At 46.2% G+C, this 72,089-nt stretch overlaps 1 protein-coding gene across 1 annotated transcript; it reads right to left on the reverse strand.

The window, feature by feature from the left end:
- Window positions 1-1,720: 1,720 nt before the first annotated feature.
- On the reverse strand, window positions 1,721-28,124 carry IFNGR2 (interferon gamma receptor 2). Its single transcript, XM_067565591.1, is given in 8 exon segments — window positions 1,721-3,315; window positions 3,318-3,411; window positions 8,982-9,136; window positions 11,150-11,306; window positions 13,151-13,299; window positions 16,677-16,849; window positions 18,665-18,791; window positions 27,139-28,124. Coding segments are annotated over 8 exon segments (1,068 nt in total). The 5' UTR covers window positions 27,206-28,124; the 3' UTR covers window positions 1,721-3,169.
- Window positions 28,125-72,089: the final 43,965 nt, after the last annotated feature.

The raw sequence follows: 72,089 nt of genomic DNA on the forward strand, positions 1-72,089 counted from the left end.
GGACAACCCCTTCTACCGCCCAAAACCTAGCTGTGTAGCTCCAGGCTTTTAAATAGCTAATTGTCAGGTATTATTCCCCAAGAAACAGGCCATTAGTTTAGGATTTAGCATGATTTTAGTGTGTTCGTGCACATGTATCTCTCTCCTTTCCTCTCCTCTCCTCTCCTCCCAGGTGCCTGTACTACATTTAACTATAAGAGGAAAACTTGTGTACAGCTTGGCTGTTCTTTAATACTCCCTTGAGTATTCCTTAATATTTCTTAACAGTATTCCTGTTCCTTAATACAAGTTCTTGGTCCTTATCCTCAAAGTTCACTGTACCATGGGCATAGTACAGGACAGCTATCTGTATCCTTTTCTTGTCTTTATACTTTGATTTGGGGGTGGAATCATCTGTGTTTGTACAGCACCTACCCCTGTGGGGTACCTGGTCCATAAGTAGTGCTTCCTAGGCACTCTGGTAATACAAATAGTGGTTTAGCACCATTACTGACAGATGAAAAGACCAGAGAATCAGAGCAAAGAACCAAAAAGCTTGCAAAAGACTTTTAGCATATAATTAAAACAACATTTACAAAACCAAGTAGTTTACTTTTCCCAGTATGCAGTTTTATCTTCACGTTGTCATGTTCTCCTTTCATACCTCTGTCCTCACATGCCGCACTGGCTTCTCATAGAATTTCAAATCAAGTTCTCAGTTCTTATCCTCAAAGTGCTTCATAGCCTGGGCCCATGATATACAAGATCATTGAAAGCTGTGGACAAAGATCTTGTACAACTATGCTCCTCTAGCACAACAGAACTCTACAGTAAGAGTAAACCTGGTCTGTGCAGGCAACAGAACTGTCTCAGAGGCAGGAATGAATTCCCCTCCAAAGGCCCAACACAAACCTCTCCACTTTCCACTCATGTGCAAAGTGCATTTTTTACCCTTGTCTTCTCTCAAACACATAACAGATTAAAATCTTACCAAAACAAGACACTCGCACATGCTTCTTCCTCTGGAAAGAGGATGAAAACAGCCTGTGACAGATGTGTAGTCACATTGCTTCATGTACCATTGAGATGTGCTGAGAGAAAACTGGTGAGCATGTTATAAAAACCTATATTTGGATTGTGTAGGATTGTTTACATTTCCCCTTTAATACTGTAATGACCTACTGAAATTACCAGTACCACCACAGTTGGGTGGTTTTATAAGTAATAAAATAGCTGAGCTCCTCCCCTCCTATTAATTAGTAAGAAACTTCTCAGGATCATTAATAGCTGATCATGTTGATAACTTGTGTACACATTTCTAGATATGAAAAAACACCATCTTGTTTAAAGCAGTCAGTTCAACATGTGAGGTGGCTGTATGGAAAATGTTTTATGGAGTCACTGAATTTTAAAGAGATTAGTCACATCTGATTACATACATTGGTTGAACTGAGCATAATTTTAGTTTGGAGCCAGACAAGCACTTCTCCGCATCCCAGATGGGAGCAGAATGCCACTATGACAGAATTTAAAAATAATTAATTTGGAAAACAAAGGAAGAGAGGCACTAAAAGGCCATTCTATAATGCTAACTTACCATAAACCTCTGCTCTCTTTCTCATATGAAAGAAGTCCTTTCTTAGGCACTGACTAGATCCTAAAGGAACAGCAAATGACCGCATGGAATTTGAAGGAAAAAGATCATGAAGAAATAAAGACAAATTTATTAAACTACTTTTTCCATACTTAACATTATTTTTATTAATAGTCAATACAAATAATATTCCAATACAAACGGTCGCATTTTTAACAGCAAATTTTTCATGTATACAAATAAAGTGATGTAAAGAGTTTTCTGATGCTCCATCTCCCAAACAACCACACTCCACACCCTCATCCAGGGGCATGGCTTCACGAACAGTCAGAACTTGCTTGGGTAGGTAAGGGAACCATGGCTTTGCTCTTAGCATCCACTAATGTGGGTAAACCCTACGTTGAATACATCTTGCACTCTTGCCTACACAGGAAGGTTTGGTTCATGTGCTTCTAAAACTGACAAATTCAAGTGAATGACTTTTGGACAAGTTCTCCATGTAGTTAAGCCTATTAGATATTAGTCTCTGATATAAGCTTTAGAATTTCATGTCACGTTAAAGGATGTGATGCCTAGAGAGAGAGAGTCTCCACACTGCAGTTGTAGAAGAAATTAATGCCATTCTTGTGCAAGCATCAGAAGGCTAGGGGAGAAGTGATGCAACCTGTCTGCCCCTGTAAGCACTCCTTCCATGATGATTCCCTAATTGGGGTGAATTAAGTGCTGGTTTCTCTTCAGCTTATATAAATCTCTCTTCTTTTACTGGAAAAACTTTTTTTGTTCTTTTTAAAAAAAAAGGGGGGGGGGATTTGAAATGGACACCAGAAAACATGCAATTTCCATCACAGTGTACCATGCTCAGAGTAATTTTTCACGTGACGTTTTAAATACCATTTTCTCAGTGCTAACATAGGGTACATCCACACTGACAGCGGCAAAGTCGCTGCCATCAGATCGACTTATCTGGATCAATTGAGCGGTCAATGAAGACCCGCTCACTCGATCCAGAAGTTGACGCTGTTAATCCACCCCCTCAAGTGGCGCAGTGCAGTGAAGACAGTGTGCAGAAGAGAAGCACAGCAGTCAACTCTGCGTAGCTTGTGTAACTTGTTGACTGCTGCCGAATCACCGGGTAAGTGTAGACCAAGCCTTACTGTGTGTTAAGGGACAGACTTTACTGAGGCAGCAGAACAAAAGCCAAGATCAATAATCATTCATGGTGCGATAATCTACTCACCGAACAATCCTCTTTCTAGCATCATATCCTACCCTAAAGTGCTAAAGTTCTATAAGATGTGTTATAATCTAGACAAATTTAACAACAGTTATTGTAACAGTGCAGTCATTTCAGCAAAGATGTTCAAGTGCAGCCATTTTACTCCAATCATCATGTAGTTGTCCTTTCCCTGATCATTTAGTGTTCATTTCCAGTTCACATTCAAACCTATTTTTTAAAAAGTCGCTCCTGGAGAAGGCGCTTCATATGGTGAATTGCAATAGAAACCATTAAAAAACCCACTCAAGTTTACACGTTCTCAGGTAGTCGCGACTCCCATCACTTGATTTGTCGACAGTGACGCTTTGTCTATCATCTGTCTATAGCATCAAGGCAATGCCACTGGTGGTAACCCTTGTGTACACTGGGTACAGGTGCTTCTTCCACAATGTAATTAAGTTTTTTTGGCTTTCAGTGGATCTGTTGTTTGAATGAACATTGTTCCTTACTACTGCTTGGCTTCCTTTGCATTGGAAACAACTGACAAGGAGTCCCAGTGATCTTCTTCAGCACAATTATTCTGCCACTCTTCTAAAACAGGCATTCCAGGATCCTTTAAATACTGGAAAAAGCAAAAAACAATAATTGGTTATAATTCACTCTGCAGAACAAATGCTGTAACAGACCAATCTCATGCTGTACACTCATGGTGTAATTATATGTGGAGCTGATAGTGCCACTCATTAAGGTTACCCAACATTTCTCCACTGTAAGACCCTATTTTCAGTTGTTTATAATTTTGCCAAACTTTAGTTGTGTTAGCATCAGGCTGATTTTTGGGGAGACGCTGCAAATAAAAGTTCAGCCATTTCCAAGAAGGAGATTATGGGAATTATGTTTTGCACATGTTAAAAAAAATTCTTGCAACTATTCTGTTGAGACACTCTTGCCCCTCCGTGCTTTGGAGTAGGGACCTGAAATTTGGCCTAAAGGGAGGAGTGGCCTTGGTGCCAGGGATGTGCCTTTTGCAATTCCCAGGAAAATTCACCCAAACTTGGCCAAGTTATAAACCTCTAAAAAATCTGTTTGCGCGTACTCAGTAGAGGCTTGTTAGAATCTGGCAGCTACATTCTCTGACAATTTCATCTGCTCACAGCAAGTTCCATCCAAAGGGCTGCAGGGGCTCAGGAGGACTTTCTCAGAAATTGCTTCTCCTAGCTGTTGCTGTGGCACTGAACACCAAGGATGTTGTGTCTCAGTGGCTTTCCTGCTGACATCTAGGCAGCATGGAGAAGGAGGAAGCAAAAACTGGAATGCAGATGGATGAGGAACGGGGAGAGGGAGCTGGAGACAGGGAATGGCAGGTATGCTGAAGCTATAGGGGAAGAAGGGTCTAACCACTAGACTACAGAATAGGGAATCAAACCAAATGTCTATTTTCCCCTGCTGTAAGAAAATCTCTGTGAAACCCACTGGCAAAATGTGTGGCTCATCCTCTTCGAATGGCTGGCCAACAGAGGCCCTTCAGTTGGCACCCAAAATTAGTGGCCACCTGATAATTTTGGCCTTATTCTCTCTGTGCCTCAGCTCTCCAGCTGGAAAATTGGGATATTACCCACTCATCAGGAGTGTTGTGAAGATAAATTCATTAAAGTTTGTGAAGCACTAAAGATGATATGGGGAAAGCAGGGTTTGAATGGTGTGCGGTAAATGAAGCCTGAGGCCCCAGACAGAATGAGGGATATGAAAAGAAACACTTAACCCACTCACTGAATGAGAGATTCTGTGGGAAAAATCATATTTCATCATGTAAAGACTGTATCCTCAGAATGCACATATACTTGGGGGTTGAATTAAGGTTACACAGGCAACCTTAATTCTGGCAGTTCCCAAATTCTGAGTGCTTGACTTTGCAATATTATTAATGTTTCTTGTAATGTAGATTTTTCTATGCAAACAAATTCCCACAAACTAAAGAGCAAATCCTGCAGTCTTCAGTCACTGACTTTCCATTGAAGTCACTGAGAATTTTGCTTGAATTCAGGTTTTGGCCTTGAAGTATTTTCATGTTAGAATCATTCCTACTTTTGATGACAGGAATAACTCTGAGAAGTTATCTGATATATAATTAATTATTTTTAAATGACCACAAATGTCCCAATGTACTTTTCTGTTAAGTTGACTGGGATTCTGTTGCTTACTGGAGGACTGCAGAAAAACCTGCATCATCTTTCATTTCATACTGAACTGGGGAATTTCCATTTTATTTCATATCATCTGTTGATACCAGTTGACAAAACTTGGCAAGGCAAAATGAAAGTAAATTCTATAGGGATTTTCCAGCCTCTAACTACTTTATAAATTTAGCCACATAGGCATCTGGAGCATTCTATGGTTTCTTACCAGTTTATCTACACAGAGTAGGAATTTTTCCATGTTAAAATATCACTTTAATGTAGAAGAATCCTAACTTCCTTCTGCTCTACCTACATAGTTAACATACAGTACAATAGTGAAATGTGTTTACAGTCTATGTGGAGCAATTTTTACTGTCATAATTTGGAGAGGGTGATCTTAAAAGCTGGTTCTATTCAGAGGTCACATTACAAAAACCCAGAGCTACTAGCAATAAATAGTCTTAAAAAAATGCATCCATCTCACAGAACTTGAGGCAGCTGCCAGGAAAAGTAATAATCACACGTACACAGTATAATCAGACTCGTGCACTGATGCTCAGAAGTACAACCTGTGACTCATTTTTATAGAAACAGTACTAGTGTAACGTTGGAATAAATGCAAAGAGCTTTTTAAAATAAAACTAACAAATCAAAGGTCAAATAGGTATTTAAACCAACAGTACAGCAAACTAGCATGTTTTTTTCCTAACCTCATTAGCTCAGACTTGACTGTTACATCAGTTTTCAGCAAAACACGGTGTTCCAATTGGTTTAAAAAGTTCCATTATGACAGCCAGTTTCATCAATCCACAGCATTAACGTTTTGAAAACCAGTTTAATTTCTCATCTTAGAAACACTTATCTTTCAAACATGACCTACCCCAACTATCTTTTAAAAGCAACACACACCACACAATTTAACAGCCTGTCACCTACAAACAGAGCTCTGACATCACCAACACACCTGAATGTAACAAAATTCAAGTGTTAACAGCTGTAAGTTGGAAACTTGAACTAATTCAGCAACTAAATCTTCATAAATATTCTTTTCATTAATCTTGCAAAAATCAACATATAGTGCAAGTCAATAGAGCACATTATGTGGTGATTAATCACAGCTTTCTATTAGCTAGGCTTATCTAATTTCACAGTTGTGTGTTCAAATTGGCTGATCCCTCAAATGTAAGACTGGGTGATCAAATACAGGAGCTGAGCTGTAATATACCTACTATATTTTACACACAGTATAAAACACTATATAATTGCCACCAGGCTGTATGCCTGCCACCAGAAATTCATGTCTGGAGAGCCTATATGGAGCAAACAAAAGTTTCATGCACTTTACATTGATTAATATTGGACAAACACTAGGTTGCCATGATTTTTTTTTTCTTACACACCTATTTGATATCACTGTATGACGACAACTCATGGAGTTTTGAATTTATAAAACTACAACCAGACCTTATGAACGCCTGTACATAAGTAGAACCACAGCCTACACAATGTAATGATGAATGTCAGCTTTAAATAGATTTTCCCAGGACAAACTAAACACATATCTCACTATCACCCCACCAGAGAAAAGGCCTAAAATACACAAACAAGCAAAACTCCACAACACAAATGGGCCTAAACAACTGAGTGGCTCCTGAGAAAGATGTCTGAAATATTGATAGGGCAAATGAGAACACAGAGTAGGTTTTCAGCACAGTGCGAGTTGGATTAGATCTCCACCTTCCCATATTTACCTGCAAACTCTAATGGAATAATATTCCTCTAATTTATATTTTGCATTTCAAATTATAAAAAACCTAGTACTAGAAAGTGTGGATTTTTATTCAAGGGAAACAAGGAAAAATTCTTAGATCTGAGAAAGGTCTTTTTTTCCTAAGAAATCGAATCTTGTCTCTGAATACATTTTAGTGGGAACAGAGGATGTTCAGCCTCTCACACAGCTGACTACAACATTTTTATTGTTGAGGAGTTATTCCAGGGCTAGTAAGGAAGCCCAGAAGCTAGTAACTTTCCTAATGTTATAAACTACAACATGGCATAGCATTTTAGTTGGCTCCTATATTAATACTGTAATTTTAATTACAGATACAGGTGACAGGGCAGGGACAAGAAGCAATTAAATAATTTTATCACAACTTCTGGCATTAATCTGATGCAAATTATTTTTACAAGTAGATTTTAAACACAGGAAAATCGAATAAGTACATTGTAATGAGTTCAAGAAATAATCAGTGTGATTTTTTTTTGCTAATATAAGGAGTGGAACAATATAAAATCTGCTTCCTGTAACTCAGATGTTGAAACCTTTTAATTTCTTCTAAAGGAGGAACTGAGTGACTTTCTAAAAAGCTAACAAAATATATATGAAACAGAAGCCACTGCCATATAGTAACTTCAGTAACTTGTTCTAATGACAATCCTTTCACATATCCATAGCTGTAAGAGGAGGAAAAGCACTAGGCCTGTTGACCCCTCATAGGAAATCAATATTACATTTAGAACCAATTCTGCTGTGTATGTGTATCATCAGGTGTTGTTTGCCTGAACACAGATTCACAGCTGCTGAAGCATTCACCTGATTTCTGCTGCTTACTCTTCAGTTGAAATCCTAATGATCTCCAACCAACAGAGGGTTATAAGCTCTGATGGACAATAAGCATTAGAAAATAGATGAACTCTTACACTCCTTTCCCAGAACGTACTGTATATTTTTAAAAATTGAACATATTTAGGTATTTATGTGCCCCCCCCCACATAATATTTAACTGCATAAAATTATTAAGCTTATCATCACAAAAGCCTTGTGAGGTGGGAAATCATCATTTTACAGATAAGGCACAGACAGATTAAGTGATTTGCCAAAGATCACGCAGGAAATCTATAGCAGATTTAGCCCTGGTCTACATTTACTGGGCAATTCGGTGGCAGTTGAAGGGACTCACGCAAGCTACGCAGAGTAGCTTACGTAACTCCCGTCGACTGCTGTGCTTCCCTTTTGCACGGCACCTTCACTGCACCGCACCAACGGGAACTGTGTTCCCGTCAACGCAGCGCTATGCCACTTGAGGGGATGGTTTACCAGCGTCGACTTCTGGATCAATTGAGCGGGTCTTCACTGACCGCGACTTTGCCACCATCAGTGTAGACATACCTTTAGAAACTGAACCCAGATCTGCCAAATACTGTCCAGATCCTTAATCACAAAACCACCCTAGCTCAAAGGATTATTTTGATAGTAGAAATGTTAAACACATGACCAAAGAAATGTACTTTACTAACTTTTTTGATCAGTGGGAAAAAAATGTCTTGTTGAAGATTTAAAAAGAGGAAGCTGAACAGGCCTGAAATGTTCTTTAAGTACAGAGATGCATAAGCTGCCAGGAAAAAAACGTCACATGCATCTCATCATTCATCTGTGAATTGCAAGAAACCATCAAAAAAACCCAAATATCTTTCATCTCCCCAGCCCTCAGAGATTTTGATATTTGGTCTCCACTCTTAAAATAGTTTGTGCTCAACTGTAACTCCATACCTGATCTGTAAAAAGTCTGATATTTAACCCTCAACAAAACGACTAGTACTGCACCACCTGCAATTCGGTCTCAGTGCTGCAGTGAACAATTGGTCTGCTTCAACCCTGATTAATCAATAATGTATATATAAAAATAAAGTGCCTCAGTACAACAAAAATTTGAGTCTCCCTTTTTCATATTATGACAGTTTACACAAAGAACCACCACAATATCTGTACTTAAGTACAGAGTGAGCAAGAGATTCCTGGCTAAGTAAAATGGCATAAACTGAAGTAACATTATAGCCACACTACATATAAAATATAATGAGCTACACTGCATTTACAGAGTTTGGGTGTAAGCTCAGAAAGGCAAGACTAATATTTTGTGGCTTCTATTTCACATCAACTAACCTAATCAGTTTATTCCAATCACAGCACTACCTCTTTTGTTAAACAAAAAGACAAAAAAAAAAAACCACATACCTCTTCAATATGCAGTGGGAGTTTAAAAGGAGGTTGAAACCAATATTTAATCGCTTTATGAAATTTTTTAATAAAAAGGAAACCGACAATTGCTAAGATCACTACAGCTGTGGCTCCAACAAATTTTAGTACAATAAATCCAGCTCGGGTCGCAGCTGAAAAGAAAAAAAAATAGTATCACTATGTAATGTGTATATCAATAGCTTTTTCTTTTTGCTCCACTGGTGTCAAGTTTATCAACAAGTCAATTTTTTAATGTGAAAATGAATCAATGGTCTTGGATAGCAATTTAAATTGCATCATTGTAATAAGCAAGGGACTTTTACAGACTTCCTTTGTTTAACACAATGATACAGAAGCTTCGCCTATTGTACATTGCAGCAGAACTGCATAACGTATATGTCGCGTGTAGCTTCTGCCAGAGATGGTAAAAATGAATTTAAAGCACATGTAACTCTTTTCCTAGAATTAAGGCTTAGACACAACAGTAAATGACACTAACAAAAAACAAGATAAAATGTTACTCTCCAGCTTTAATATGGGAGTAAAAAAGCTGTAGGAAACATGTATTTCATCAAAAATTGTTTGGAAGAGTAGGGGGGGAAACACATCAATGGCAAGTACATCATGCTATGTCTCATACTTCTCAGAATTTTGTTTAAAATTAACACTGCTATTTTACGCCAAACAATATAGAAATTCACAGGATGAGATCCAAACCCCACTAAGCAGAAGAAATATTAATATTGATAATTGATCATTTGCATTATTCTGTTAAACAACAATTCAGTGTGAGGTACCAGAATGGCACACCCAGAGGCTTAACTCTTATTTCTCTGCACAGCACAATGCACACCTCATCCACCCTACCCTGCTAATATGTCTCAACTCTAACCTGGAGGAACCACCTCTAGGTGTGAGAAGGCAGTATAGACACCATGCTCACATATTCCTTTTTCTCTCCCCTCCCTACCCAAGTGTGTTAAAGGTTACGTTTACACTGACAGCAGCAAAATCGGCCGCCGCCAGATCGATCTTTCAGGATCGATTGAGCAGGTCTATACTGACTGCTCAATCGATCAGGAAGTTGACTGAGTAAGTCCACCCCCTCAAGTAGTGCGTAGTCGATGGGAACACTGTTCCCGTCAGCTCAGCGCAGTGTAAACAGCGTGCAGAAGGGAAGCTGAGCAGTCGACGTCAGTTACGCAAACTACTCTGCGTAACTCCTGTCGACTGCCGCCGAATCGCGCGGTCAGTGTGAACAAGCCCAAAGAAGGTGCCGCTTTAGGGCATGATCCTGCAAGGTGCTGAGCACTCTGTCCCAATCTAGCAAAGCTCTTAAAATAGGTTTTTAACTTTAAGCATATGCGCATGCCACTGGGACTACTCACATGCTTAAAGTTAAGAACATTTTTCAGTGCTTTTCTGGATCAGTGCGAGAGTGCTCAGCACCTTGCAGCACTGAACCCTTGATGATTTGGAGTAGACGAGGAGGCTAAAATCTACAGAGGCCTTACAACAGAGTTTAAAAACCAGATGTAAGCTTAGATATAGACAAACCAGATTTTAGCACTATGGCCAACAGTATAGATGGGGCCAAACTTTACTGCTTTCTGAACTGTCCTTGCTTTCCCCAATCTTGTCTCACCCCTCCCCTCCAATTTCTCTTTCTCCCACTGTTCTCTACACAAATGGCAGAGTAAGCAACCAGGTGAATGGGATAGGGCATAGAGGGACATGGTGAGTTTTGGAGGGTACCATCATTTTCCCCTCAAACAAATTTGACCAACGGTGAGAAGAGAAATTACCAGTAAGTCATTTTCCCTTAAAAGACCAAAATATATTTCTATTTGTACCTTCTTTAATAAGAAGAAACACACTTATCCAAAATAGTCCAGTCAGCAAAAACATCTATGTAGGGGGTTGGGAAAAGGGACGCACACACACTGGCTTACTCTCTCATTTATTGAGCTGCTGAAAAACTCATTATGCAAAAATGAATGAGAATATGTTCTTGAACTACTTAAAAAAGTGCCCCTTTAGAACTGAAGACAGGTACTGGTTGTGTGATACAGTAAATCAAGGCAGCCAGCTATTTAAGACTCAAGTTTTATACCAATTTCATCCCACCGGAGATAAAACAGTTGTTCATGAAGTAAGATTTATACCAGTAGCTGTAGTTCTGTGACAATCGGTGTTGCTTAATTGTCCAATGTTGTTCGATATTTTCGGTCTCAAAAGTTCTGTTTTTATTTGAAAACAATACATTGTCAATTGTGTTAGATTTGGAAGTTTGATGTGGATACTTCTGGTGCATTTTGGTTCCTGTTTAAAAAAAAAAGTGAAGTTCTATGTTAGTGCAAAGTAATATTATTATAAAACATTTCTATTATGAGTTTTCTTCAATACAATCAACATGAAATTACAAGTTTCCATTCAAAAGCATCACAATATTTTTCATAACTAATATTTATACAGTATGTCAGAGGAGAAGCAGTGTAATGGTATGAACTTCTTATTGTAGTGCATTTTAAATGCAAATTTTACTAAATAGAGCACTGTTTCTCAATTGGTGTTTCCGCAGGAACACTGATAGGGTTCTGCGAGAAAGTGACATTGCGCCGCTGAGAGCAGCTGTTCTCCGTGCCGCCGAAAAAGGGAAGATGTCCCGGATTTTTTGGCGGAGGGTATCGAGTGTAATTTCCCCATGGAGCCTAAAGGGTTCCGCGGGGAAATTTAATTGAGAAACGCTGAAATAGAGGCATTCTGCTTCAATTAAACAAAATCTGGCTATTCACACTCCCCAACTACCAGGGACACAATTGTTTATTTTGTGAATACACGCAGGTTAATGTAAAATTTTACTATATTTGAAACACCCTTAGAACCTCTGAATGTCTGCAGTATTTCTGTGCAAATTCCTGCAGCAAAGGTGATTCGGCAGAGGGGGCAGGGGTTGGAAAAAACAAAAGAAATATATCCTCAAAATCAAATCTGCCACTTTAAAATACCAGCTTCTAGGCTTGGATGCACAAGACCATTATGTTATCTCGGATTACAGACAGAAGCATGTATGTGAGGGTGCATGTTTTGCATCAACCCTCCACTCTTGACACTGGCACCAGACAGCAAGAACTGGATTAGATGGAAGTTCTGCCCTGTGAAGATCATGACTTTCACTAATTTATCTCTTTGCCTACTTAAGAATGGAGCTAGCAGGGAGAACTGGAGGGCAATGCAAACTGCATTTTTATGTTCCACAGTCCTAACAAAGCTAGCAGTTTGCCTTTTTCAGTGGTGGGCAGCTCAGTTAAGAGCTTGGTTTTTAATAAAGTTAAAAGCAATGACACGATGGTCTGAGTTCTGTCTCCTCTGTCTCTCAGCTAGAGGACGAGGAGGAGGTGGCTATGTTAAAAGTGTGTCTGAAAACTCAGTTTTTCTGGGAGAGGAGGGAGAAGCATTAACCTTGACACTGTCATCTTCTAAAAAGCTCAGCTAAGCTTAATGGAAATGAAAAGGGTGAGAGAGTTTGAAAGCCAGAGGCAAACAATTTCTTAAAAGAAAAAAATTGGTCTCTCTCCATCTTTAAAACAAAAACTCCTCACTTGTGGGCAGTTTATTCACCCCACAGCCAGCTTGTCTAGATTAGGAATCTGTCTAGCTTATAGCCACTGGTGGCCTAGGCAAAAGTCTAACTACACTAGTGACTTGCTGTGTACACCATGTTTGCAAAACCTCTTTAAGCTATGATTTGAACTGGCACAACTCACCTTTCTTGAAACTGCACAAATCAGGTCTTATAGCAGTTTTGGACTTTTCTACAGCAACTGGCAGCCAGTTACAGGAGTAGTTGTGCCCTAATGAAATTCCCAGTGCAAACAAGGCTCGAGATAGAGAGAAAAAAATCTTAGTGGCCCTGGGTAAAATTTTCAAAAGCACCTAAGTGACTTCAGAATCCCATTTTCAAAAGTCACTTAGGTACTTTGGAAAACTTTAGCCCCCAGTCAATTCATAACACACAAGATATTTGAGCCTCGATTAAATTAACTTCCCTTCAATTGGCTAACACGTTTCTTTTCTGCTGGAAAAAAAGTCATTACAACAACTTTGCCCTCCATTTCCTTCCACCATTTAGCCAAAGGAAGGTGAGAGATAAGAAGAGTTCTTACATGTTGTTTATTTGTCAATTTCTCCCAGTAGGTCACACAATACACTAAAGGGAATTTACTTGTATCTTTCTTGAAAGGGGGCTGGAAGGTAAGCATAAGTGAATCAGGTGCTGAAGTCACGTTTATTTCTACAGGAGGCCCTATAATAGCTGAAAGTGAACAAAGAAAAAAAATAGGTGAACATCTGGAATTTTTAAAAAATGAGCAAGCACATCTCTTACTAGTTTTGATTTGATACATAACAAGAAACTAATGAATACAACAGCAAGGTATCTGAAAGAGATACCACATTCAAATACTCTAATTATTTCAAAAAGATTCACAGCACTAAATGTTTTTTTTATTTGGCTTTTATGTGAATGTAAATGATAGAAAGAACAATTTCCTGTCTACTTTATCTTAAAAAATTATCAAGCAGTAGCAGTATCTATTTGCAGTTCACTCTGACTTTTGCATTGTCTAGTTGACATAAATCTGATTGAAATGTTTCCTTCAAAATGCTAGATCAGCTGTGTGTTCTGAGCTTCCCAGAAAAGAAGCCTTGTCTATTCCAACAGATAGGGCACTAGACTCAAGAGTCAGAAGATGTGGGTTTTATTTCTGGCTGTGTAGTTTTGGGCAAATCATTTCACCCTATCCCTCAGTTTCATCCCTAATGAAGTTTAGCAGCATTTGCAAAGCACTGACATCTACAAATACACACACACCATATATGTGCTAAGTATTATTATTATTTCTGATAGCTAGTCTCTCTCACACCCTCCTTGACCAGGCAATCAATTCCAGAGTACTGTGTCTCATGCCAAAAGCCACTCTACACCTGGAGTAGGCTGCACAATCAAATCGATGAGCATGTTCTAACCCCAGTCAGTTTTACTTCACAGCTAGCTGCACCTGTAAAGTGCTCCTGTGTGCCAACATGGCACTACTGTTACATGCTGCAGTTGCCAAGAGAAAAAGAAAGCGAAGATTCTAGAGGAAGAAAAATGAAAAGACTGATGCAGCAAGGAGAAGTGATTAGTAGGCCTTCTCTACAGCTGGGGATTTGCCCTGGATTTAGCCACAGGTATAGCTACACTGGTACCAGCCATGGTGTAGGCAGGCAAAGCTGCTGTTTGCACTACAGCCGGTTACCTTTATTTCAAGCAAGGATAGGCCACACCAGTGCGAAGAGCAGCTATGCCTGCCTACACGAGGAGTTTGCACTGCTCCAACTATGTCAGTGACTAGTCTCCAATGTCTGGGAGTGGGACAAACTCCCAGTGTAGCCAAAGCATAAAGAAGAGGAAAAGCAGCAGCTCTTCTCTTCATGTTATATTTTAATTTTCCCATTGAACATTTTGTTGGTCACCAAAGTTTGGAAGTGAACTGCTAAAACATACTTCCAGTATAGATACAAGACTACCAGTCAGTTCATCCCTAAATATTGTTATAGTATGGCATAAAGAAAAAAGAGGAGTTGCCCCTTACTTTTAACTGATTTGTATTACAGTGCCTGATACAACAGGGTTCTTTATACACTGTCATATTACAAATATATAAAAAACAAATGTTAAAAGAAAAAAAGTCAGGCAGCCCTAGCTTACACGAGGGAAAACTGATCATTTCCTGTAACCTCTGCTTATTATTTTCACTTAAAATGGCAGATGTTTACATTAATTTTGTTGCAATGTCATCCATATATGGTAATACAGACAAAATAATAAAACTTTACCCTGCTTCATTCAAATGGTTCTGCTCTGCTCACAATTATTTTGGGGAAAGTTGGCCCTCTAGTTAATACATTGGATCATAAACTTTTTACTGTCTTCTTACATCATGACCTAGTACAGTTGCAACTGCTGTCTCTCCTTCAATGTGTTCTCTCTCTTCTGTGCATTTTGTTTTTAAATTTCCCTTGGCAGGTAACTCTCCCTCTGCACATTCTCCTTTTCACTCCTCAGGGTATTAACCATGCTCTGGGGTGTGATCCATATGGCTTTCAAATCAGCAGCACAAGCTACAAGGCTAACATCTGAGTTGATAGGAATTGATTTTTTAGGATGGGCTACATGAGGTGCCACATGAGAAGGATTTCGAAGAGCCACTTGAAACTACGCAGAGCAGTGGATACACGGGGGAATGGGGTAGATGTGGAATCATACAGTTTTCTTTCCCACTCCCATTGACACTCTCCTTTGCTTTGCACTCCCTTTGAGCTAGCCGGACGTCTTCTCCCAGAGGGCCCATTCCTCAGGTTGGGAAATAGAGAGAATGATGAATTAATCTCTTCTTCTCTAAACATTATTTCAGACTTAACTTTTGAACAAAGGAAGCCCACAACTGAATCTCCTCCTAGCCCAAAAACCAACCATAACAAGGGGACTGGTGGATATGTCTAAATGATAGCATTGAATGTATTCATGCAGCCACCAAATTAACCCCTATTATGTCAGTGCGGTATACTCCCCATTAGCTGAATAGCACAGGGGACATGGATTTTATTCGGATAAACTTGAGTTTGGATAATTGAGAGGGCAGGAGCCATTCAGCAGTAGAGTGATCTTCCCCACAGCCAGGAGCTCCTCCTCCTCTTCATAGTCCTGGCTGGTCTCTGCTCTGTCCCGCCAGGACCTCAGCTCCTTCCCACAAGCTGGGCCTGCAGGGACTGGTGTCACTGGCCACACAGAGAGCCCTTTGCAGTCCCGCTGCCATGGGAAGGAGGGAGTGAGCGAGCGCGGCTGAGACAGCAGAACCGCAGAGGCTCCCCCTGCACTGCCATTCAGCAGCAGGTCCCTCACTGCCAGTAGTGGGCTTGTCTTCATCCTCGCAGCCCTGACCGGGAGTCTCTGGTCTATTATCTGAACCTCTTCCTTGTCCCCCAGCATGAGATACACACTGCAGAGGGCACAGATCTCATGCTGGAGGACAAGGAAGGAATTAGGATAATGTGGAGATTCAGATAATAGGATTTTGGATAAACGGGAGTTTATTAGTACTTCCTGTTATACTGTATTAGTACTTCCTGGATATCCCTGACCTCTTTATACTACAGAACTAGGACATAATGTAGGGTATGTTTGAAATTATATCTGTTTGGTGCAAAAATGTGTTTAGAAGTTATCACAAAATTAGGTGAGTGGAAAAGACAGGCAAATCTACAGGAAAATAAAAAAAAAGTTAAGTTAATGATCTCCTGGGGTCTGTTCACTCAGGAAAATTTGTTGTCATCAACAAATTCCCCCCTCATCAACTGGTGCTGAAAAAAGTGCAGCTGTTAAGTGTAGATGAGAAACTTGTTTTAACACCATTACAGAAAAGTTGATAGACACCAGTTTCTACTAGTTCTCTATATCCATACCACTAGCATAGCAATATAAACTGAAACATATTTTAAAAACAGATTCCTAACACAGCAAGTCCCGTCACCTGTCTGTTGACATCTTTTGTATACAACACAAAGTGAAGAAAACTAAGACAATGTAATAACAATAATCAGCAGTATTTTCTGTAAGGTGGTGAGAGGCTGAGATCATAAAAGACTTACTGTTTTTGTCCGCTACAAAGCTATTTGTTTCCACCCAGTCAGATTTCACTTGTCCTAGCTGAGCCCTAACACGTAAAATAATTGTCCAGCTTTCAGTATCTGGAATAGTGAAATTGCATTCAGTCTTTGTAATGTTTATGCAGTTAATTTCTTCCCACTGGGGATAGCCCAATCTGCAATATCAAATGAAGAAAGAATAAGTCAGTGGAATCACCTTGCTGCTCTATCTAGCACAACTGATAGAAAACTCTCTCAGAAATGTCATTCTTCACACTTAGCCAGTTTCTAAGGAATCAACTTTTGATACAACAGTACAACTTTCAAGCAGCTTTACTGTGCCACCATACAACTGCCTTCTCTCAAAGCACCTGAAACTCTTTTCAAAATGTAGCCAATTAAAAATGTAATAAGGAAGGTAGGGGACATTCTGTAAGCCCAGAGGCTGAATGCCTTCAGCTATTACGCCTGAGGGAATTCTGCACCAAAAAATTAAAAATTCTGTGCACAATATTTTAAAATTCTGCATATTTTATTTGTCAATAAATAAACATGGAGGCTCCAGCCTGGTAATGGGGAGCACAGGCCACCAGTCTCCCTCCTGCCCCCCCCCAGGACATGGACTCTGTGCGGAGGCTGCACCTGATCCTAACCAGCACAAGAACTGGGTGTGCCCCAGAAACACTCCAGGGCCCTGCCCCTCTGCATCAGGTGCACCAAGATAGCAAGTGAGACAGACAGAGTCTCACACACCCACCCAGCTCTGGTCCCAAATCCAGGTGTGGGGAAGGCAGGCTTAGCTTGGCAGGATCCAAATGTGGCGGGGCTTAGTGTGAGGGGATCCAGGTGTGAGGGCTCTGTGTGAGGCAATCTGGGAGTAGGCAGCTCAGTGGTGGGTCTGGGTTTGGGCAGCATCTGGATGCACAGGGGCTCGGTGCAGGGGTTCCAGATGCTGGGGGAATGGGATTCTGCAAGGGGGCCCAGGTGAAGGTGGTTGGGGCACAACAGGGGGGGCTTGGGTGTGTGTGTGTGTGGGGGGGGATTGGGAGCAGCTGGTTAGGGCCCAGCAGGGTGGGGGTCCAGGTGCAGGGGGTTGTGTGTGTAGGGGGTGGGGGGGGATCTGGATGCATGGGGGTTGGGCGGATGGGAGAAGCAGCTCACTTACAGTGACTTCTCCTCCCACAGCTGAGGAGTGATGGGGGCAGGGGAGGGGAAGCTTCCTGAAGCTGGGGGAGGTTTCTGGGGATGAGTCTGACTCAGCTCCAGCCACTCCTTGCAGGGAAAGAGGAAGTCTTGTCCTCTTCCACCTCAAGCCCAACCAGAACTAGCAACTGAGCCCAGCACAGGTTAGGAGCCACTGGCCAGGGCCTCCCCAACCCTGTCCCAATGCAGTGATTCACCTCTCTGCTGGCTGCTCCAGGAGCCCAAATGACTTGTCTGTGCTACTGGGAAGGGGTGCATGATTGCTCTTGCAGCTTCCCTTTGTCATTTTTCTGCATGGAAGCAAAGAATTCTGTGCATGAGCAGTGGTGCGGAATTCCCCCAGGAATAAACTATACATGGGACAATGCAATTGTTCCTGGCTGCTGCATCATCCTTTTGCTACCCGGATGGGTGTGCTTTCAGGCTTTTATGACTGAGCTCCAGGTTTAAACTAGTACAAGAAATTTGTGTCGGCAATATGGATAAGGTCAAACACTGCGCTTACACTGATGTTTAAAATAAGAACATCCCAAGTACAAATAATCATGGGAGTCAAGAAGAATATTGACAAAGCTGGTTTAGAACAAGAGTGAAAAAAAATGGGAAAAGGGAAGGACTTCATTTTTTTCCTGGTTTAATGGAAATAATGCAGGCCGAGAACTTTGCTTTCCCTATTGTTTTCACATGTACCTGAAAACCTTTCTATGAAAAACCTCATTTTCCACATAAAAGCTTATACTTTTCTATTAGAATGAAACCAATTTAGTATATTGCAACTATTTACTTACGTTTTATATTGGACTGTGTATAACACTAAGCCACTGTCCTCTTCCACAGGAGCCCATCTCAATAAATTCTGAAAATTATATGAGTAAATTGTCACATTCTGTGGTGCTGGTAACTGGAGTGGAGATTCTAAAACAGAGAGAGAAACGTGAAAAACAGCAAATAGAACTTTCAAATACACAGTAACTACAGATTTGAAATCGCCTTTCCTAGGTTCCAAAATTCATGGCCACATATGTATACAGCTTTGTCGCAAACTTGCCCCTGCCTCCCAAATACTGTGGAACAAGAGACCTCCCCCGACCCCATTTCCAAGTGTAGTAGACATCAATGCCCTTACATCTCTATTACCCATTATTATTAATGTTTGCTGTACTATTGCCTAATACTAGATACAAGCTACAGTTTGCAGTTAAATCCAGTATCCTAAAGAAAGGCTTTGGGAGAGGAAACTATAGGGAAAAAAATTAAATCACTATTTTTATGATAGGTGATGCTGACAGCACCGCGCTGTTATTCATAGAATCAGAGTTGGAAGGGACCTCAGGAGGTATCTAGTCCAACCCCCTGCTCAAAGCAGGACTAACCTCAGCTAAATCATCACAGCCAGGGATTTGGCAAGCCACAGCTTAAAAACCTTTAAAGATGGAGATTCCACCACCTCCCTAGGTAACCCATTCCAGTGCTTCACCACCCTCCTAGTGAAAAACTTTTTCCTAATGTCCAACCTAGACCTCCCCAACTGCAACTTGAGACTGTTGCTCCTTGTTCTGTCGTCTGCCACCACTGAGAACAGCCTAGCTCCATCCTCCCTGAAACCCCCTTTCAGGTAGTTAAAGGCTGCTATCAAATCCCCCTCATTCTTCTCTTCTGCAGGCTAAGCAAGCCTAGTTCCCTCAGCCTCTCCTCATACATCTTGTGCTCCAGCCCCCTAATCATTTTTGTTGCCCTCCGCTGGACTCTCTCCAACTTCTCCACAACATTTTTGTAGTGGGGGGCCCAAAACTGGACACAATACTGCAAATGCGGCCTCACCAATGCCGAATAGAGGGGAATAATCACTTCCCGCGATCTGCTGGCAATGCTCCTACTAATGTAGCCCAATATGCTATTAGCCTTCTTGGCAACCAGGGCACACTGCTGGCTCATATCCAGCTTCTTATCCACTGTTACCCCCAGGTCCTTTTCTGCAGAACTGCTGCCTAGCTCGTCGGTCCCCAGTCTATAGCTGTGCATGGGATTCTTCCTTCCTAAGTGGAGGATTCTGCACTTTTCTTTGTTGAACCTCATTAGATTTCTTTTGGCCCAATCCTCCAGTTTGTTTAGGTCCTTCTGTATCCTATCCCTACCTTCCAGGGTATCTACCACTCCCCCCAGCTTAGTGTCATCTGCAAACTTGTTGAGGGTGCAATCTACCCCACCTTCCAGATCATTAATGAAGATGTTGAACAAAACTGGCCCCAGGACCGACCCCTGGGGCACTCCGCTTGTGACCGGTTGCCAGCTAGACATGGAGCCATTGAGCCCTATGCTCTAGCCAGTCCTCAATCCATTTTATAGTCCATTCTTCCAACCCACACTTCTTTAACTTGCTGATAAGAATACTGTGAGGTTACCCAACACTTCCAGTTATTGAACCTGGAACCAGTTATTTATAACTTCATCAAACTTTCCTGGTTTGGGCTGAAATTTTCCACGGGGTGTCTGCGTCAGGCTGAATTTTTTTGGAAAGTTTCAGGCAAAATGGTTCAGCTGTTTTCAAAAACAAGTGTTTTGCCGGTGTTAAAAAAAAAATCTTGCAGCCATTTCCCTGAGAAGCTTTAGCACCTCTGTGTTTTGGAGCAGAGACTTGAAATTTGGCCTTTTGCTATTACCATTTTAAAAAATGCCCAAATGTAGCCAGATACAACACTTTGAACCACCTCAGTTTCCCACATGTTCAGCAGCGACTTTTTAGGGTTCTGGAGCTATCCATAGATGCTGTTCACACTGAGCATTCTGCATCCCTCAGCTAGTGGGGTGGGGCCAGGCATCAGATTGAGAGAAGGGAGATTGTGCTATTGGTGACCCTCCTGCTGGCACCTAGGCTACACAGAAGGGGAAGACGCCTGATTCAAATGCACAGGGGATAAATCAGATTGGGGGTGGGGGAGAGTAGATTGAGACAAGGAGTCTGGTGCAGGAGCGACTGAGACTAGGGGGCAGGGAGACACTGGGACTGAAGACTGGAAGGAGGGGGGAAGACGAAAGAAATTGGGATTGGGAGCTAAGGGGACACTGAAAGAGGCTGAGCAGGAAAACTGGTGAGGGACAGATCAAAGAAAGAGAGTAACTGGGGGAGCACAGAGCAAGAAACTAGGACTGGCTGATTACAAAGACTGGGACTGGATAGACAAAGAGTGGAACTGGGCTGGAGGAGAAATAGGACTACAGAGTGGAAGGAGAACAGGCACATGGGTCTGTGACCACTAGATAATACTCCTCTCTGCAGCCTGGAATGGAATCCAAGATTCCTGAGTCTCATCATTCCCCATCTGTGAGCAAATAGCTCTGAAACCCCTGGCAAAGTGGGTGACTCATTCCCCTCTAGGGCTAATCCACATAGAGGCTGACAACAGACTATTGCTCATTAAAGTACTCTGTTAGCTCAAGTGACAGAGGTGTGTGTGGTAGATCTACAGGATTCTAGCCATGCTGATGACCCATGTGAATGTCAATATGACGGAATCTGTTTTTTTTTTTTTAAAACTAGGACATTACACGAAAGAAAAACCACCACCTCCCCACTATTAAAAGAACATTAAGGTTGCAAACTCAAGCATTCAAAGTTAGGAAATGGCAGAAGTAAAGTTCCTTGTGCAACCTTTATTCAACCCCCTTGTGCGTTTACAATACAGTATTTAATTATATGATCACGTTCTATTTTTTCCAAAGGACCCTGTCTCATTCAGTGCCCATGCATCAGGCAGATCACCCGCATTCAGTGCACGGGATGGACATGCTTTGCAGATGAATCAGGGTTGTGTAGTGAAGGTAGCTGTTATCTGTAGGACCTCTGCCTCACTTGTTGCAGAAGTTGAAAGGTGTGTGGTAAATGAGGCAGGGGATTGCAGGAAGAGAAAGGGCAGTTTCATGGTTAAGGCAATTGACTGGTGCTCTGGAAAACTGGATTCTATCCCTGCCTCTGCCACGGAGTTCCTCCTGAGTGATGCTGGGCAAGTCACTTAATCTAAACTTTTCACAGGTGGTCACTAATTGTTGTTTTTCATTTTCTGGGTGCCCAACTCACAGCATATGCAATAACTTTTATGTTTTTTAAATGTAGTTGTCTCATTTGAATGTCAAAATATCAAATATCCATACACTTATTCATAGATTCCAAGGCCAGAAAGGACCATTGTGATCATCTAATTCAGTGGTTCTCAAACTTTTAAAATGGAGCTCCCCTGCTGACTTTTGTATAACAATCGCGTCCCTCTTCCCCCTTCTAAAAGATGGGGGGACCTTTCAGAAAAAAACAGGGGGTCTTCCTGGGCTGTAGGCCCTAACAATCACACCCCCCCTCTTCCCTCAAACCTTCCCCTTTCAGGAAAAAACAGGGCCTACAGTGCGGAAAGCGGGGCAGCAGCAACGCGGGGAGCAGTGAGTACCGCGGTGCAACAGCGCAGGGAGCATGCCCAGCAGCAGCAGGTGGCTGCTGCAGGAGGTGGGCGGCGGCTGCTTCCATCTCTGGGGAGCATGGAGCTGGACCGGCTGTCCCCTGCTCTGCGCCCCCCCATGATCCATATCACACCCCCCCCGGGGGGCCACCCTCCACTTTGAGAACCACTGATTTAGTTTGACCTCCTGTACAACAGGCCACAGAACTTCCCAAAAATAATTTCCAGAGCATAGCTTTTAGAAAAATATCCAATGTCACTGAAAAATAGTCAGTGATGGAGAAGCCACCACAACCCTTGGTAAATTGTTTAATGGTTAATTACCCTCACTGTCAAAAATTTCCACCTTATTTCCAGTCTGAATTTGTCTAGCTTCAACTTCCAGACGTTGCACTCTGTTATACCTTTCTCTGCTGGATTGAAGAACCTGTTATTAAATATTTGTTCCCCATGTCAGTGTTTCTAGGCTGTAATCAAGTCACCCCTTCATCTTCTCTTTGTTAAGCTATACAGACTGAGCTCCCTGAGTCTGTCAGTAGAAGTCATGTTTTCTAATTCTTTAATCATGTTTGTGGGCGAATATGCTTAATATATATTTGACAATTTCAGAACTGTGTTAATTTCTATTTTATTTAAAAAACTGGTTTTCAATACATATTTTATATTGACCCAGGGGAAATAGTTTGCTTTATTTTGGGTAATCTCGTCATAATCCTTCTAATGACAATGTACTAAAGAGCGTTATTTTTGTGAGGATGTATGTGTTTTAAACCAAAATAACTATCCAAGTATTGAAAATCCCACACTGGGTTTTATGCAGTCATGTATCAGGCCAGTTCCCATAAGTTAATTATGTTGTGTCTATGTACACGTCTTCTAAAGTTCCAATCAGATATTTTATTATTCACTTCCTGTTCTCAACTCTTGTTGTGTTGCCACATGTAGTAAAATACATGTTGGGTCCCATTCTCAAAGCGACTCCAGAGGGAGCTCATCAAAATTTGAAAATCAATTTGGGATCTTTTGGGATAAAGAAATAATATGTAAATTATTACTCTCACATTTACAGAGTCACTTAGGCTTTGTCTACACTTCAAACGTTACAGCAGCACAGTTGCACAGCTGCAGCTTCGGTGTAGACACTCACTGCAGCTATTGGAGGAGTTCTCTTGTTACTATAGTTCACCTACCTCCCCAAGCAGCGGTAGCTAGGTTGATAGAAGAATTCCTAGGCCAAGTCTATACTAAGAAATTAAGTCGGCATAACTATGTCATCAGGGATGTGAAACACCCACACTCCTGAGTGACGCAGTTAAACCAACCGATCCCCTGGTGTAGACAGCGCTAGGTCAACAGGAGAATTCTCCTGTCAACATAACTACCTCCTCTCCGGCAGGCAGAGTACCTACACCAACAGGAGAAGCCCTCGGTCAGCATAAGTAGTGTCTTCACTGAGGCACTACAGCAGTGCTACTGCAGCATTTTAAATGTAGACCTGCCCCAGTGCTGTCTACACTGGGGTACGGTCAATTTAACTATGTTTCTCAAGGGTGGTGATTTTTCAGACCCCTGTGCGACGCAGCTAAGATGATGTAAGTTTTCAGTATAGATCATCCTTTAGACAGAAAACCGAATATGGGCAAGTTAAGCTAGGGAAAGTTAAGACAGCACAGGCAGCCTTGTGTTATGAAAGTGTTGTGATTTTTTTTTTAAACATCCATTTTTCATTCAAGTTCATATGATTTTTCTTATTATTAAAATAGATATAAACCCGGATATATTACAGAGCCCATGCTGAGCCTAGCCCCTGCATATAAAGTTAGGCCTTATACAGTGCTTTCTATGTATGAAAAAAGTGATCTTTTTTCCTCTGGGTAGTTTATTGCTGTTTTGGCACTGAGAACCAGAAATGCTGCTTAAGAACATCAAAACCAGATATTAACAAAACAAGTCAAAGGACTAAGGGAAAATTATTGAGAGAGAAAAAGCCTACTAGGTTTGCTAATAATTAGCATTTTTCCAAAGCACTTTGAAGATACTGAGAAGTATGCTACAACCTGTACAAGACATATTGTAGAACAATTCCCATCCAGTTTTAACAAAGTTCCAATAACTTTGTGTAATATGCCAAATGCTCCCATTAGTCAGGAACATTTAGCATATTAGCTTCAGAAACCATTCTTTAAAATAAATAATAATAATAATCCCTTAGTGTCCAGTCTCACTGCAATACCTCAAGGTACATTATTCCTGGTGACATTAACTACAAAACTTGCCTACAGAGCCTCTGGTATGTATAGAATTGTACTACATTGCCTGGTTTTGCAATGTCGTCTTTTTAAACTTGCTAAGCTGGGCAATACAAGGGAAAAACTGACACCAGCATAGCATACTCTGGGGAATCATGCACAATATGAACTTGTCATCCGTGGCAGGGCTGGCTGTCATAAGACCAATAAAAAGTATGTTTTAAATGGTGTTCATAGCACAGTTACATTTGTTAGTCAGTGTATATTTCTTAGGTTGCTGAGAATCCTTTGCTTAAATATAAAGAGCAAGCTAATCTTGAATATTCTAAAATTCTGAATACTTGAACAGCTAGGGCTCACTCCTAGTATGATGCACATGGCAGAGTATCTTGTATAATCTGCTAATCACTTATCCGATCATATGATGTAACTAGTTCTACAAGATATGGGCTGATTCAGAATGCCAAGAGTGTGAAATGCACATTCTATTTTTTTTCCTGGACTGTTACTAAAGTAACATTAATGATCTGGAAGATGGGGTCGATTGTACCCTCAGCAAGTTTGCGGACGACACTAAGCTGGGGGGAGTGGTAGATACCCTGGAAGGTAGGAATAGGATACAGAGTGACCTAAACAAACTGGAGGATTGGGCCAAAAGAAATCTAATGAGGTTCAACAAAGAAAAGTGCAGAATCCTTCACTTAGGAAGGAAGAATCCCATGCACAGCTATAGACTGGGGACCAACGAGCTAGGCAGCAGCTCTGCAGAAAAGGACCTGGGGGTAACCGTGGATAAAAAGCTGGATATGAGTCAGCAGTGTGCCCTGGTTGTCAAGAAGGCTAATAGCATATTGGGCTGCATTAGGAGGAGCATTGCCAGCAGGTCACGGGACGTGATTATTCCCCTCTATTCGGCATTGGTGAGGCCGCATTTGCAGTATTGTGTCCAGTTTTGGGCCCCCCACTACAAAAAGGATGTAGACAAGTTGGAGAGAGTACAGCAGAGGGCAACAAAAATGATTAGGGGGCTTGGAGCACAGGACTTATGAGGAAAGGCTAAGGAAACTGGGCTTGTTTAATCTGCAAAAGAGAAGAACGAGGGTGGATTTGATAGCAGCCTTTAACTACCTGAAAGAGGGTTCCAGGGAGGATGGGGCTAGGCTGTTCTCCGTGGTGGCAGATGACAGAACAAGGAGCAACAGTCTCAAGTTGCAGTTGGGGAGGTCTAGGTTGGACATTAGGAAAAAGTTTTTCACTAGGAGGGTGGTGAAGCACTGGAATGGGTTACCTAGGGAGGTGGTGGAATCTCCATCTTTAGAGGTTTTTAAGCTGAGGCTTGACAAATCCCTGGCTGGGATGACATAGCTGAGGTTAGTCCTGCTTTGAGCAGAGGGTTGGACTAGATGACCTCCTGAGATCCCTTCCAACTCTAATATTCTTTGATTCTATGATCCTCAAATCAAACTAATAATTGCTTAAGCAGCATTTTTCCTACTTTGCCTATCTGTAATCTTCAATTATTATTGAGGGAATTTTTTTTGTCAATTTGTGTGTATATGCTGAAATCAACGTTTGACATTTATTGAGAAAAATCTAATTCTTCCAATCCTAAACATTAAGTCCAATTTCATTTTTACTCTGTTTTCTCAGAACTAAAATTTATCCACATTTAAACACTGTAACGAAGTTTCAATAGCAATTTTTTATGCACAGAATTTAACTAGCCCAAAGCCACCAGGATACTGGAACAGCTTCAAGGCAAGAGCTGCAACAGGGCATTTCTTCCGTGGGTGTTGGGATAATCAGGAAGCATCGCTATGGACATAAGATCACAAGTAAGACTGACTTACTTCAATTCATAAAATGTTTACAGACAAGTTGAAATCCACAGAGGTAGGTAGTTTGGCCATTAAAACAAACAAACAAAAACCTTAGAAAGAGGAAGAGGCCTATTTACCACAGAAGACCTGGCTCTACCATAGCCTAAAAGCAGCAAAACTGTAATTTATGAACCATTCTGCAGGTACAAGCACTGTGCATTCCAGCTTATATAAATTTAGCATTGTTATAGATCAGCAAGCGTCGGGGGGGGCGGGAGGAGGAGAGAATGGCCTGTTCGGGATATGAAAGACAAGAATACATTTTAAAAGCAGCAACTAAGCTTGAAAACAAGAATAAAGGCGAGCGATGTCCCCACCACCATACACGTCCCCTACCCTGGTAAAAACTGCCATATTAAAAAAGGCATACACTTCCCCTAGCCTCCCTCCAAAGTGGCAATCAAGGGAGACTTCTGCTCACCTGAGCACATCGCTGGCTTCCCCCAGCGCTTGTCAGGATCTCTGCGCAGGAAAACGCGTCCCCGGGGACTTTCCCACGCACCCCTTCCCAAGCTGCTCCCACGCCCACGCCTCTAGTACACGTCACAGCCCCCCGCCCAGGCGCAGCGCTACTAGGGGCTGGTGGGTTTCCCACCCAGCCGGGTCTCTGCAGCAGGACAAGCCCCCCCATGGTCCCCTCCCGCCCCGCTCGTTGCGATGGCCGGGGCCCCACGGCCGACACTTGTACCTGCGGCAGACGGCTCCGGCAGGCTCAGCAGCAGCTGGAGGCAGAGGAGCAGCGCGGGGGGAGGCATGGCCGAGGCAGGGGGACTCCGAGCCCAAGCAGCGGGCGGGCGGGCCGCTGCTCTGCGGCCTCTCTCTGGGCTGTGCGTGGACTCGGGGCGGGAGGTGCCGGGGCGGGGGACAAGCCTCTTCCCGGAGCAAGTCTGGCCCACGTATGGGCTGGGCGACGCTCGGCTGCAACGCCCCCGACGGGACCGGCTAGGCCTATCCCCACGGAGCCGCGCGGGTCCCGGGAGCGGAGAGCCTCGGCCGCCACAGGGCTCGGGTGCGGCTCGTCTGCAAAGCCCCCCGCGCTGGCTGAGAGGGGGAGCGGGACACGAAAGGCTACCCCCGGCCGGACCCGCCCCCAAAGCGCGAGTTCGGGGGAGGAGGCTGGGCTGCTCCGCCCCTGCCCGGTATATCCCACCCCCTGCCCCGCCTCAGCCCTGTTACTCCGGGGCAGGGCTGGGCACGACACGATAGCCGCAGTTGTTCTGCTCCGCCAGTCCCGCCGCACTGGCATGTGGGTGAGAGAAGCCGCAGCCCGAGCCCCGAGTAGCGTAGGACGCCACGGACCCACCCCTAGCGGGCCGGGCCGGGCCACGCCACCCGACTCATTGTCACTCCCTAAACCGGAGCGGAACCTGCAGCGGTCCCGTGCCGATCAAACCCAATTCGGAGGGAGCCAGCGAGGAGACGCACCAAGAGCTCATGGTGCTCCCCCCCGTGATTTGCTTGCAGGACTCCGTAGGATTGCTGGTCTTGCTTGAGATTTCATCTTTCCTCAACCATTCCTCTCACGCTGAATAGGCCTAGGCCCAGCCTTATGCAACATCAGTGGTTGAGTCAAACTCCAGTTCTTCAGGCCCACTCCTGCAGCCAGCACCGTACACCACCTTGCCTCTCCTTTTATTAAATAATAAAAACCAGTGAGTGAATTTTGCTCAAAAGTTTATAGAAAAGTTAATTGGCAGGTGAAGACCAAGCAGGGAGAATTACGGTATGAGCGTGTGAAAACAAAATCCCATTGCAGGACCACCTTAAGTAGGGGGAGGTTTTTTCCCCTTAAACTGGCAGAAAACAAAGCTTTTGAGTAGTCTGGACTGCTATAAATGCATCTGATTTAATAGAGGGAGTACAAATGAAGCCAAAAGTGTCAACTAAATGGTATTTATTTAATAGTTCTACAGTTGTTCTTTGGTTTCAGAAATAAAGATGCTGATGCTACGGTTATGACCACAGATGGTATACACTTACAGAGGAGTGTGCAGTATTGTATATATGTTTGTGGTTTAAGTGAGAAAACCTTGCATCAGGTGGTTAAAAGTCTCTTAGCTTTCACTAGTTGTCTCTGGTACACTGCAAACACATGGTTATATTCTAACCACACACATTCACTGATGTTATTGATTACACACCACTAGTAAATTTATACAACCCCTGGGTAATATTGAAAATCAGAGTTCCTCCCAAATCAAATACATTTGTGTACAATTATCAATATAGTAACAGTTATCAAAAAATAATTCACAGGGTAGGAATCTGTCTTTTGCACCTTTAATGTACTAGCATCTTCATCAATTTTAATAAAATCCACTGATACAGCAAATGTCAGGTTTATAGATACATCCATAGACTAGAGGCATAACACTTCAGAATAAACACCAATAATAATAATAGTGAATAATAAGCCTTGCTTGATTAAGAGGAAAAAATACGGTGTTGCTGAGACATGAGTCTATCTTTCTATAGGTAATTAACTTATATGGCCCCTCCCCATTCACCTTGCTCCCTTGAAATATGTATTTATTACTTATACTAAACAATCTGTTCCACCTTGTATTTAGCTGTGACACTCTGAGGGCTTGTCTTTACCTACAGTTGTACAGCGGTGCAGCTGCACTGTGCTTTTAGTGAAGATGCTATTATGCTGACAGGAAAGATTCTCAAAGCTCTCCCGTCGACACAGCATTGTCTACATGGAGGGCTAAATCAGAATAACTCTGTCACTCAGGGGGTGTGGATTTTTCATACCCCTGAAAACGTAGTTATATAGTATAAGTCTGTAAAGTAGACCTGGCCTGAGTACACTTCCCAGACATGAAGAAGAGCTCTCTGTGAACTCAAAAGCTTGTCTCTCTCACCAACAGAAGTCGGTCCAATAAAAGATATTACCTCACCCACCCTGTCTCTAATATCCTGGGACCCGCATGGCTACAATAGCACTGCACACATTAATATTAAATGACAGTCTTGTGCCTAAATACACAGGCAGTACCATGAAATGTTTTGCATGCTCCCCTGTCCGCTCTGAATTCCCAATGAACAGTAATATAGGATCAGATTTAGCACCACCATGAGCAAGCGCAACAATGACTTCAGTAAGAGTTGCAACTGCTTAGGAATTTGATCCATAGTATTCGATAGGATCTAGTACCCTATGGATGAATGACCAGCGTGTATTTATAAGGAAAATATATTTGTAGGCATGACATTCCTTTTAGTACTACAAAAAGGACTCCATCTCTTTTAATCGACTTAGTCAGAGGGGATAGATGCAAACACCACACAACAGATGAACAAGTCATGACAAGAACACAGCAGCCAACTTAACAGAGATTATCCTGACCCCTGAGCAAAACTAACGAAGAGATTCTCTCATTTTACGAAGAGCAGTGCTCTCTCTACATTAATAGAAAGCTGAGCCAATTTTGAAAGCTAAGTCTCAGTGTTGGGGTTGCAACTTCTAAAGCTGACAGTGTACTAACACTGCCCTTGCAGGAGCCATTTTAGAGACTGCACCATAGCTTTTGGAGGGATAATAAATGGCATTATCAGAACCATGGACTCAGTCCTGGAGGTTACAGTGTCCTCAACTGTCACTGGCTTCAATGAGAGTTTAGTGTGCCCGGCCTTTAACAGGATCAGGCTCCGTGTTTGAGACTCCCCGCATCAGAACTTGAATCAAGTTCTGGAAGAGGCTAATTACAAGATTTCAAATTTGATTCATAAGTATGCGTTGTTGGAGGCCCAGTACAATATGAGTTGCTTGACCACTGTCCTACAGGCCTAGCATAGCTTCAGTTGCTTGCTTGGCTATTCTGACCCCCTGTAGCATGACATCTTCCACTTGGCAGAGATGAATAGGACTACTGAGTAACCTTGCAGATGTCTCAGTTTCTGCATACCATGGCACATAAGACAAAATACACAACATGTATGCTTGCAGCTACACACAGATAACGGTGATGGGAACAAGTTATCCTTGAACGTCTGGGGGTACACTTTTTCATTGCCAAGGGGCATATTTTTACACTGCCCCTCTTATCACCAGATGTTGTTTTGATGACCCCAATTATCATGGTGAGAATGGAATGCAGTAAAGGATGAAAACCCAATGTAGGTAATTAGCATATATGATAATGAGTGGAGAGCTAATTAGGTGAAAGCTGTTTATGGAAGGGTGTAAGAAGTCCCTACTTAGACAAAGGGGGCGCTCCATCAACACCTGACTCTGCGAGAGGTGGTGCTGGTCGGGCTAGAGGATCCATTGACTCCCTGGCAGGGCCCCTGAAGAAAGCCTTTCCTATATACAGCCTTCTGAGTGACTGCTTAGCTCTCCAGGCTTAGTGAGTATGATATATTGTAGTTTGTAGGCTTTGTATTCAGTGAGTATATCTATAGAAAACCTTGCACGTTAAACCGTATTGATCTGCAAATTGAGTGTACCGTGTCTCACTGGTATTCATACTGATCACTAAGTGTCCAGTATCAACAATTGGCGTCCCTGAGTGGGCTCGATCAGCTGAGTGAGATGATCTTTGAGGCATACGGTGCAAGGGTTTTTCTCACTGCATGTCAGCAGGGTAGCAACCTGTCCGCATGGTTCATGAAGCTGTATCTGTGTTTGGCTTCAGGAGGAGGGCATTATGTCCTCTACAGCAATGTGTTGTGAGTCAGGCGGTCAAGGGTTTGCCATTCCTGCCCTCCTTTCGCTAGAACCACTCTCGTATATGGAAGCTTTTGTGGATGAGCTGGGAAAGGACCCATGGTCTGGAGGAACATTTAAGGGTAAAACGGCATATGCAGACTTGATGCTCCCGTGGGAACAATTCATAGAGACAAAGCCTGAGCGTAAGAAAAAACGCCTGGCTGCTTTACATGGGCTCATTTTAGCATCAAAGACCCTTACTGAGGAGTTAGGGAAGTTAGTCAAAGAAAACAAGTAGCTGCATGAACAATTGATAGCATGCCAAGGTCAAGTACAGAAACTGAAAATAGAGGATGAATCTTCAGTGTCCCACTGCCTCACTCAGGCTAATTTGCTCTCTAACTCTTAATGCAATTCAGAGGGGTACAAAGAGGAAACCAGACAGTGGGAGGGAAAAACAGGGTTACTTACCAGTAACTGTTCTTCTTCGAGATGTGTTGGTCATATCCATTCCATTATAGGTGTGTGCGCGCCCTGTGCTCAGATTTCCAGAACTTTTTTCCCTTAGCAAGCCCCGTAGGGTCTGCTCAGGCGCCCCCTGGAGTACCGCGCTCATGCTGCGGTATATAGGGCGCTGCCGACCCCACGGGCCCTCAGTCCCTTCTTTCTGCCGACTCTGGCAGCGGGGACGGAGGGTGAATGTGGAATGGATATGAGCAACACATCTCGAAGAACAACAGTTACTGGTAAGTAACCCTGTTTTCTCTCTTCAAGTGATTGCTCATATCCATTCCATTACAGGTGATTAAATAGCCATACCTTGGAGGTGGGTAGGAATCAGCGTTGAGCCGTCCTCGCCAGCACGGCTCTGCCGAAGGCTGCGTCCTCTCTCGCCTGCTGTACAATCGCGTAGTGGGACGTGAAGGTGTGGACCGACGACCAGGTCGCTGCTCAGCAGATGTCCTGCAGGGGCACTCTTCCCAGGAAGGCCACAGATGAGGCCTGGGCTCTGGTTGAGTGCGCTGTCACGGCTCCTGGAAGCGGCACCTTCGCCCGCTCGTAACAGGTCCTGATGCAGGTGGTGATCCAGGTGGAGATGCGCCTGGATCCAGGTGGAGACAGGTGAGCCCTTCATCCGGTCCGCCACTGCCACGAACAGCTGTGTTGACTTCCAGAATGGCCTAGTCCGCTCGATGTAGTAGGCCAGGGCTTGTCTGACATCCAAGGAGTGCCATCTCCATTCCTCCTCCGAACCGTGCAGTTTAGGAAAGAACACGGGGAGGAAGATATCCTGGTTATAGTGAAACTGAGACACCACCTTAGGCAGGAAAGCCGGGTGGGGTCTCAGTCGGACCTTATCTTTGTAGAAGACCGTGTAGGGGGGCTCCGAGGTAAAAGCTCTTATCTCAGAGACCCTCCTAGTCGATGTAATGGCCACCAGGAAGGCTACCTTCCAAGAGAGGACGAGCAGTGGGCATGTAGCCATGGGCTCGAAGGGGGGTCCTGTCAACATGGTGAGGACCAGGTTCAAATCCCAGGGAGGCACCGGGTCACGGACCTGTGGGTATAGCCTCTCCACCCCCTTGAGGAACCTGACTGACATGGGGTGAGAGAAAAGGGATCGGCCTTCCATTGGTTGGTGGAAGGCCGAGATGGCCGCCAGGTGTACCCTGGTCCTGGGAGAGCAGGTCGAAGCGCTTTGGGAGCGGGATCGGCGGATCAATGGACAGGTCGAGCAGCATGCTGTACCAGTGCTGCCACGGACAAGCTGGTGCAATCAGTATCATGTCCGCTCTGTCCCTCTTGATTTTCAAGAGGACCTTGGGTAGGAGTGGGATGGGGGGAAACGCATACATGAGCGTCCCCGTCCAGTCTAGAAGGAACGCGTCGGAGAGGGAGCCCAGCTCGTGACCTCGGAGCGAGCAGAACCTCGGGCACTTCCTGTTCCAGGACGACGTGAACAAGTCCGGTTGGGGAGCTCCCCACTTCCGGAAGATTTAATCTACCACCTCCTGGTGCAGTGACCAATCGTGGTGGGGTAAGAATGACCTGCTGAGGCAGTCCGCCTCGTCGTTCCTGACCCCAGGGAGGTGAGAGGCAGAGATGTGGAAGTCGTGCCTCACAGCAAAGTCCCACAGTCGCGTAGCGTCCTGGCATAAAGCTAAGGAGCGCGCTCTCCCCTGCCTCTTCATATAGAACATGGCTGCCGTATTGTCCGTGAGGACCTGAATCATCTTGCCCTTCAGGAACCTGAGGAAGGCCTTGCATGCCAGGCGGACTGCCCTCAGTTCCCTGACATTGATATGGAGGGCTCTTTCGTCCGGTGACCAGAGCCCCTGGGTGCTCAAGTCTTTGCTGATGTGGGCCTCCCATCTCACATCTGAGGCATCTGTTATGAGAATCACTGAAGGAACCAAGTCTCTGAAGGGGACACCCTTCAGAACCTCCTCCAGATTCCTCCACCAGTCCAGGGAGGACAGTACCTGGGCGGGAACTGTGACCAACTTGTTCAATGAATGTCTGGCTGGTACATACACCAAGGCCAATCACCCTTGGAGAGGCCTGAGTTTGAGGCGAGCCAGCCTCACTACATACGTGCATGCCTCCATATGTCCCAACAGCTGAAGGCAGTGCCTGGCTGTCGTCATGGGGGACTTGTGTAATTCGGTAATTATGGCGGCCATGATCTCAAACCAAGGCCGTGGGAGAAAGGCTCTGGCCTGGGTGGCCCCTATGAATTCTATGCACTGCACTGGGGTAAGCGTGGACTTCTGCTCGTTGATGAGCAACCTCAGTCCGCTGCATGTCGCGCAGGTGATTGTTAGGCTGTTCCTCACATAAGCCCTGGACCTGCCCCGGATTAGCCAGTCATCCAGGTATGGGAAGATCTGGACTCCTTTGTGGCGAAGATAGGCCGCTACCACGGCCATGCACTTCGTAAAGACCCTGGGGGCTGACGAAAGGCCAAATGGCAGGGCCGAGAATTGGTAGTGGCAGCCAGCTACCATGAACCTGAGGAACCTTCTGTGATCGGGGAGGATAGAAATATGGAAATACGCATCTTTGAGGTCGAGGGCAGCATACCAGTCTCCTGGATCTAGAGTGGGAATGATAGAGGCTAGGGAAACCATGTGAAACCTCATGCGTCTGATGAATCTGTTCAGACGACGGAGGTCTAATATGGGCCTCAGGCCCCCCTTGGTCTTGGGGATTAGGAAGTACCATGAATAAAATCCCCTCCCCTGTTCCTGTGGAGGAACTTCTTCTACCGCTCCGAGGAGGGAGTTGACCTCCTGTACGAGTAGCTGCTCGTGAGCGGGGTCCCTGAAGAGGGACTGGATGGGGGAGAGTCCGGGGGGAAGGCCATAAACTGAAGGCGTAGCCTCTGAGGACTATGCCAAGGACCCAGCGGTCCGAGGTGATGGTTTCCCATTCGGCATAGAAGGGCCGAAGCCTGTGGGCAAAAGGCCGGGAGAGATCCAGGGGCAATGAAGGAGTACCACCCTCGAGTGCACTGTCAAAACCGTTTATTTCCATTGTTGCCCTTGTTTGGGCCTTGCTGGGGCCCCGCCGAGGACCCCTGGCGGTCACAGCAATTGAGCGCCCTGAAGCGATCCCAACCTTTCCTGGGTTGAGCGGGTCTGGGGGCTGGCCTAGGAGGAGGCGGTGGTTGCCTCTGGGCCTGAGGCCGAGATTGGCATCTCGCGGCCTGCGGGGTGTAGAGCCCTAGGGACCTAAGGGTAGCCTGCGAGTCTTTCAGGGCATGGAGCTTCTCATCTGTCTTATCAGAGAAGAGTCCCGCCCCCTCAAACGGAAGGTCCTGTATGGCTTGCTGGACCTCCTGGGATAAGCCTGAAGATTGCAGCCAGGAGCAGTGGCGTATGACGATGGCCGAAGCCATCACCCTGCTGGTGGCATCCGCCGCGTCACTGGCTGACTGCAATGCCGTGTTTGCCACTGCCGCTCCTTCCTGGGTCACAGTGGCAAAGTCCATGGCCTGGTCTGGTGGCAGCCCCGACTGGAACCTCTGCAGTGAGGACCACAGGTTGAGATTATACCTCCCCAGGAGCGCCTGGTGGTTGGCGACTCGTAGCTGCAGTGCCGTGGTGGAGTATACCTTATGGCCAAAGAGGTCCAGCTTCTTGCTGTCCTTATCTTTAGGGGTGCTGCCCTGGCCGCCCTGTCGGTCGCGTTGGTTGACAGCGTCAACAACCAATGTTCCTGGGGCAGGGTGGGTATGTATGAAGTCAACCTCTTTGGGGACATAGTATTTCCTCTCTGCGGCCTTGGAGGTAGGGGCCACCGAAGAGGGGGTCTGCCAGAGGACCTTGGCAAGTTTCATGACCCTCTCGTGCACCGGGAGGGTGACACGTAATGGCCCTGCGAAGCCAGATGACCCAAAGAGAGGGTCTTCCTCCTCAGACATTTCTTTGAGGTCCATGTTGAGGTTATCCGCCACCCGCTTTAGCAGGTCCTGGTAGGCCCTGAAGTCAAAGAGGGGGGCCTTACGGTCCCTAGCCACAGCCTCTTCCTCCTCCTCCCCAGATGACTGCAGGAGGGGCCCCGTGAAGGGACCCTCCTCAGGGTCTGAGCCCTCATCAGAGGGAGGACCCTAGTCCGGTTGAGGTGGGGGTGCTGGCTGGGCCACCGAAGAGTGGATGGACGCAGTGCCCTGGCCCATCTGGGTATCCCACGGCCCCCAATACGGCCACTGCCAGAGGCCTTGGGGCCACACCGTTGCCTGCAGAGGCTGGCATGCTTGGGATCCGGAGCCGCTAGACTGGCGTTTGCGGCCCCGGGTTGGTGAGCGGCCCTTAGATGACGATGAGGAGTGCCGGTGCCGATGTCTCTGGTATCATCAGGGGGACGAGCTGCTGAAGGAGTGGGATGTAGAACGCCCCCTGCACCTCGATCTTTTGTGGTGACGTTTCCCACCTCGGGAGTGGGAGTGGTGCCACCTATGTCTCCTCGAAACACAGCGAGAGTGTAGCCGACTCCGCGGTGCCAAGACGAACGGTGCCAAGGCAAGCGGTGCCGGAGCAGGCGGTGCCGAGGCCGGCAGTGCCGGAGGTGTTGGGGTCGGCGGTGCAATGACCTTCACCCGCGTCGGAGATGGTGACCGCTCCAGGCTACGCACCGGAGTTGGAGATTGGTGCCGAGCGAGGCTCAGTACCGAGGTATCAGAGTCGGGGCTATGATACCTGCGCAAGGCGGAACTGGATCGGTGAGGAGCTCGACGACTCAGAGTCGGAGCTAGGAGGGGAGCCCGCACTCGCAACCCTCCTTGACCGTCTGGGAGAAGATCTTGACTCCTGTCTCCTCCACCCACTGGGGCAACCCATCGCGGGTTTACCCTGAGACACTGGTCCTGGAACCCTCGGCAGAGGGTGGGACGGAGGCGTGGGCAGGCCCATGAGGGCGCGTGCTGCTGCAAAAGCTTCCGGCATTGACGGCCCTTGCAGAGGTGCTCCCCCACCCCGAGGAGTCAAGGGGAGGCTCCCTGCAAGGAGATGCCGGTGCCGGAGTAACCTCCACAGCACGTGACTGGGGCATCTCCTGAGTCGCTCCTGCTGTACCGGTCGCAGGGAGGAGTCCATGTGTGTGGCCTCGGGCCGCGTCTTCTTCTTTGGCACCGTTGGCTTCGGTGCCGATGTCGGTGCCGTCAGGGCGCTCCGCACCGAGGAGACGCTCGGTGCTGCTGGCAATCACGATGGCTCGGAGTCCGGCCGGAGCGCGGACTCCATCAGGATAGCCTTTTTGGGTGCGTGGCTTGAAGGCCCTGCAGATTTTATATTTCTCTCGTCTGTGCTGTTCTCCAAGGCATCGGAGGCAGCGGTCGTGAGGATCACTCACGGATAAAACTTTAGCACACATGGTGCAGGCTTTAAAGCTGGTGGAGCCAGGCATGGCTCTAACGTAGCCCCGAAGGGCACTTGTTTGCTATGCACTTATCTACTAAAGAGTTGTAAACTATCACAATCAACTAACAAAGAAAAGCACTAGAATGCTAAGGGAAGCTACTTGTGATATGCAAGAGGCAGACATTCCAGCAACCGTCACAGGCGGAAAGAAGGAACTGAGGGCCCACGGGGTCGGCAGCGCCCTTTATACCGCGGCATGAGCGCAGCACTCCAGGGGGCACCTGAGCCGACCCTACGGGGCTTACTAAGGGAAAAAAGTTCCGGGAATCCGTGCATGGAGCACGCACACACCTATAATGGAATGGATATGAGCAATCACTCGAAGAGAGAACAGTTCATAGCTGGGAAGCGAAATGTAAGGACGCACAAGCTGTGGTACGCGTTGTTCTGGAGGAGAAAAAGAGGGAAACTGAGGACCAGTCCCATGCAGTTTGTCAGCAGCAGTTGTCTCAATGTACAAAGTAATTGGCTGCTGCTCAGGGAATTATTGCTGCCATTAAGGCAGATGGAGGTTGTGATGGTGCAGAGAGTGTTGCTATGCAGGACTTTGATCTATCAGCCCTCTGTTATGCAGAGGCTGTGTGGGATCAGAACCAGTCAGATCAGAGCATAGAATGGCCTTCCTCCTATGCTGCTTTTAGGCAGATTATGCCTTACTCTTAAGGGAATGTCTCCCATTAGACACCTTTTTGGGACTTCCCATGGATATACAGAGGGGAGAGAGAGCACAGAGGGGTATCTTTATGAGGAATGTTTTTGAGGTATTAGATCCTGGGAAGAACATTGAGGTGCACTTTTATCTGGAGCAGCAAGCCCAAGGGGAATGCCCTGATGCTTACTTACAATGTAAAAAGATTCTATGGCAAGCTACAGGGCATGAGGAGAAAGGTCAAGACCTTATGAACACAGACTTTCCAACTCGTTTCATAGAAGAAGGATTGCGTCCGCAAGTAAAAGTTGCTTTGGGTACTCTGAAATTAACAGATATGATGTGTTATCACTGTTACAGAGAGTTCGGCAAGCTCATTTACTAGTGATCCAAGCCTTCCCTGATAAGCACAAAGGGCAAGCTGCTGCACAGATGGGAGGAAAAGTGGCTGCTCAGATCACCTTTCAGAATCAAGGGAGCAAGGAAGGTGATTTAGTCCCTGAGGGAGTTAACAGAGGGCATGTCTAACTGGTATTCACACTGATCACTGAGTGTCTAGTATCAACAGCCGTGACTTGCTAAATTCTGTGTTCACTTTTTATCTTTTAAAATAGCATTGTGATTTGAATGTTAACATACTTTATCTAGTAAAAGTAAACTTTACAACATATTGGTAAAACAGTTAAGATTTTTTTAAAACTATGATCATAATCTTGACAGTGTCTTTTTAAATGTAGTTCTTTGGAAAACCCCATATAGGACTATGATTAAGCATTGAATTATGTCACGGAAGTCACAGATTCTGTGACTTTCAGAGACCTTGTGACATTTTCCGCTTCAGCCCTGGGGTAGCAGAGCCAGTGTCAGCCAGTGGGGGCCCTGGAGCTCTGAGCCACCATGGGCAGTAATGGGGGTTGGACTTCTTCTCCTCCCACCCCTCCCCCATTCAGCAGGGCTCAGGCTCTCATCCCTCCTGTTCCCCTCCTCCCCCTCCACCCCGCTTGGGCTTCAGTCCTCCCCCCATCAGCTGCATTTTGTCAGTTATTTTTAAAAGAAGTCAGGGATAGGTCACAGGCTTCTGTGAATTTTGCTAAAAATAATGGTGACAAAATCTGAACTTTAACTATGATGCATCAATACCTTCTCAGAACAAGAAACTGAGTATTTTTTAATAAAGGCGCATTGGACCATTCAATACCAGAGAACCTATTGCAAGTTACCAGACAAAAATATAGCCCTGGCCAGTAGTGCCAGAGTTCCAACAATAGGAAACAGAATGGTGAGAGTGGAAGAACAGTCTTATGGCCAAGGCATTGGACCGGAACCCAGGAGTACTGGGATCAGTTTTTGTGTGACCTGGACTGAACTTTTGTACATTTCACTTCTTCATCTGTAAAAAGGGGATGATAATCCTTCCTTTCTCCCCTCCTTTGTCTGTCCTGTCTATCTAGGTGATAAGATCTTCAGGGTAGTGATTGTCTCTTATTGTGTATTTGTTTTGCCTAACCTAATGAGGCCTCCATCTCAGCTGAGACAGTTAGGTACTACTGTCCTACTAATAATAATGACAATGGGTAGAGATTAAATACATCAAGGCAGTTCAAAGCAACTGCGGAAGAGTCATCAGCAACATCATCAGTAGCAGATAGTGAGAATAAACACAAGATAGAAAGATGATAGGGATGAGAACCACTCAGAGACGTCCAGCTGCGTTGAAAGATGCAGGATTTCCTCTGTGCTGTGTCTCCCCACAGCATTTTGTCTGCAGGGCCCAAGCATAATTTTTTCGGACCCAGTACAAACTTTTAACACTGGCCCCCTCCTGTAATGGGGGTTGCAGCCTGGGCCGGGCCCCCTAGGGCCTCCAGGCCCTGCTAAAGTGTACCCTTCCCCCCCCCCGACCATGTGGGGACCCTGTTTGTCTGACCTCTTCTTGAACCCTTCTAAGAAGAGTGACTCATCTACCTCCCTTGGCAATTCATATCTAAGTAAGTTTCTTTTTCAAGTTTCCTAATGCCAAACTTATGTTCGTTCTGTTCATTTTAGGATTTTTTTTTTTAAAGCTGCACTTCTGTGTCAAGAAGTTGATCTTCAACAAGCTGGTGAGGCAGTTTTGCATTTTATATTGACCAAGAAGAAGGAAATAAATTACAGAATGGTTAACATGAGTCTTGGAAGAAATGGTCTGGCTAAAGAAGGTGTTAGCAGAATGCAGTTTAAGAGCAAGGATACAAAAATAACATCAAAGCCAATAGGTGGAGCACATCAGGATGGCATATTTACTCTGAGGTCATTAATTTTATTCATACTTTTAAGAAGTTTGCTGTGCAGAAAAGATATGCTATGTTAGATTAACTACTTAATTAGAAGTGAATTTTGAAGGGATGTTCCCTCCACAGTAACAATTACAGTAAATATATTTATTAAAAAATTCTCATAACTAATCGTGGGTTTTTCCTCCCACTGAACAATATACTGAGAAAATATTAGGGTTCCAATATTTTTCCTATACGGCTTATCATTGCCTTGAACTCACTATTAAATAAAAAATAGTGGCTGCCATATCTTACTTCCTTAGCCAATGAAATGGTGAAGAGAAGTTAAAATGGCTTATTCCCTCCGAGAGAAAAAAAGAAGAAAAACGGAGTAACTTACCAGTAACTGTTGTTCTTCGAGATGTGTTGCTCATATCCATTCCATTATAGGTGTGTGCGTGCCCCGTGCACAGATTCCCGGAACTTTTTTCCCCTTAGCAAGCCCCATAGGGCACTGCCGACCCCGCGGGCCCTCAGTCCCTTCTTTCTGCCGACTCTGGCAGCGGGGACGGAGGGTGGGTGTGGAACACATCTCGGAGAACAGTTACTGGTAAGTAACCCTGTTTTCTCTCTTCAGGTGATTGCTCATATCCATTCCAATATAGGTGATTAACTAGCCATACCTTGGAGGTGGATAGGAGTCAGCGTTGAGCCGCCCTTGCCAGCACAGCTCTGCCGAAGCCTGCATCCTCTCTCGCCTGCTGCACGATGGCGTAGTGGGACGTGAAGGTGTGGACCGACGACCAGGTTGCTGCTCTGCAGATGTCCTGCAGGGGCACTCTTCCCAGGAAGGCTGCAGAGGAGGCCTGGGCTCTGGTTGAGTGCGCTGTCACGGCTCCTGGAAGCGGCACCTTCACCAGCTCGTAACAGGTCCTGATGCAGGCGGTGATCCAGGTGGAGATGTGCTGGGTGGAGACAGGTGAGCCCTTCATCCAGTCCGCCACTGCCACAAACAGCTGTGTTGACTTCCAGAATGGCCTGGTCCGCTCGATGTAGTAGGCCAGGGCTTGTCTGACATCCAGGAGTGCCATCTCCATTCCTCCTCCGAACGGTGCGGTTTAGGAAAGAACATGGGGAGGAAGATATCCTGGTTATAGTGAAACTGAGACACCACCTTAGGCAGGAAAGCCGGGTGGGGTCTTAGTCGGACCTTATCTTTGTAAAACACTGTGTAGGGGGGCTCCTCGGTCAAAGCTCTTATCTTGGAGACCCTCTTAGCCGATGTAATGGCCACCAGGAAAGCTACCTTCCAGGAGAGGACAAGCAGTGGGCATGTAGCCATGGGCTCGAAGGGGGGTCCTGTCAACATGGTGAGGACCAGGTTTAAGTCCCAGGGAGGCACCAGGTCGCGGACCTGGGGATATAGCCTCTCCACCCCTTTGAGGAACCTAGCTGACATGGGGTGTGAAAAGAAGAATCTCCCTTCCATCGGCTGGTGGAAGGCTGAGATGGCCGCCAGGTGTACCCTGAGGTAGGCCAGAGCTAAGCTCTGGAGCTTCAAATGGAGGAGGTACTCCAAAATCGCCTGCATGGGCGAGGAGCTCGGTGGGATACCCCGGGACTGTGCCCAACAGGTAAAACGCTTCCACTTGGCTTGGTACACCACCTGAGTGGAAGGTTTCCTGCTGCTGAGCAGGACTTGCTGGACCTGCATGGAACAGGCTCTCTCTCCCTCCGTCAGCCACAGAGTCTCCATGCTGTCAGGTGGAGGGAGTCCAGGTCCGGGTGGAGCAGGCGACCCTGGTCCTGGGAGAGCAGGTCGTAACGCCTCGGGAGCGACAGCGGCGTGGCTATGGACAGGTCGAGCAGCATGCTGTACCAGTGCTGCCTTGGCCAAGCTAGGGTGATCAGTATAATGTCCTCCTTGTCTCTTTTGACCTTCAGGAGGACTTTGGGCAGCAGCGGAATGGGGGGGAATGCATACATCAGGGTCCCCGTCCAGTCTATAAGGAACGCGTCGGAAATGGAGCCCGGCTTGCGACCCTGGAGCGAGCAGAACCTTGGGCACTTCCTGTTCCAGGATGATGCGAACAGGTCCAGTTGGGGAACACCCCTCTTGCAGAAGATAAAAGCTATCACCTCCGGGTGTAGTGACCAGTCGTGCTGGGGTAGAAACAACCTGCTGAGGCGGTCCGCCTCGTTGTTCCTGACCCCCGGGAGGTGAGAGGCAGATATATGAAAGTCGTGCCTCACCGCCAAGTCCCAAAGTTGGATGGCCTCCTGGCAAAGAGCCGAGGAGCACAATCCCCCCTGCCTGTTCATATAGAACATGGCTGCTGTATTGTCTGTGAGGACCTGTACCATTCTGTCCCTCAGAAATCTGAGGAAAACCTTGCATGCCAGGCAGACTGCTCTGAGCTCCCTGACATTGATGTGGAGGGACATCTTGTCTGGTGACCAGTGCCCCTGGGTGCTCAGATTGCTACTGATGTGGGCTCCCCACCCCGCCTCCAAGGCGTCTGTGATCAGAGTTACTGATGGTATCAAGTCTCTGAAGGGAACTCCCTTCAATACCTCCCTTGGGTCCTTTCACCAGATTAGGGAAGTCAGTATCTGCATGGGCACCGTGACTACCCTGTTCAAAGGGTGTCTGGCTGGGGCATACACTGAGGTTAGCCACGTCTGGAGAGGCCTGAGTTTGAGGCGAGCCAGCCTCACCACATAAGTACAGGCTGCCATGTGTCCCAACAGCTGGAGGCAATGCCTGGCTATCATCGTGGGGGACCTGTGGAGATCGTCGATTATGGCAGCCATCGCCTCGAAGCGAGGCCGTGGGAGGAAGGCTCTGGCCTGTGTGGCATCCAGTGTGGCCCCAATGAACTCTATGCACTGCACCGGGGTGAGAATGGACTTCTGCTCGTTGATGAGCAGCCCCAGGTTGGTGCATATTGCACAAGTGAGATCTAGGCTGTTCCTTACATGGGCCCTGGACCTGCCCTGGATCAGCCAGTCGTCCAGGTATGGGAATATCTGAACTCCCCTGCGGCGCAGGTGGGCCGCAACCACCGCCGTACACTTTGTAAACACCCTGGGGGCGGAGGAGAGGCCAAAGGGCAGGGCTGAGAACTGGTAGTGGCCACCAGCTACCACAAACCAGAGAAACCTTCTGTGCCCAGGGAGGCTAGAGATATGAAAATACGCATCCTTTAAATCGAGGGCAGCATATCAGTCCCCTGGATCTAGGGTAGGAATGATGGAGGCTAGGGAAACCATGCGGAACCTGAGGCGTCTGATTAACTTGTTCAGACGGCGGAGATCTAGTATGGGCCTCAGGCCCCCCTTGGCCTTGGGGATTAGGAAGTACCGTGAATAAAATCCCCTTCCCCTCTCCTGTGGAGGAACCTCTTCTACAGCTCCTAGCTGGAGGAGGGAGTGGACCTCCTGTGTGAGGAGCTGCTCGTGAAAGGGGTCCCTGAAGAGGGACGGGGTAGGGGAGGGAGTCTGGGGGGAAGGCCGTCAGCTGGAGGGCATAGCCCCTGAGGACTATACCGAGGACCCATTGGTCCGAAGTAATACTTTGCCAATGGGCATAATACGGCCTGAGTCTGTGGGCAAAGGGGCGGGTGAGATCCAGGGGGAAAGGAAGAGTGCCACCCTCGTGCTCACCATCAAAATGGCTTTTTATTGTTTTGGCCCTTGCCTGGGCCCCGCTGAAGAGCCCGAACAGTCAACGGTGGTTAGGGGACCGGAACCGATCCCGACCCCTCCTGGGCTGAGCGGGTCTGGGGGGGCTGCCTCGGGGGAGGCTGAGGATGTATTAGTTTTCACAGCTCAGATACAGTGGTGCTGAGTGCCCCAGAAAACCTAGATATAAAAATAATTCAGGGACACTATTCACCTGAGCCTAGGTTTTCAGTCAGAGCCTAGAGCATGCTTCCTTCCCACAGATGTTAGGAGAGGCTGGGGCGCTCTGCATCTTGCAGGACTGAGCTTTTTTTTTGTTTTTGTTTAAATATATACTAAATATATTTTAGCTAAGAACAGTTTGTGGAACTCACTGTTTCAGTTTCACTAATCAGTGAATGGGGCCACTGTCTGCCCAACAGGAATCAATTCGCTCATACATAATAGGACTTTAAGAATCAGTTTTCCCATTAGAATGAACACATACACACACGCATGATATTTCTGTAAACTGTTCTAAGGTAAATTCCATCCAAAAGAGTCTGAATTAAATTCACAGCTGTGAGCTGTGCTAATTAATCACAATTAATAGTAAGTGTAATGATTGACTTTGCAGCTTAGAAGGATTGGGAGCTTTCAGCTCTAGAGGGAAAGCAGATTCTTTCAGGCCTAGAGGTCTGATCCTGCAGCCCTAACACATGTGGAGGGTCCTATCAGCTTCCCCGGCAGGAAGTCTCAGAAGGCAGTGCTCCTCCATGCAGACAGCAGCCCTGTTCTCTGAACGGAGATACAGGAAATAGGGACACATTTTTAATAGCGCGTGCGCTCTCTCTCTCTCTCTCTCTCTCCCTCCCCCAAAATAAGAATATATATATATATATATATATATATACATATATATATGTATAACATTAAGGGTCCAGTACAGCAAATCCTCACTCACGCTACCTCTTTCAACTCCTCTCATCCTCTGCACACCTCCCCCCTCCACTGACAAATGTGAATGAAGCCTTGTGCATGTACAGCCAGCTCAGATTACACCTGTTCATAGGCGTGCGCAGCACATTTTCATTAGGGTGTGCACTCAGGTAATCTTTGTTGGGGTGTCAAACTGAACTCCACCGGCGGGCAACATTTAAAATTACCCACCAGCGGAATTCTCGCAGCATCCTAGTCGTTGCTGACAAATGCCGTGAGACGATATTTTGGCAGTAGATCGCGGTGTGCTCTCACCCGTCGCAAGATCAAGCAGTTCTGTCCACAGAGAAACCACGTGCGATACACACTTTTGACGGCAGCTTTAAACTGAGTGAGATGGCATCGCGGGCAACATGAGAAAGGTTCGTGGGCCTGATAAAAGGGGTATGTGTGATACCCCTGCATTAGGGTGTGCCTGGGCACACCCAGCCCACCCCGTGCGCATGCCTATGCACCGTGCAGGAAAAGGAGATGGGGAGAAAACTTCATCCCTCTTCTCTGCTTTGTCTGCTTAGATGTCCTGGGCCAGATGAGCAGTCACACTGTATTCATTTAGTGACACACAACATAAAAACTACAGGCTCTCTTAGGGCTGCTCTATACTACAGAGTTTTGTTGACAAAAGTCAGCTTTTGGTAATAAAACAGTGGTGGTGTACGCACTACAATGCTCCTCCCACCCATAAAACGCCCCTGCTTTGGTGACAAAATAAAACCACCTCGATGAGAGGGGTAGAAGTAAAGTTTGAGGCAAAGTTAGAGTGACAAAACGTCAGTGTAGACTCTGGGTGGCTGGTGAAGCTACCCTAGGGAAGGCTAGCTCCCCGTCCCACCTCTTCCACCCCAAGCCCTGCCCATACTCCACCCCTGCTCTGCCCCACTCCCGCTCCCTGCTCTGCTGCCACCTCTCTCTGCTCTCTGGGTGACTCCATCTCTCCTTCCCCACTCCCTCCCACTGGGCCAGCGTGAGCTGCAGTGTGCCTCAGCCTCTTCCTCCCTCCCTGACTGAGATGGGGGCAGTGGGAAGTTACCAAACAGACACAAACATTGGCAGGGGTTCATTAAACAGACCCTTAGGGAGCTTGGGAGAGATGCAGGAAGGTTGGGCAGGAGGAAGGAGGGGTGCAGACAAGACAGCCACGCAAGAGGAGTTGAGCTGGGGGAGAGAGAAGGCTCCATATCACAGCAGAAGGACTGGCTGATTGGGCAATCACACTCCATTCTGAGCCGATGCCAAATGCTCACACACCTTCCTGCTGTGGTGCTGCTCTGGCTTGTGTGCTGCAGCTGCAGCCACCCCTCCCGTGCAGCAGGGCAGAGGTCTGTGTGATCCCTCCCCTCCTCCATTTCACATGCTTGTTCTGCCCCCAATACCGGCAAACCCCAGGTGCCTGTTGGAGAAAATGAACAGGATTCTCTGGGAGACACCTAACCCTCCCGCCAACAATTAAAAAAGTAAGTGTCTAGGTCCCTCTTCCGCATCTATCGTCGGAGTAGTCAGGTGGGTAAATACCAAAACTCAGAATAAAGCAAAACAAGGAACAATTTATTCAGGGGGCAAATAACAAACGAGGGGTCACTCGGGGGTTTAACAAGGTGAAGCTTAACTCCAGATTCTTTCCCAACTTAAACCTAAACTACCCAGGCCCAAAGTTAATAAGTACTACTCAAGGTCTTTCTTTACCCTCCTGGGACGTTGTTGACGACTCCCAGGATGATGAGCCAGGAGCTCAGGATCTGCTGATGGACTCAGGAACCGCTGCAGGTAGGTCTGCTGATCTTGTGCGGGGGCTATCCGAGATGTTCTTCCTAGAGACATCTCTTCTTCTCCCAGCAACTCCTGCACTTGCTGATACCTTGCTGCCTCTAGGGCAGACAGCCCCGAGCTGACTGGCTCGCTACAATTTAGAGAGTCCTGTTATCAGGCAGATCACACTCCTTTCCACCTTACCTTTCCTGCCTTTTTCCCAAAAAGGGCAGGAAACACTGAGGAAGAAGACCTCCAAGATAGAGTCCTAGTTGTTGTTTCGCCATTTCAAAACGGCGGTCAGCTTAAACATTTCACCTAATTAACAGAATAATTCCCAAACTGAAGATTTTACCCAAGGAATAGGGAACATAACATTCTCAACCCAACACGCCCTCCCAGCGCTGAGCGCTCCCCAAAACACACTGCTCCTCTGACCAAGCCCAGCCAGCCTCCCCAGAACTGCTACCCTATCCCTAGAAACCTCGCCCCTTTCCAACATGCCCCAAAACTGCTGCCCTCGGCCACACTCTGCCCATTGTACTGTTCCCAAAAGACCTGTCACCCAATGCTACCCCCGCTGTCTTGGGTCCCCAAATACTGCGCCACCCCACACTAGTCCAAAAAACAGCTGCCAATGCCATGTTGCACCAGGCAGGCTCAAAAAAATACCTCCCCTTTCTTTCACCCCCCCCCCCCTCGGGCCCCTTGCTACCTGTGCAGTGTCCCTCTCTGCTCAACCCCCCTCCTTTCTACACTCCCCCTGCCCCAGGGCCCCACCACTCTCCCCCGCTGAGCTGAGAGCTCCCTCCAGTACTTGAACAAGTAAAAAGCATGGGGGGAAAGCAGTCGCTGCCCCCTTGTGCCCCTAATTGCGGCCAGTGTGCTGCTTACCTTGTCGGAACGCTCCGAAGGGCTCTGGGCCAGGTGGAGGGGGATCACTTCCTCCTGGCCATTTATTGCTCAGCTGCCCACCCAGCCCTGCTTAGTTGGCACTGGCTCTGAGGACAGCCTAGTGTGGTGCCTGCCCCTGCCACACATGAGTGATTGAGGCCAGCCCCAGCCCTGCAGTGGCTTGGAAGGGAGGGAATGTCCCACCCCTTGCACATAGCAATAATGCTAGCCCGGTGGCATCTGGTCTTGTCTCCCACTTCCCACTTTGAAAAGAGATGGGTATGGGCCCTGCTGCCCCCCCCCCTCCTGTTCTAGCAAGTAGCTCCAGCATCAGCGGGAGGAGGCGTCCCACAAAGTCCCAGTCTCCTGTGATCCAGGAGGCATGCATATGAATGAAAGGTTAATTGTGAAAACACTTAGCAAGTCCTCTAAAGCACTTTCCATCAGTTGACCTCAAAGCGCCTAACCAAAAACAATGAATTAAGCTACACAATAGTCCTCTGAGGCAGGCAAGTATTTTTCAGATGGAGAAACTGAGACATAGGCTGATTAAGTCGCCTATATCCACTGCCTTTTTAAAATCAATGGAAAGACTCCTCTTGAAATCACGCCGTAAATGGCTGGTGATCCAATGTTGCACTGCAAGTCTGTGACGGGGGAGAGGGGCCATTAATGAAGCTTCAAATCTACACATTCCTAGCTCTGCTTTCAACACCAATCCATGCTGCTTCTTCCCTTAAATTTTACTTTCCATTTCCCTTATCTGGAAAACAAATGAGTGCCTTTGAAGGGACTCTAGTGAACAGGCTGGGAGTGGTGAGGGAGGAGGCGGCATGTGGCTGGGGAGAAGAGAAGGAACTGGTCTGGTAAGCAGGAGAAGCACTGCAACAGCAATGAGTCAACTCAGATTTGGGCAGACAGGCTGAGAGCAGATTCAGACTGTGGCACGGCAGCCAGGCAGGCAGCAACAGGCAGAGCGTGAAGTGAAATTGAAATTGAGACTGGAGAAGAGAAGTTAGAGCGCTGGTGGGGCGGGATTCTCACGCTGCCTATGTGCCTGGCGTGCTGAGCTTTGTGCACTCCATGTAGGTTCCTGGGCGGCCGAGGGGAACCTGCTCAGAGCATAAAAACTTCTGCCTTCCCAGCAGGGAGGGCAGGGCAAGAGGCGGGGCCACCACGGCCCCTCAGGGGAGGCTCAGCCTTCTCTCGCCTTTAATACTGGCCACCCATGGTGTAGACCAATGGTTCTCACCCTTCCCAGACTACTGTACCACTGTCAGGAGTCTGATTTGTCTTGTGTACCCTGAGTTTCACCTCACTTCAAAACTACTTACTGACAAAATCAGACATAAAAGTGTCATAGCACACTAGTACTGAGAAATTGCTGACTTTCTCATTTTTACCATATAATTAAAAAATAAATTGATGGGAATATATATATTGTACTTACATTTCACTGTGATCCTTGAGCCGTTTTTTACTTGTGAACCATGCCTGAAGCATGTAATTTAGTTTCATGGGGCCTCTTGTGGCATGGGTCCCTGGGCAGTTTCCTTGCTTGCCCTAATCCCCTAATGCTGGCTCTGTACTTGTGACCCCCGTAAATCCATCCTGTGACCCCACTGGGGGCTGCAACCGCGAGGTTGAAAAATACTGATCTAGATGAGTTGATGTACCCCCTGAAAGACCTCTGAGTACCCCCAGGAGTACATGTACCCCTGGTTAAGAACCACTGGGTCGTGCCTGTAACTGGCCTCCAGGAGCTATCCCACAATGCCCCCTCTGGTCCCTGACAGTTGTGCTCCCTTGTTTGAACTCTGCTGCGCTGCCCCCTGCATTCCAGTTATAGAGGCAGGCGCCCATGCCCCGCCCCTTTCAAAGGCCCAGAAAGGTTTGAAATGGCTCACACAGCTACTGCCCAGCGGAGCATGCCAGGTCCTGGCAGCAAACAGGCTCCTGCTGAGGAGGATGGGGGTGGATCTCCTGGGTCTGTGGGAAGACGAGGCTGTGGGAGAACTCAAAGGGGATCAAGCCTGCTCTCCGACGACAGGCAGGCAGCGCGGGCTGCTGCTGAGGAAGGGGGGACTCCTGCTGTGCTGTGCAGAGCCAGGGAGGGAGGCAGGGGCTGATGTTGGGATGTTCCCCTGCCTCCCTCCCTCCCCGGCCTGGTGTACAGGTCTCCACTGAGCTGGGGTGGAGGGGCCAGGGGGACACCAGCTGTCTGTGCATCAGCTTCTGCCTCAGGATTGGCTGCTTCCAGCTGCTGTCTGAACATAAAGAGACAGCCTGCAGAGACTCTCGCTGTCCCGTCACACACACTCACATCCTTACTCCCTGTCGCACACACACTCTTGCCTCCACTCACACACTTCTGTGGGTTTATGTTCAGCAGTGGCAGTGTGGCTGACAGGGCAGTTGAAACGCGACTGTCACTCCAGTAGGATGCCTAGGGAACAATGGGATTCAGAAACCATCATGTGACGCTGTACCTGCCCTGTGAGGCATTGCAAACCCTTCCCAAAGCACCCTGCGTGCAGTTGCACAGTGGGATAGCTACCCACAGTGCACTGCTCCCTATGTTGTTGCAAGAGTGGGTAGTGTGAATACACTCCACTGACAGAAGGAGCACAGTGAGGACATGCAACAATGGTTTAATTACAGCAGTGGCTCTACGCCAGCATAATTTGTGTTGACATGTAGTGTAGACAAAGCTTTAGGGGAAGGTACACATCAGCCTTCAGTGGTCTTTAAACATTCTGGTACTGTTAATTCTAATTGGCCTAGTGGCCCTCTGTTGCGGATTCACTTTAGTAGTTTTAGTTTTTCAATTACTGGAGCTTCATGATGAAATAAGCCTCCCAGAAACAGAGAGGAAGTATGCTCAATTAGTCATTGCATGTTTAGTAAGAAGGAAGCTTTCACATACACACAATTTTCAGAGATCTGAGAAGTAGATAGATAAACCCTACAGCTGTTATAAATGAGCTTGTTTTCCCAGTTCACTGATTTTACATAAGTGTTTCTGTACATACCATTCATTTCTTATAATTCACTTTAAGGTACTCTACCACTATGGTAGTAGGTGTTGCATAAATACCCACATAGAAGTAGCTGTATCGAAGGGGCGTGAAAGCACCAACAGAGTCAGCAAGACAATTTGAAGCAGACAGTAGAATTACTCGTGCTGAAGGTTGGCTAGATGTGTAATTCCTTGCAGGATCAGGGCCTAAAAACCCCCAAATAGCTGAAATCTGAAACTTAAAACCCTCATTGAAGCGCATGCCCCCCCAAATGGATTGGATAATAATGAAATTATAAGCAATCGTAAGAATCACTTCTGAACATGGAAGGAGATGCCTAGAGGAGGCGTCCTGGTACACCAGACTGAGTTAGCACCACAGAAAAGCCAGTGCACAGCTGGGTTTCTTTGCTGACAAATCTGGATGGCGAGAAGCTAACAAGCAGTGCTCTTGCCTGTGCCATTTCTACCTCATGACAGTACTGTGTGACACATCTAGTTGAGCTCCACCAGGCTGCTGTGAGGGAATTCATCCTGCTTTAAGTCTGTGGAGACTGGAGAGAATCCAAAGACTGCCATGGGCTTGGTGTCTCTAGGCAAACTCTCAGGGTGTAGATCATTTGTTGAGCACCCCCTTCTGAGAGCTGAAACCCTGTGGTCCAATGGCCCAGCCTCTAGTACAATACTGACCCTCTGCTGCACACCATCTCCCAGAACTCTAGCCCTGTGGGTGCTTGAGTTTACAGTTCACCTATTCAGAGGCATGTAATAGTAAAGCCAACAGATGCACAGACTCACCCAACCGCATGAGCGATATGCACATCTAAACAAAATAGACACACCACATACATTCCATTGCCATATGTTCCTCTGCACACTGAAGAGTTCTTAGGGCTTGGCAGAATTTTCAGTGATGCCCAGCATCCTTTCCCTACTACAGCTCATGATTTCTCTTCAGAAACACGAAGACTCTCTCTCTCTCTCTAGGTCAGCTAACTCTCTCTGATCAGTCCCTTGGTTAAACGGGACCTTCCTTCTATGAGAGCTTGCCCATTTCTTCCCCCCTTCTGCCCAAAGCTTCCTACCCATCCCAGTGAGTCTCTTGACTTGTATATGTCTCCCTACCAACACCTGGTTCCTTTGTTTTGCTGTTGGTGTTTTTCCACTCTCCACTTCACTAGCCCCCTTGCAGATGCAGTCTGGGAGCATGTGTAATTCCACAGCCAAGTTAATCATAGAAAAGGTAACAGAGATGTCATTTGAGTCGTAAAAATCTACAGAATCATTTTCAATGGGGTCACCCTCTGCAGCGTGGCCTCCTAGCTGTAAGTCCTGCAGTTGGTAGAAATAAGATAATACAATGTCATCAGAACTGGGTCAAGGTGGTTCCATTATTAAATCAAGCATTCTTTCTTTTTTCAACACTTTATTAATTTTACTTTAATACTTGCACTATCTGCAATTATTTAGACCCCAGTGAGCTTTGCAGAGTCATTTTGCACAAAAGTTCCTTTTAACGTTTCACAGTTTTCTTTCTTAAGTTAATTTTTTTAAAGTGACACATTTTACAGCCAAATTCTTTTGGTGGTTCTGAATTTTTTTTTTTTTTTTTTTTGCACTTATTCCTTAATTTAGTAATTTTGCCGGAAAACTCTATTCACTAAATATAGTCCTTGAAGGATGACTGGTTTTTACTTTGGATTTATTCAAATAGGTAACAGACATTTTCCCCTGACTGCCCAGGAATTTTTTTCATTTGGTCTATTTCCTCCCCTACAATTCTGATTTGCTCTTTATACTTTTTGCATTCATCCTGTCATGCTGTCTGGAGTGTCTCACATTTCTGATTGGCTACCTCAGGGCAGATTGTCAAAAAACAGGGCAGACACCCCAAACTATTGGTATGTTAAATTTCACCAACCCAGTAACAAATGTGAACTCCTGGATCACTATATTGATCTTACCATGGAGTCATGGGTAGGCCCCTTAGATTCTCCTGTCTATCTTGCCACCCAGGCAAGATGGATTTAATGATAAATAGTCACTTATACCAAAAACACTCCCACCAAATATTCAGGTTGCTTCCAGTCCCAAGTGACCAATCACTTACCCCAGATCAATTAGTACCATAGATCTTACATGAAAGACAACAATGCCTATAGCCAATCCTCTAGTAAACTATGTAAGGGTTTATTAACTAGGAAAAACATGAGTTATTGACAGGTTAAAGCAAGCAAGCAAACATACACACACAAATGAGTTACAATCTAAATCCTAAGAGTGACAGAGTTGTATGTCAGTTCAAAATGTCTTTCACGGCAAATCCAGGTTGACCCTGGGGATTTTTGCTTTAGTTGAGCATCTCTGGCCTTGTGAGAGTTCAAACAGCAAAGATGAAAAAATTTCATGTTAACTATTTTTATTTCCCTCTTCCAGCATTCAAACCAATGGTACAAGGCCTTACTTCTGCACATACTTCTCCATGAATGGATGGGGCAATTAACAAAGCTTTTGTCTTACGATGGCCAACTTAATTTTTGACAGTCGTCCTGGATGGGCTGTTAGGTGGAAATAATAGTTATGTTTATGTGCCCTTCTTTCAGTTGTAAATAGGATAAATAATAAGGGAAAACTCCATCTTGGATTTAGAAGCCATTTTGGAATTGGCCTCAGACAGGCAGGATGCTAACACTTGGCAGGCTGCCAGCAGGTGAAGCCTGCCCGTTACAGCGAAAGGCAGGAAAATCCCAGCAATGGATTGGCTAAGATCAGCCCCTGGGATGTTATTTAAGCCAGTGAGTGCCAGGGCAAGGGGCGGCCCGTCTGAGTGGTAGCGTGGCTAGGTACCGATATTTTGCGCAGCTGTGGACCAAGGAAGAGAAGCAGACGGGGCTAGGAGGAGAAGCAGACGAAGCAGACTTACCTGGAGAGACTCAGTTCCAGTGAAGGAGATCATGACCAGCACTTCCTGGGAGGGAGAGAAAAGAAACTGTAATTATTATCGCTGACTGAGGGGACCAGAGGGGTTGTGTTCTAAGGTATTGGGCCTGGGGTTCACTCCCCCATCCTGTCTCAACATCAGTGTTTATTATATCTGTGTTAAGTGGGAATAGTGTTTCTGACATGTCCCAAAATAAACTGTTTGGTTGCACCTTACTCGGTATCAGTCTCAGTCAATTCATCCGGTGACAGATCCAGTAATCAGGTAAAACGAATCAGCAACATTTTGACTAACAGGGCAGGGAAGATTCATGTGCCTGGGTTTAGAAGTTCAGAGCAACATTTTCAAAGTTATAAAGCAAAATTTAATCTTTCCTTATAGCATGGAAGTGAGATTAATGCATGCAGCAATTTACAAGCATTTCATGGAGTCTAAACACCATTCTTATAGGACTAATACCTATTTTGACCAAAACTAACATACAGGTGAGCTGGTTTGGTTTCCAGCTATGAGTTTGTCAGTTCTCAGTGAAAGCCTGCAGCATTGGCCAGAGCTGGCACTTGGTTTACCAGCATCACACATCCCTCAAGGTGGCACATTTCATACGTAAAGTTTTAGCCACCAGAAATAATCCTCCTAAAACTGCTGCCTTTATCTGGCCTTTCTTTGCTTTAGAATTGTTTTTAGAAGCTAGATACTATTTTTCCCATGGCAACCAATGGGTCCTATTTTTTGAAAATGTCAATGTCATTCAACAGACCTTTGCTGTGCTCTGTCAAGCATTTAAAAAAAATAAATCTAATACACTCTATGGAGTTCCTTCTTTACCCAGTCCCACTCTCCCCTTACCACTTATCTGGAGAGGGTCTATCCTTAGAGTTAGCTCACTTCTCCAGTGTGATACTAACTTCCCCATGTTTAAACTTTTAAATTCTTCCAGTGCTATTTCTCTTAATGCCAGGTTGCTACCCTCACACTAAGGAGTGTATAAGTTATGTGCTCCAGATAAGCAGATCCAAGTCACAGCACCATTATGTTGGGATTTCCTCTGAGACGTCTTTCCACTTGGCTTCCCCAAAACTCAGTTTGACTCCAGATTTCACCACTTAGTCTTTATTTGGCATACAGCAAAGCTATGCTGAGTTGATCAGACTCAGGCATATGGGGTACAAGCCAAACATCCAAAGTTACACAGCAAAACTTTTCCTTATGCACATTTTTACTAACACTAACACCCACATTCTTAATTGTACATTGCATCCTACACTTCTGGACTGGCTTGGTTACTCTGCTGGAACCAAACCCTGTACAACATGCTCTATCCACACACTGTCCATGCACAACCTCTTCTTTACCACATCTTACATTCCTGGCTTTTGACCATTGTTATCTTGTCCATTGTAAATGGTTCCCTGAGGGTTCCCCCTTACCTGAAGTAGTACAGACATTCTGTTTTCAGCCTGTTGATCCATTTACCTTCCTAAACCCTTCTCTCAAGAAATGAGGTCTCCTTCATGTCCAGTTACTCACGTCAAGTCAAGTCTACAGCTTTCATGTCTATGTCTATGCCAAAGAGTTTGTCTGAGAAGGTGCCATTTGCCAAGTTCCTGAAGACTGCCAGACCTGCTGAACCATTTGAGGAAGCAGCTTTCCCAGTGAAGGTGCCTCTACCACAAAAGCCTTGTTGTTGGTCTACAGTATGTCTGGTACTGCAACAGAGAGAAAGAGTGCTTCAAATAACTTTAGCTGCCACAAGGACACATAGGGAAAGAAATCTGATAGTATTAGAACTTAAAAATAAAGTTTCTCTTTGCCTATTTTTGTTTCTCTCCCCATTTGGATATAGTTCCAGTGGGGTAGCCATGTTAGTCTGTATACAGCAAAAACAATGAATCCTGTAGCACCTTAAAGACTGACAAATTTCTGCGGGCATAAGCTTTCGTGGGCTGCAACCCACTTCATCAGATGTATGAAGTAGAAACCACAGATAGGAGGCGCGCACACACACACACTCACACACACACAAAGGGTGAGAAACATAACAACGGGGAGGGCAAATGCTAACAATGTCAATTCAGTTCATGTGAGACAAAGCATCTCTTCAAGGACATTCTATGCTGCTTTCCAGCCTCTTTGCTGGTAAGCTATACTGGGGACCTTGACCTCCTGGAGGAGATTGGCTCCTTTGAAGCATGCTGACTATGCTTCTTCCTTGGTATTGCTCCCCTTTCCTGGTGCTGAGTCTCCACAATGTCCACAGGGACACTTCTGAGTGAGGTAGAAATGGTTGGTGCCTACCTCAAGCAGGAAGGCTCTCATGGCAGACACAACACTGCCTCCATGAGAAGGTGACGCAGTCACACCTCTTTCTTAGTTCGGGGCTTGAAGTTTCTACAGATCTGATACCAGTCCCAGACATGACCCTTGAGGCACTTCAGAAACTTGGAATGAGGGTCACTCACCACCACTAATCTTTGCAACCATTAAACAGGCTTAAAGTCCAAAGACCAAAGCATTTTCCAGTACTGTGAACCAGTATCCAGAATAAATAGATAACAAAAGAAACTTATTCTAAAGCTCTACTGACTATCTGGTGAGTACAATAACTTTATACACAAGAGAAAAATTCCCTGAAAAGGAGAATACTTGCAAAGCAAGCCATCAAGCTCTGACTACTAACATGGGAGGTAAGAAGGAACTGAGGAGGGCTGGGAGTGGCTCTACCCTTTATATCATTGTGAAGCAGTAGGCGCAGGTGCCACATGGATGGGTACTGCTAAGGTAAAAATTTCTGGCTCCAGTGCACTGGGTGTACACACATTTGCAATTGAATGGATGTGTGCAATCACTTGAAAGAGAGAGATTTATAATTAAAAAAAGGATTCCAGCACTGTGGAAATATTTGTTACTAATGCAATATTTTATAGTTGGTATATTTATAGAACTACATATTTCTTTAGCTTTCAAACTTACACGAGACTCTGTAGTGGAAAGCAAGCAAAAAATTAGAACCCATGGGAAAGTCACAGTTCCTGTGATTTGAGGATCTTGCTAGATCAGAGCCAGATGCTAATTCCCTTTCAAGCAAGAACCTGCATGATAGGAATCCTCCCCCTCAACCCACTTCACCACACAGAATTTCTAACTTCTAAAAGGGGATTGTAGATTAGCAGAATTACTTTGAAATTAAGAATTACAGGCACAGTAATCCAATCCAATCTCCTGCAGACTACCATATATTGAGAGGACGTTTTATATTACTAAGTATTTAGAAATAAAAAATGTAGAGTCAAGAAAAACATTTCTCAGGGAGACTAGAAGAGAAAGTTACTCACCTTGTGCAGTAACTGAGGTTCTTCGAGATGTGTCCCCCGGTGGGTGCTCTACCTCAGGTGTAGGTGCGTCCTGACACTGTTGATTGGAGATTTCTACAGCACTGCCTGTATAAGCCATGCATGCATGGAGGGTGTCTCGCGGTGCCATTGGCGCCTCAACCCCTGCTCGTGCAGCCTGGCCCCTTCTGTTCCTTCTCTAACATGGAGATGTGTTTATGTACTCCAAAGTAGAGGGGAGAAGGGGGGGGAGGGTAATGGAGCACCTACCGGGACATACATCTCCAAGAACCTCGGTTACTGCACAATGTTGGAGGCCCAGTATAATTTGAGTTGCTTGACCACTGTCCTACAGGCCTAGCATAGCTTCAGTTGCTTGTTTGGCTATTCTAACCCCTGTAGCATGATATCTTCCAGTTGGCAGCGATGAATAGGACTACTGAGTAATCTTGCAGATGTCTTGTTATGTGTCATGGTATGCAGAAACTAAGACAAAATACACAACATGTATGCTTGAGGCTGCACACAGATAACGGCGATGGGAACAAGAAGTTATCCTTGAAAGTCTAGGGTACACTTTTTCATTGCCAAGGGGCATATTTTTACACTGCCCCTCCTATCACCAGATGTTTTGATGACCCCAATTATCATGGTGAGAATGGAATGTAGTTAAGGGTGAAAACCCAATGTAGGCAATTAGCATATATGATAATGAGTGGAGAGGTAATTAGGTGAAAGCTGTTTATGGAAGGGTATAAGAAGTCACTACTTAGACAAAGGGGCGTGCTCCATCAACACCTGACTCTGCGAGAGGTGCTGCCGGTCATATCAGAGGATCTACTGATTCCCTGGCAGGGCCCCTGAAGAAAGCTGTTCCTGTATACAGCATTCTGAGTAACTGCTTAGGTCTCTAGGCTTAATGAGTATGGTATATTGTAGTTAATTTTAGGCTTTGTATTTAACTAGCATATTTATAGAAAACATTGCACATTAAACCTTATTGATCTGCAAAATCGGGCATGCTGTGTCTCACTGGTATCCACACTGATCGCTAAGTGTCCAGTATCAACACACAAGGTGAGTAACTTTCTCTTCTTTTTCGAGTGATGACCTTGTGGGTGCTCCACTTCAGGTGACCGTAGAGCAATGTCCCACCATGGGCGGTGGGAACTTTGGAGTAGTCCCGGTGGCTGATGTTAGTATTGTGGACCCTAAATAAATGTCCATAGTTGCATTAGCCATGATAGTGTAGTGGCTTATGAACATGTGTTCGGAGGCCCAGGTGGCCACTCTACAAATGTCTGATATAGGAATGTTGTCGAGAAAAGCAAAGGAGGTTGCCACTGCCCTTGTGGAGTGAGTTTTAATACGGGCAGGTGGTTCCACTCTGCATTGTTCATAACTAGATGGATAGCAGATTGTATACATTTATGATAGTCTGTCTGTGGATATTGTAGTTCCCTTTGAACATTCTGCGATGGAGACAAATAGTCTCGGTGATTTACGGAAGCCTTTGGTTCTGTCAAGATAGAATGAGAATGCTCTTCTGACATCTAGTGTGTGCCACTTAGCTTCTAGTTGATCCTTGGGAGGCTTAAGATAGAATGTTGGAAGGTGTATGAGCTGGTTCACATGGAAAGAAGAGGATATTTTTATAAGAATTTTGGATAGGGCCTCATAGTGATGTTGTCTTTGTAAAAAATGGTGTAGGGAGGGTGGGCCTATCTCACCAACTCTTCTTGCCGAGGTGATGGTGATTAGGAGTGCTATCTTCATCAACAGGTAAAGGAGTGAGCACATCACTAGGGATTCAAAAGGGGAACATGTGAGGGCCTTTACAACAATAGTTAGGTCCCATGCTAGTGTGGGTTCCCTTATTTCTGGGTACAGGTTTTGTAGGCCTGTCAGAAAATATTTCATGACAGGGTGAGAGAATGTGTGTAATGATTCCACGTTTTGATGGAATATGCTAATGGCCATGAGGTGAACTTTGATGGAGCTCAATGATAGGCCAGAAGTTTTTAGTTCTAATAGGTATTCGAGCACAAGCGGTAAAAGAGCCAAAACTGCTTGAGTGGTTTTTGCTTGACACCATATACTGAATCTCTTCTGTATCTGTAAGTATGTTTTGCAAGTGGAGGGCTTTCTCCTGTTAAGTAGTACAACTCAGACCTGTCTCAAGCACGTCCTCTCTATTGGTTGGCACCAAGGAGCCGCCAAGCTGTCAGATGGAGCATCTCCTGATTGGGGTGAAGTGGTGTGTTCTTGTTCTAGGATAAGAGGTCCTTCCTTATTGGGAGTCTTATTGAGGTAGGGGTACCATGGCTGTCTGGGCCGTGCTAGTACTGTGAGGATGACAGAGGACCAGTCCCGGCAGATTTTGTTTATCACCCTTGATGAGAGTGGGAATGTGTATAATAGTCTTTTTCCATTTGAGCAAGAAGGCATCCCCTAGGGATTGGTGTCCCTGTCCTGCTCTGGAGCAGAACTGGTTGCATTTGTGGTTCGTTGTTGTCACAAACAAGTCTATGGGTGGTGTGCCACAGCGTTGAAACATGGTCCCGTAGGACTCTGCCATTGATCTCCCATTCATGCTCAAGTCCAAATTTTCTGGCCAGCCTGTTCGCTGTTGTATTCATGCGCCTGGGGAGGTATGTATCATCTATACACTGACCTGATGGCCACTTAAGTGGAAAGTTACAGCTTTAGGTCAAGGGCTGAGAACCAACCTCTCCATTCTAAGGCTTGAATTATTGTTTCTAAAGTGACCATTTTGAATTTTTGAACACAGATGAATTTGTTTTGGATCTAGTGGTCTCCATCTGTAGTATCATCTATACTGACCATGGTGGTGGACACCGGGTCAAGTGAGGCTGCTTACAGGGAAGCTGGAAAGTAGCCACTTTCACTCAGGCGCCTCACTGGCGGCGAGTTTCGCGGACTTGGCCGCCATCCACTAGATAGTAGAAAGTATCCAAGGTCGTAAACAAGAGAGTTATGTAAAATAAGAAGCCACCAATAATATGTAAGCTGTTCCCATGCTAAGTGTGTGAAATTATATAATAGCCAATCAGCAATTGTGTGATCATTGTACGCAGAGATGATAAAAAGGTATATAAGCTGGAGAACAAGATGGAATAAACGGTTTAGCTTGCAATCATATTGGTTGTTGTGCTTTATCCGGCCCCGCATGGAACCCGACAAATGGTGACCCCGACGTGATTGCAATTCAAAAGGATTGGATTGTGCGTCGGGCAGGGAGAAGAAACGCGGGAGTTATAGCCGCTGCAGGAGGTACTGCGCTGGACGCAGCTCCTGGTCGTCCAGAGACGTGGTCGTCCAGAGACGTGGTCGTCCAGAGACGTGGTCGTCCAGAGGCGTGGTCGTCCGAGAGAGACGTGTTTTGAGCTCAAAAGGTGAGCGGCTACTTAATTAAGTATGGGAAACGCTGCATCAGCTGAAGAAGAAATGGTGCTCGAATTTTTGATACGTATCGCGGAGCGCCAAGGGGAAAAGGTGTCCCCGGATAAATTATCTTGCTTATTGAAGTGGGAACAAAGAAGGGGATTTTTTGTAAAATCAAGTACTGTATTTGATAAGACTGTCTGGGAACACTTGGGCTCCGACCTATGGGAGTCGGTAGCCCATGGCAACAAGGAAGCCTTTGCCTTAAGTCAGACCTGGAATAAGGCAAGGAGGATGGTGAAGAATCTTGCGGCTGAAGCGGGGGTACAAGCGGCAGTGAAAGAAATATTTCAAGTGGGAACTGAGACGCCTCATGTATTGCCAGTAGAGGCCGAAGATAAAATGCAAACAGGGTGAAAACTCTAAAGAAAGACGGCATAAATCCCGGGTAAGGAGTCTAAAGGACTCCAAAAAAGAAAAAGTAAAAATTTAGATAAAGAGTATATAGAGAGGTCGGGGCCGGGGTTGGGGAGTAGGACGTGGTACGTTTTTGGCCCCAGGAGATTCCTCCTGCCACTATTGTGGACAGTTGGGACACTGGAAAGCAGAATGTCCAAGGTGATCTGGCCAGTCGGAGTGGACATTTGGGCCACCACCACCTCCTCCCCGAGACCAGACTCAACCTTTATATTAGGACAGCCTGGGAAATGGTAACTTTATTAATGCACCCTTTTTGTTAATAGATTAATCAGGTTTTTATGTGTTTTGTTTTATTGATGGAAAACCAGTAAAATGTTTTATAAACACTTTCTAGACACTGAAGTCAGCAGATCCACCTTAAAAGTTTAGGAGTTTTCTCTATTCCCTTATCAAGGAAGAATGTAAACCAATTAATGCCGCATCTAGTGTCTAAACCACTATCTGTTTCTTTGAGACCTATTTCTAATCAGCATGTCTTTTTTTTAAGTTCTTATTCTTCAGTTAACCTGGTAGGTAGACATTTACATTGTAAAATTTGATTGTACTATTTATTGTTTACCAGATGGGATTAATTTGTTATTTTCCTTGTGAAAATGAAAATTCTATTTTGGCTGTATTTCTTGAATAGGGACAGGATTTTGAAATATCCAGCATACAAAAGGAATACGTCCTGTGATTATATCTCTCCTTAAACAAGGAATTATTGTGCCTACTCGAATCCTCTGAGACACCCCAAATTTTCCTGTTAGGAAACCTGGAAAATATTTATTGCTTTGTGTAAGATTGTGTGGGGATAAGCATAAGACCATTGCCTGTTACAGTAATGCCATGAACCCTGTAGCTGCAGGGCTTCCACCTTGTCTCCGTGCCATTGCAGCTGTAGCTGCCTTGGGTAAAACCTCGGAAACTTTGGTCCTTGGTTCTCCACTTATCATTTTTGTACCTCATATTTGTTTAACAAAATATAAAATTCTTTTGTTGTTTGCAGGTCATATTACACTCACCCGATGTCCAGTTTTTGATCCTGCCTCATTTTTATCCACCCTTTGTAGAACCCAAAATTGATTTTCTATGTTATTGGCTCCTGTCAAAGAAATTCTAAAGGTATTTTTGTGGCTGATTATGTTGTTTGTTCTCAATATGAGGTAATTAAAAGTAACCCTTTCCCTTCTGTGGACTTCGATCAAGAAGTTAAAATTTTTTTTCCTGTAACTACAGTTTGTATCCTGACCAAAGGTAAATTTGTTAATGATTTTATTGATTCCCATTATGCCTTTGGTGTTGTCCATAATTACAGTTAACCCTGAAAATAAAGAGGTTTCCCCACTTCGGGAGGCTTCCATATTTAATGGATCTTATGTTGCTGTTTTATAAATGTTGTATAGTTATTTTTTATTATTGTTGTTGTTAAATGCTTAGTTTATTGGTATGTTTTAACAGACTCTGCTGTTAAGGCTGCAGTCCTTTCTGCATTTTAGGCCATATTTATGTTGTTTTGTGTTTATATTGGTCCAGTCTAATATGTATTAGTAATTGTATGTTTATTTTTGAATGGGTAAAAGTTTACCCATGTGCAAAGGCTGACACTATTATAGTCAGCAAAAGGCTTGTGAAGGAATTTATCCCTTGCTTTGGGATCCCTCTGTCTACCAACAGTAACAGGTCAAGTTATAAAAGAAGTTTGCAAGGCTCTTGATATCCAACAGAACTTTTATTGCCCACATCACCCTCAGTCTGCAGGGGCAGTGAAAAGACAGAATGGTGTTCTGAAAAAATAAACTAGCCAAAATTTGTCATGAAACCAGCCTCAAATGGCCAGATGCCCTGCCTTTACCCCTTATAAGTATAAGATCATCATGTAACAGAAAGAGTGGACTATCACCACACAAGATCCTAATGGGCTGACCCGTGAGGCTTTCTAGCTTTCCACCAGTATCAATTCACCTAATGGATATTAATTTAGCTGATGAAACTGATTTGACTTATTGTCAAGTATTAATGAAGTGTGTTAAGGCTTTTCGTTCACAGGTCCAAGAAGCCCTTCCCCAAGACCCTCAAAAAGCATGTCATGATCTACAGCCCAGTGCTTGGATTCACGTAAAGGTCCACCAAGAAAGACAGCCCTGGAACTACGTTGGAAAGGCCCACTCCAGGTACTTTTCACCACCAACACTGCTGTAAAGTGCCAAGGTTACCAGTCCTGAATACATGCCTGACACTGTAAAAGAACCTCTGCACCTGTAATGACAAGGTCGGTGGAACAGGGTGCAAGTGCTTGTAACCTCTCCCCTGCTCAAGAAAAGGATTTGCCACTCCAGAGCGAAGAGGATTTGAAACCACTCCAGAGCGAAGAGGATATACCACGACGTCATCCCTACCACCTCAGAAGAAAAAGACTTAAAACTCCCCAGATCACTTGTTCCCTAAATGGGTATGGCTAGTGATCTTCTGGATGTTTTGTATTGGCCTTATCTGGATGACTTTCTTTTGATCCAAGTTCCTGATTAACGGTACACCTGTCGAGGAAATCCCCAAGGTCCATGGGGAAGAAGACCAACAACCTGATGACTTTGAGGTACAATTAAAACCCAAGCAACTAAACCATAAAAGACAACACTTCTTGGACTATACTGACACATCTTTATAATTAATTAATCAATTACAAACAGATTTAAATGTGTCTAACTGTTGGATTTGTAGTCATGTTCCCTTGCATTTTGAAGAAGGTATACCCGTGGTTCTGATTGTGTTAAACACCATGTAGGAAAGAGAGTGAGAAGTTAACACTACAGAGTTTGGAGGGACAGTTGAAAGTATGAACAGTGTTACAGGAAGAAAATTCTTGATTTCTTTGCAGCCATTCTGAAGGAAAAACAGGCCCTTCTCCCAAATAATTGGTCTGTAAATATGTAAATAATCAATTGTAATTAATTGCTGCAGGCTGATAGACAATCTGATTTAAATCATTTGAATATGGACAATTCAGTCAAAATTACTGAAAGAACTATTAATTTAATGCACATGACATTTTACAAATCGCATCATTATTCCATACCATTTCCCAAGATGATATTTCATGGGTTTCACAGATTTATTTTATGCCTTAACCTCATGGCTACCAAATTTATTCTGGCTTAAGTAATTGTTTGTGTGTATAATTTGTTTTATTGTTATTTTTACCTGTTGTTGTTTTTAGTGTTTGGGTACTTTGCCCTCTGTTTGCTCTGCTTTTAGTTGGTTTGTTAAGGCCAGAGTGCCTGTCGTGCAAATGTTAACTCAAATTGAAATTATTAAACTTAAGCAAAAGCTAGCTCAGGTTTATAAGTGAGCCACACTGGTATTACAGTATGGCTCAAAGGGGGGATTGAAGAAAAATAATTGTCTGCTTGATTATAGTCATTTTATTTTAGTTTTTTGAGTGTTCTGCTCTTTGCTGAAATCACCCCCCTTCCTTTTCCCATAGTGTTTGATTTTTTGCCAGGGTCAGAGAAAGGGTAAGGAGAGAGCCAACTAGTTTTAATTAGTCATATAGCCTTGAGAGAGAGAGATCAGACATCTTTAATAGAAGAGTAGAAATCTTTTGTTACTATGTTATTTGTTATGTATATTTTTAAAAATAGAAAAGTATAAGTTAATAGTAATAGTAGTAATAATTTGAATATACCTATAAGCATTAAGAATTTATGCATATGTAATTTTTTTGTCTTGTTTGTATAAATATGTAAAAGAGCATGTCTTCGGGGTCTCACACTGACCACATGCTGGGAAGTGTAAAAGAAAGGGGGGAGCTGTGGGGGTATATTATCCATATGCTGACCTAACGGCTGCAGAATCGTGCAGCTATCGATTTTTTTTTGTTGGCACAGGGACACGGTTGTGAGGATTTTGAAGGCATGTGTTGTATGAATTTATCAGATCATTCACATTCTGTTCATGCTTTATTGCAATGCCTTGCAGATAACATGCATAAGATTACGCAAAATCATAATTCCTTATGGGAGTGGCTTAGCAGCTTTGGTTGGCCCTCTTGGCTTGTTTCGCTTCTTCATATAGGAATCATTATTGTAGGGATTGTATTCCTTTTGCTTATTTGTGCCCCCTGTTTTATTCGCTTATTGCAAGGTAGTTTGGAGCGTTTTGTTGAGCGCATACTTAAAAGAAAGGGGGGAGATGTGGGAGTGTATCATCTATACACTGACCTGATGGCCACTTAAGTGGAAAGTTACAGCAGGCCTGGTGGTGGACACCGGGTCAAGTGAGGCTGCTTACAGGGAAGCTGGAAAGTAGCCACTTTCACTCAGGCGCCTCACTGGCGGCGAGTTTCGCGGACTTGGCCGCCATCCACTAGATAGTAGAAAGTATCCAAGGTCGTAAACAAGAGAGTTATGTAAAATAAGAAGCCACCAATAATATGTAAGCTGTTCCCATGCTAAGTGTGTGAAATTATATAATAGCCAATCAGCAATTGTGTGATCATTGTATGCAGAGATGATAAAAAGGTATATAAGCTGGAGAACAAGATGGAATAAACGGTTTAGCTTGCAATCATATTGGTTGTTGTGCTTTATCTGGCGGCCAAATAGGTCTAGTCTTTTGCAGTCCTTATCAAATGGAGTGGACTTTAGCTGTGCTTCTTTGCTTCTATATTGTACTGCGTCGACCACTAAAGAATTAGGAGGCGGATGGGTGAACAGGAATTCCATGCCCTTTGATGAGACATAATATTTCCTGTCTGCCCTCTTACAGATTGGTGGAGCTGATGCGGGTGTTTGCCAGATGGTATCAGTTGGTTGCATTATTGCATCGTTAATTGGCAGAGCTAGTTTTGTATTGGCAGACATATGTAATATCTGCAATAGTTTATATTGAGTCTCCTCCACCTCCTGTAGAGGTCTCTCTTGGCTTATTGCCATGCATTTAAACAATCCTGAAATTGTTTAATATCGTCAGCCGTGGTTGGAGGTGGAGGCATTATTGCCTCGTCCAGAGATGAGGATAAGTTGTGGCGTGGCGAGGTATCCTGTTGCATCCCTTTGTCTCATCCGGTTCATCCTCCTGTCTGGGGGATGGTGGAACAGAATTATCCACAGCTGTGGCCGATGTTGTAGGCACATCATATTGAGCTTTATATGATACGTACAGGTCCCCTGAGGGCCCGTGTGGGGAGATCCCTGGGAGAATAATTTCATTTGCTCAATTCACTCCCTCATTGTCTTTTCGATTTGTGCCAGTGATTTTAAGGACGATACGGACTCTTCTGACCAGAGAGGATTGGTATGGGGGAAAAAACTCCTCCCTCTATGCCTTCTTCGTCATCACTGGAGAGTGGGGTGGGAATGGGTGAGCTTGTTTATTGTGATGCCTGTTGGTAGGGTGACATATCAGTGCCATATAGATAGGAACGTGTCAGAGGTGTGTCGTCCCATGAGCGGTGCCCATGGCTGTTGCTTCAGTGCTGCTGGTACCGAGGTGGTCTGTTCAATTGGCACGGTGGTTGGTACCGCAGGTTTGTTTTTTGTCTTCTCCGGTGCCAAAGTTGGTGATGATGCCGATGGTGGCAGTATCCATGCCCGGGGTGGATTTCAGCACCACCTTGGCTGGTGTCAACAGTGCTGTAGCCAACATCAACTTGCAACTCAGCACTGATTTGTTTTGGTACTGGCAGTAGTTGGCACAGTAGCTGAGCTCTCCCATGAGGTGGATGGCGCAGGAGGTAAAGACCTCGCCAGAGACAGTTTTATTTTTGGAGTGTCTCTGACAAGCGAGGTCAGGGCTCTTTTCCTCATCTCAGTAGAGGTTTGAGCCATAACTCTGCCCTTTTCCCTGGTATCAGACTCTGAGGTGGGCTGCAGAGATTTCTCCATGAGAATAAGCTTAAAGGTGGAGATCTCTGTCTCGCCTAGTTCTCGCCTTGAGTCTAGTGCAATGTGTGCATTTGGCTGGGATATGTCCCTCTCCAAGGCACCTAATGCAGACAGCATGTCCATCTGACATCAGGATTGTGTCCCTGCAGGACTTGCATCTTTTGAATCCTGGTGATCCAGGCATTTTGAGAGTTTTAAAGAAGAATGATTCTGCCTTTCTGTTTGTGTGTGTATATATATATAGGATAAGTTAGTTAAGATAAGACAGTTTAAAAAAATTATATATATATGTCTTATCTTAACTAACTTATCCTATAAAACAAGGTTACTTACCAGTAACTGTTGTTCTTCGAGATGTGTTGCTCATATCCATTCCAATTTAGGGTGTGTGCGCACCCCGTGCACAGATTCCCGGAACTTTTTTTTCCTTAGCACACCCGCAGGGCCGGGTGCGGCGCCCCCTGGAGTGCCGCGCTCATATCGCGGTATATAGGGCGCTTCCGGCCCCGCGGGTCCCCAGTCCCTTCTTTCTGCCGACTCCGGTAGCGGGGACGGAGGGCGGGTTTGGAATGGATATGAGCAACACATCTCGAAGAACAATAGTTACTGGTAAGTAACCTTGTTTTCTATCTTCGAGTGATTGCTCATATGCATTCCAATTTAGGTGATTAAGTAGCCATACCCTTGGAGGCGGGTAGGAGTCACTGGCGAGCAGCTCTATTCAGCACGGCTCTGCCGACTGCTGCATCGTCCCTTGCCTGCTCAACAATGGCGTAGTGGGTCGTAAAGGTGTGCACCGACGACCAGGTCGCTGTTCTGCAGATGTCCCGCAGAGGCACGTTCTCTAGGAAGGCCGCAGATGAGGCCTGGGCTCTGGTCGAATGTGCCTTCACCGGTCCTGGCAGGGGCACTTTCGCCCACTCATAACAGGTCTTAATACAGGTTATGATCCATGATGAGATTCACTGGGTGGAGACAGGAGAGCCCTTCATCCTGTCTGCCACTGCCACGAACAATTGCATCAATTTCCGGAAGGGCCTGGTTCTCTCCACGTAGTATGCCAGGACCCATCTGACATCCAGCGAATGCCATCTCCGTTTGTCTGCTGACCCATGTGGTTTAGGGAAAGACACAGGGAGGAAGATGTCTTGATTATAGTGGAACTGGGACACTACCTTGGGCAGGAAGGCCTGGTGGGGCCGCAGCCTGACCTTGTCTTTATAAAACCGTATATGGGGGCTCCGACGTCAATGCTCTTATCTCGGAGACCCTCCTAGCCGATGTAATAGCCACTAGGAAGGATACCTTCCAAGAGAGGACCAGTAGGGAACATGTGGCCATGGGTTCGAAGGGGGGTCCTGTCAGCATGGTGAGGACCAGGTTTAAATCCCAGGGAGGGATCGGGTCCCGAACCTGTGGAAACACCCTCTCCACCCCCTTGAGGAATCTGACCAACATGGGGTGGGAAAACAGGGAACGCCCCTCCATCGGCTGGTGGAAGGCCGAGATGGTTGCCAGGTGTACCTTCAGGGAGGCCAAAGCTAGGCCTTGGATCTTAAGGTGTAGAAGGTAGTCCAGAACCACCTGTATGGGCGAGCAGCCTGGCGTGATACCCATGGCCTCCGCCCAATCAGTAAAGCGCCTCCACTTAGCCCGGTACATAACCTGCGTGGAGGGTTTTCTGCTACCCAACAGAACCTGTAGGACCTGTAAGGAGCAGGCTCTTTCTCCCTCTGTCAGCCAGAGAGTCTCCAAGCTGTCAGGTGGAGGGAGTCCAGGTCCGGGTGCAGCAGGCGCCCTTGGTCCTGGGAGAGCAGGTCGTATCGCCTGGGGAGCGTGATCGGTGTGGCGATGGATAGGTCGAGCAGAGTACCGTACCAGTACTGTCTCGGCCACGCTGGGGCAATCAGGATGATATTCGCCCTGTCCCTCTTGATCTTGAGAAGGACTTGGGGGAGGAGCGGAATGGGGGGAAATGCATACATCAGGCCCTCCATCCATTCTATTAGGAACGTGTCAGACAGGGAGCCCGGCTCGCGACCTTGGAGCGAGCAGTATTTTGGGCACTTCCTGTTCAAAGATGACACGAACAGGTCCAGTTGGGGAACACCCCACTCTCGGAAGATTGAAGCTGCTACCTCCTGGTGTAGCAACCACTCGTGTCAGGGTGAGAACAACCTGCTGAGGCGGTCCGTCTCATCGTTCCTGCTCCCCGGGAGGTGAGAGGCAAATAAATGAAAGTCGTACCTCACTGCAAATTCCCATAGACGTGTAGCCTCCTGGCACAGGGCTGAGGAACGCGCTCCCCCCTGCCTGTTCATGTAGAACATGGCTGCAGTATTGTCCGTGAGGACCTGCACCACCCTGCCCCTCAGGAATCTGAGGAAGGTCTTGCAGGCCAACCCAACTGCTTTGAGCTTGCGAACGTTGATATGTAGGGCTCTCTCTCCGCTGGAGACCATAACCCTTGGGTGCCTAGGTCTCTGCTGATGTGGGCTCCCCATCCCACATCTGAGGCATCTGTGATATGAATCACTGACAGAGTCAGGTCTCTGAACGGGACTCCCTTGAGCACCTCCCTCAGGTTCCTCCACCAATCGAGGGAGGACAGCACTTGTGGGGGAACAGTGACCACCTTGGTCAGTAAATGTCTGGAAGGTACATAAACTGAAGCTAACCAAGCCTGTAGAGGCCTTAGCTTGAGACGTGCCAGCCTAACCACGTACGTAGAGGTTGCCATATGTCCCAACAGCTGCAGACAATGCCTGGCTGTCGTCGTGGGGGACTTGTAAAGCTCTGCAATAATGGTACCCATCGCCTGGAATCAGGGCTGTGGCAGGAAGGCTCTTGCCCGAATGGCATCCAGGGTGGCCCCTATGAAGTCTATGCGCTGCACCGGGGTGAGTGTGGACTTCTGCTCATTAATGAGCAACCCCAGTCTGGTGCATGTGGCGCAAGTCAGCTCCAGGCTGTTCTGTACATGAATCCTGGATCTGCCCTTGATGAGCCAGTCATCCAGGTAGGGGAAGATTTGTACCCCGTTGCAGTGCAAGTGGGCCACGACTACCGCCATACACTTAGTAAAAACCCTTGGGGCCGAGGACAGGCCAAATGAGAGGGCCGTGAATTGGTAGAGGCCTCCTTCTATCATAAATCTCAGGAACCTCCTGTGTCCTGGCAAAATGGAGATGTGAAAATACGCATCCTTTAAATCAAGAGCAGGGTACCAAGCCCCTGAATCTAGGGCAGGAATTGTAGAAGCTAGGGAGACCATACAAAATCTAATTTGTCTGATAAACCTATTCAGACAACGGAGGTCCAGGATAGGCCTCAGGCCCCCCTTGGCCTTAGGGATCAGGAAATACCTGGAGTAAAATCCCCTTCCCCTTTCTGCATGTGGAACCTCCTCTACCGCACCGAGCCTCAGAAGGGAGTGAACCTCCTGCATGAGAAGCTGCTCGTGAGCAGGGTCCCCGAAGGGGGACGGGGTAGAAGAAGAATTCGGGGGAAAGGCCGTAAGCTGAAGTGCATATCCGTTGAGGACCACCTCCAGGACCCAGCGGTCCGTAGTAATTGCCTCCCAAGCCTGATAGTACGGCCGAAGCCTGTTTTCAAAGGGTCGGTTAAGATCCAGGGGGAAAGGAAGAGCGCCACCCTCAAAGTCGCTGTCAAAAGCGTTTATTACCGTTTCCAGATCCAGCCTTGCCGCCGTGCTGTGCCCGCACTGAAGAACCCTGCCGGTCACGGCGATTGGGCCCTCTAAACCGTTCCCAACCCCTCCTTGGCTGAGGGGCCCTAGGGGCTGGCCTTGGTGGGAGAGGTGGGCGTCGTTGAGGCTGGGGGCGAGACTGACGTCTCCTGTTTGAGAGGTGTATAGCCCCAGGGACCTCAGCGTAGCCCTTGAATCTTTTAAAGCATGCAACCTGTCATCCGTCCTCTCTGAAAAGAGGCCGGAACCTTCAAATAGAAGGTCCTGGATCGTTTGCTGGACCTCTGGAGATAAACCAGAAGCCTGCAACCATAAACAGCGGCACATGACGATGGCTGAAGCCATCACTCTGCCTGTGGTGTCTGCCGCATCACTTGCCAATTGTAAGGCTGCCTGGGCCACAGCCTCTCCCTCCTGTGCCACTGTGGCCATGTCTGCAGCTTGATCTGGGTTAAGCGCTGCAACTAGACACTGCAGGGAGGCCCACAAGTTCTGATTATACTTTCCCAGGAGGGCCTGGTGGTTCGCTACCCTCAATTGTAATGTGGCAGTGGAATACACCTTGCGTCCAAAGAGGTCTAATTTCTTCCCCTCCTTGTCCTTGGAAGTGCTTCCCTGACCCCCTTGGCGGTCCCTCTGATTAGCTGCGTCCACCACTAGAGTTCCTGGGGCAGGGTGATTATAAAGGAACTCAAAGTTTTCCTTTGGCACATAATATTTCCTTTCTGTTCCCTTAGATGTTGGGGGAACAGAAGAAGGTGACTGCCAAACTGCCTTAACTATTTTCATGACCCTTTCATGAACTGGTAGGGCCACTCGAGAGGGCCCAGGGGACCCTGAAGGCCCAAACAGGGGATCGTCCTCCTCAGACATCTCCTTAAGCGGCAGACCCAAATTATTGGCCACCTGCTTAAGGAGGTCTTGGTGCGCCCGAAAATCAAAAAGGGACAACTCGTGGTCTCTTGAGGTCTCTTAATCTGGAGATGAAGAGGAGGATAATGGAGTGGGCCCTGTGGAGGGACCCTCATCCTGGTCTGACTCCGCTTCAGAGGGAACATGCGGAGCTGGCTGACTTGGGGGAGGTGGAGGCTGAACCACCCCCAAATGGAGCGACTCAACCCACTGTGCTGGTTGGGCACTCCATGGACCTCAATGTGGCTCTTGCCAAAGCCCTTGAGGCCAACCCGGCATAGGAAACTGAGGGGCCTCCACGTGTCGACCCTGGTGGCCCGAGCCCGTGGACCGCTTCTTACGGCCTTTAGGCAGGGAGCGGCTCCATGAAGATGTCGAGTGGTGTCGACGCCTGCAGCGCCTTCTGGAGGAAGGCCAGCTAAAGGAACTGGTAGACCTCCTGTGTCTATGGCACGACCTCTTATAGTGCCGCTTGCCACCTCGGGAGTGGGAACAGTGGTTTCTGTGGCTACATACCGGTGACTCTGAGCGGGAGCGTGCCTTTCCCGCCATCGCCACGCCGCTCGGTACTGCGGTAGGGTCGAGCGTAGCGTGCGCCGGTATCATCGGTGCCGGCTGTGCCAGTGAAGGTATCATCAGTGCCGAGTGCGCCGGTGCCGGTATCATCAGTGCCAAGTGCACCGGTATCGGGTACGGCAGTGCCAGGCACGCCGAAGACAGTCATGTGGCCTGACGGTGCCTGGGTCCCCAGGAGAGCCGGGGGCATCGGTGCCTTCCCCGTCAGGGAAGCTGACGGCACCGTAGCAGGTGGTGGCGGCAGTGCCGATGCTGTGTTCGGTGCCGCATTGAAGGGGACCGGCAGGACCTCCTGGCCCAGTGCCGTCACTCTGTGATGGTGACCCGGACTGCGAATAGGCAAGCCGGTGTGGTGCTGCGATGCTTTCCACACCGGAGTGCTCGAGCCCGAGCTGCGGTTGGTGTCGGAGTCAGCGCTGAAGCTCCTGCGCCAGCTCTTGGGGCCTCTTGACCACCCGCGGTGCCAAGGCGCTCGACGACCAAGAGTCGGAGCTCAGAGGGGATGGGCTCTCCACCCTCCGTGACAGTCTGGGTGAGGATCGGGAGCAAAGCTTCCTCCACCCACCGGGGCCACCCAGCGTGGGTTTGCCCCGAGACGCAAGTCCCAGACCCCTCGGCCG

This window comes from Emydura macquarii, unplaced genomic scaffold, assembly GCF_026122565.2.
Source record: "Emydura macquarii macquarii isolate MOO-44397 ecotype Brisbane River unplaced genomic scaffold, CSIRO-AGI_Emac_v2 contig_2681, whole genome shotgun sequence".
In the NCBI taxonomy this organism is placed as follows: Eukaryota; Metazoa; Chordata; order Testudines; family Chelidae; genus Emydura; species Emydura macquarii.